At 36.1% G+C, this 63,896-nt stretch overlaps 2 protein-coding genes across 4 annotated transcripts; one reads left to right on the top strand and one right to left on the bottom strand.

Moving 5' to 3' along the window:
* Positions 1-256: 256 nt before the first annotated feature.
* Positions 257-1,358, top strand: LOC126760194 (uncharacterized). The gene is made up of 6 exons (XM_050475666.1): positions 257-330; positions 382-480; positions 552-619; positions 686-898; positions 961-1,094; positions 1,152-1,358. The coding sequence occupies exons 4-6, from the start codon at positions 686-688 to the stop codon at positions 1,162-1,164; spliced, it is 360 nt and encodes a 119-aa protein (XP_050331623.1). The 5' UTR covers positions 257-330; positions 382-480; positions 552-619; the 3' UTR covers positions 1,165-1,358.
* A 27,351-nt stretch (positions 1,359-28,709) lies between these two features.
* Positions 28,710-63,339, bottom strand: LOC126760189 (COA8 family protein CG14806, mitochondrial). 3 transcript variants are annotated; one of them, XM_050475656.1, is made up of 3 exons: positions 62,992-63,339; positions 62,869-62,913; positions 28,710-29,231 (listed from the first exon to the last, which is right to left on the bottom strand). In XM_050475656.1, exons 1-3 carry the CDS (start codon positions 63,271-63,273, stop codon positions 29,010-29,012), a joined length of 549 nt encoding a protein of 182 aa, XP_050331613.1. In that variant the 5' UTR covers positions 63,274-63,339; the 3' UTR covers positions 28,710-29,009. The 3 variants fall into 3 exon arrangements, with proteins under 3 accessions (XP_050331613.1, XP_050331614.1, XP_050331615.1); XM_050475658.1 differs by having other exon boundaries at positions 28,990-29,231; positions 62,858-62,913; XM_050475657.1 differs by lacking the exon at positions 62,869-62,913 and having other exon boundaries at positions 62,992-63,332.
* Positions 63,340-63,896: the final 557 nt, after the last annotated feature.

The following is a 63,896-nucleotide window of genomic DNA, read 5'->3' as shown; positions in this document are numbered from 1 at the left end:
GTATAAGTATATATACTCTTGAACTGAAGAACCTCCTCTATAACTAAAAATGTTCACTTATTCGTTTAAGATATCTGTTCGTATGCAGAATATCTAAATTTGTTTAAAATAAAAACATTAGTGTTTCATAATGAATAAAAGTGAACATATGTAGTTCGAATATACATATACGCATTTCTGCTCCGAAGCATGATTTTAAAAATTAAATTAAATTTAAAATATCATTAATCATCACCTTTTTTATGATTTTTTATAGAATGAATTTCGATGACCTCGTGCAAGAAATGGATTCCGAAGTTTAATGCTCACAACCGTTGAGCCCCCATAGAGGTTGTATTGAACATAAATATTTTTCATTTTTTAATAATATTTTTTTTACAGATAAAGTGTTTAAAAAAATATCTTACAACCTAGTTTGCGCTCCTCGAGTAGAACCATCACAAATTGTGGTACCGTCACCATCTTCTGGCGGCCATGCAGGTGTAATGTATTATTATATACGAGTAAATGTATTAATATTTGCTTTATAAAAATACATTTTTGTTTTTCAGATATAATCCAGAAGCTGGATGCCATTGAGACCCGACTCACTGCCATTAAAAAGTCCCTAACAGACAAAGTAAGTAACGCAGTATTACATTACCAAATTAAAACAGAAGCTAATTTTTATATTTTAATTTTCTAGATGCCAGAAAAGGCCGAGGTGCAGGCGCAAAGCAAATTATTGCGCGAATGCCGCGTCATAGCGGCAAAGACGCATCATTCAATTATCCGCATCACCGGTGACTTGGAGGACGAACATTACTTGGAGCTCGCTTCGAAGCTGCCTATGTCATCGGAAGAGCACGTGCGCTTCGTAGAAGACAAACTTTTACAAAAGGAAAGCACGGATGCTATGGTAAATATTTCGTTTTTAAATATTATGCGATTGTAATATAATTTACTGTGTTTTTTTTACAGATGCGGCTAATATTGAAGTCAAAGAGCGCAAAAGGCAGTGTGGACGGCGTACTGCGTGGTATATTTTCTAACGATCTAATGTACCACTACACTTTAGAGGGGCGCAAGGAGAAGGAATCCCTACTAAAGCTAAAGTGCGTAGGGTTAGTTTTTGGTAGGTTTTTTTTACTGATATATATTTATCATTTTAGATATATTTCCTGACAAGGATAAAAACACTATCTGTGGGGAGCTCCGGAAATTTGTGGCCTTAAGCGACAATCGTTTTAAGCAAAAAAAAACATAAACTTAAGGCAAAATTAATATAAGTTTTCTTATTATTACTTATATATATTAGTTTTAAGTTGTAAATATTAGTTTTAAGTTATACAAATTGGTTTTAAGTTGCACATATTTGTTTTAAGTGGTATATATTAGTTCTAAGTTGTACATACTAGTTTTAAGTGGAAGTTTCTAATTTTACTTTTATAAATATGAATTTTTAGAACTATAATTTTTATACTGAAATAAACTTAATTTGTATTATTTTTCTGCCGAATGTAACAATAATAGGCAAATTATTAGTTTAAGTAAATATTTGATTATTTTGATTTTATTATTAAATAAAGCGAAATAATAAAAAAAAACTGAATTTTATTTAAAAGAATTGAATTTGCTAGAAGTAACAAATGGGTAACAAATAATCTTGTTACTGCTTATTCCTACTAACATGTTTATATGTTATAGGTAACAAACTGATAACCAAAATAACACTAACAGATATTCGGGTAACAAATACTTTTTGTTATCCATAACACATAGGTAAGCTAGGCGCTAACAAAAGAATTTGTTACCCGTAACATACTGTGAAGAGATTTGCTACCAAATGCATGTATTCTGTTAGAACAAGGCAGCATGCGATATTTGCCATTGGTTAGAGCGAGATAACCATTGAACATCAAATAGCTATGTGTTATTTTTTTCCCACTCTCTGAACAAAAGTAACAAATATTTTAACGAATGCAAAAGTGAACAATAACAAGTCGCTTACACGTTTGCTAACAGCTACCCGTCTTGCAGGGATCTGTCCATTTTGTATGTAGACAATTTCGTTATTGCCATACCTTTCACTTCAATGAAATTTTAATATTGTGTTCAAAGTGAAATTTTTTATGCAAAAATGATGTAAATAGGTAAATTTATTTGTTTTAAATTATGAATTTTTATTACAAATTATATAACAGAGCTATTTTATGCTTCTCTTTGTAAAATAACGTCAGGTTTGTTAGAGCTTTGAAACATTTTGCATTTAACGAGTGGAATCCTCTCCTCTCTGCTCTCTTCTCTACTGTCGTCAGCAAATTTAAAAATATTTTTAAATTAGCGAGAGCGACAACTGAGAGCCTGCTGTCATGTAGTCGTGTAGCTGTCTAAATAACTGTGTCCATAAGAATGTGTGTATTTTAGTATTTGAGAGATGTAGCTTGAAATCTGTCGCTCTCTATGTGTTCAGCACAATACTCATATTTCAATGAATGAAATGTTCGACAGTGTTCGGTTTGTATATCTTCCCCTATACCCTGATTTACTCGTGCAATTCTATTCTATTTCAAATACATATGAATTTCCATTTTTTACCCATCGAAAATTTGTAACATGCGCACATGTTCAAAACTGATGAATATTTTTTTTTACCACACATGATTCAAATCAATCCAGCAGAAAATTTGCTGTACTCGTGACTTACCCGTAATTACACATTCGTTCGATTCAAGCAATCGTCGCAACGCTATGAACTGACATGATACGATTTGAACCGAAGTTAGCCATACCCTTTACTCGTTCGTGATTGCCGAAGAACAGATTGTTCATGTTGCATCAAATCAGTTGACTCTGGCGTGTTCTCGAATTGATCAACAATGTTGTCTATGATGAAATGAATTGATTTGATTGCGTTTTTGGCACGACTGTCGGTTGCATCAGGATTACTCGGGAGCCATTTCAAGGTTTTCATTTTGTGTGATTTGGTACTCCTCTTGTGGAAATAGAGTGCTTGTTTTCCTGATTTGATAGCGAACAATAGGCCTAATGTCATTGATAATCCGTTAGTAATCGTCTAAGTCAATGGTGGGTATAATTTTGTAGTACCCGTTCGAAATTTTCGGTATTCCCTGTTTTATTGTGACTAATGGGCTCTTAACATATATTCTTAGATGTGCACAGTAGTTGCAGTTAAGCATAGTAACAACCTAAGAAGCCAGTTTTTTAAATTAAATTTAATTGCATTAAAAGCTCACCATAAAATAAGGCGGTACATGACCCTGGCATTCCTAAAAAATGTATGGAAAATGTAGACGGTTTTGGACATGTGTAAGTCATACGAGATGTTCGCAAACTTTTGAATATAACTCCAAATTTTTCATAGGTGAAAAAATCAAGCTTCTGGGGGTAGGCAAATCACCTACTTTTAAGAACGATAAGTTCAAAAAGACTTTCCGAATCGATCGTTCCACGTTTCAATATTTGGTTGGTCGTTGCTATTTCATTGGAAAAGCGAATTGGTATCGGGCTTTATTCATTAGCTTCATAGCAGAGTATAGAACAGTGGCAAGGTTATTTGGGATTGGTAGAACAACAGTAGGTAAAAAAAATGGTTCTTGAGGTGTGTAGGGAAATTTGTACCGTATTCCAAGAAACAATGTTGGACGGGTATCCACCAACACAAGCTAAAATCGAAGAAATTGTTAATGGTTTTGAATAATTGGTGTTTCCTCAATACTATGGAGCTATTGATGGATGTCACATTGAAGTGAAACCTTCAAAATGTGAAGTTTCAGATGATTTCAATTTTAAAGGATGGTATTCAACAATTCTCTTTGCTGCTGCAGGCTATCGTTATAAGTTCACCTACATATATAAACATATGATTACCTGGAAGATGTAACGATTCTTCTATTTTTGAATGTTCGGCATTAAAGGCTTATCACATGAACAATGAGCTATTTGAAAGACATTTCAAATTCATTGAAGGTGTAAAGGTACCGATTTTACTTATTGCGGATTCAACGTTTAAGCTTTCGCCATACGTAATGAACCGTTTCCGTTTTCAGTTGACCAAATAGAAGGTGAAAAAATATTCAACAAAAAATTATCTTCTTGATTCTGAATTTGATGCAATGAAGGTATCGGTAAGTGAACACTCCATTAGCAAAATACCGGGTAGTGAGTCATCGTTCGCTGAAGTACAGGCTGATGATCGTTTTTTCGAACTAATAAAAGATGAGCAGAAAATGATGCAGATGTATTTAATTAAATCCTTAGAAAATGAAGAAAAAGTAATCAAGTTACTAGAAGAAAACATCACATTGCTTTCACCGTTAATAAATAAATAAACATTTTATATTTATTTTGTACATTTGTATGGTATTACAATTATACTAACGGGTAATAAAATTAGTCATTAATGCGTTTCTTACAGCAATTCCACTGTTTTTGGTATCACTTACGGAAATGCTTCTTTTTGGCTGCTGCCATTTACTTTGGATGTCTGACTGCTGAATCCAACACTGATTGATGTTATCGTTTCTGTTGTTGCAATATTATGCATAATACAGCATGCTTTTATAATTGTGTTCATATTTTTTATGTTAACTTTCAAACCTTTCCCAATTTTGCGAAATCGCACTTTCAGATGACCAAATGCGTTTTCAACAACAAAGATTCTTCACAATTCGGCTCTAAAAACAAATGATAATAATAATATGTATTTTTAAATAATGAATTACATACCGTCAATTGAACTTTCGTCCATTACTTCAAATAAATTGTTTGCTTTAAAGCTGCCCAAAACCTTATGCACTTCGTTGTAGAACTCCCACTTTGACGGAGATCCGCCAATACGACCAATTTTACGTTTTTCTTGCCTAAAAAATGTTAGATTTAGAAAAATTAAATAAGAATATTTCGGTAAATGGATTGGTTCTTACATACCTATATCTTTTTTTAGATAAATTATTTAACCGCGTATGCATCTCTACAGCATTCAAACATACCTCGTGCTAGTTTTTCAGTTGTGCGCAAATGTTTTGTAGCACATGATTATTTTTGTGAGTTCCTCGTAGATTTTCCATGTTTTGGCCCAAAACTTAAATAAGGGACTTCGTCTCAGAAGTCCCTAAATAAATGCGCGTTTTTTCGTATTATTTTCCATTTTTCGTTTATTATTATTTTTTGACAGAATATTTCAAGGAGCTTTTGTGTAAAAGCTTTTAGCAAACTTTGCTATCTTTTTTTAGCTGTGTTTATACAAATACCACAATGAAACGTCATAGTATTGTTACCAGCGAAATACTACTTTGCTCATATAGTATTTTGCTAATATTTGGTGACACATATGTACTATATGGTATTTGTACCTGTCTGTCACGGGTATTTTTGTCTTTGCCTCTTGTCTCTATCTTAAAAATTGGTCTGTTCTTCTTTTTTATTTGTTTGTTTTTTGAAAACTATTTTACCTGGTTGTTATTTTTTTATTTTATTCCTTTTTCCATTGTGTCAGGTTAACATTTTCTTTTGATTCCTAATAAGCTGTTGACAATGTCCTTAAAACTTTTAGGTCTTGGTAGTTTTTTCTATTAGTTCTTCCAAAAAAAAAAAATGTCGGCTGGCTTTCTGTTTGACGCTGAATGAATCGTATTATTGTATCTATCTACAGCGATGGTAATAATTTCTTTAATTTAATAGTCAGTATATTCGAAGGCATCTCATTATTTCAATTATAGTAGAGTGCACGCGTTCTATGGCTTTTCTATGTTTTTATCCTAAAAAATTTCACAAATTTCGAAAATTTATCTATGCACGATATACATATATGTATCTTTCACCTGCGACTTCAATAATATCCATGTGGAAGATTTCGGTGGGTGTAGCTTGGATTTCGGGTTTGCAAGCTCGGCGATCGTATTTTTACAGTGACAAATTTCACAAGTTTTTGTGTAATTTTTTATTAGCTTGGCCATTTGAGGAAAATAATATTTTTCCAATATTTGTTCCTTGTTTTCTGTCCCATGCCGATGCGCTCTTTTCTTCTTCTTTGATAATCTGAAACTTATCTTCATCACTATAAACATCTTTTACAATTCTTTGGTAATTCTAATTTTAAATTGTGAGAAATATTTCTTGTAATAAGGCCATGTATTGTTCCGGAATTTCGACTCCATTTACTATATATGGGTTAAACATATTTTTTTAAATGCTTTTTATGGTTTCTTTATTAAGATATGTTTCTGCTATATAGTGTCTAAGATAATTTAGATGGGGTTCTTAATGACTTTATAACTCTCGTCCTTCAGAAATAATTACACAGGCCAACACTCAATTTGCTTCTTTGAATTTATCAACTGATTCTATCAGCTCTAGTTTTCATGATATAGCTTTTTTATACCCTCCACTTATGACCTCCAATTATGGCCGTCTGTTTTTTTCCAAATTTTTTTTTCATCAACATTTTTTATTTGCTCTTATAGTTATTGCCAAAAGAATGACCAAATTTTTTAAGTATTTAAGAAGTAAAACTTTTTCATAGGAATATAAAAAAATAAAAAGAAGTAAAACTGTTTCAAACAGATTTATTAAAATAAAAAAAAATCTCACAAAGCATTAAAAATATAATATATATTTATATATATAATTCTAGTTACAAAATGTAAAGCTTCTTTTAAGAGACAATCTGGAATGAACAGCCGGATCAGAGTCTCTTTGCAAATTCCAACAGTAGTCTGCCATCATATGTGTATCCCACCTTCCCTGGTACCGATTCTCCATAATTTTGATATCTTGGTGAAACCTTTCTCCTTATTCTTCGCTTAAGTTACCCAAATTTTCGGGAAATCGGTCCAAGTGACTGTGCAAATAATGGATTTTAATACTCATGTTGAAGCCAAGGTCTCTGAACTTATCCAGCGTATTCTCCACTAATTGAACACAATTTGAAGCTTTATTATTTCCCAAGAAATTTTTTATAACTTGCACGAATGATGCCCACGCATTTCGTTCAGTTTCGGTAATTGACTTATTGAAATCGTTGTCATTCATATACTGCCTTAGTCCTGCTCTAATCTTATCTCTACTTAGATTAGGCATTTTGCTGCAAATATATGCAAAACATTCCCCATCGCGATTCAGAGCCTTAACAAACTGCTTCATGAGTCCTAATTTGATATGCAACGGTGGTAGGACGATCTTTTCACGTGGAGCTAAAGCTTCATTTACAATATTTTTATCGCCAACAACCATTTTTTCTTTCGTAGGCCAATATTTTTGCTGCAAATGTTGTTGCTTGGATCTGCTATCCCAGAGACACAAAAAGCAAGGGTACTTAGTATAACCACTCTGTCAAATGATCCATTGGTGGTCTTGGTATTTTATCTTTTTTATCACTAATGCAATGTTCTATTCTTCTTTCATTGTTGTGGAGTGCGCAATTGGAATTGATGCATACACATTGCCGTTGTGCAATAAGACGCACTTCAAACTTCTCTTGGAACTGTCCACGAAGAGACGCCAATCGCTAGGTAGATACTTGGATAGCCCCATTTCCTGCATAAGACCATTTATATTATTACAAAACACCAGATTGCCTTCCTTAGTAAAAAATGTTAAAAAAGCTTTATCCCTGGTGCGGTAATAAGTTAATTTTGTTCCACGTTCTAACAATTTCTTATCATTTAACCTCGAAGATAACACTTCAGACGCTTCTTTTGATAAGGCCAAATGTCGAATTAAGTTATTCAACTCGCATTGATTAAAACGTTGAGGAATAGTTTCTGTGTCTTTGAAAACGCTGTCGCAATCACTTAGATCATAAGCGGAATTATGTTCAAACTCCGAACTCGGCTCTGGAGAATCATTCAGTTTTGGAATGGGAACATCTTCGAAATGGGGAATTGGACGGCGTGCTGACGGTAAATCGGGATACTGCCATTTATTTCGATTTTTCCTATTAATACCACCAATGCTCACTAAACCGAAGTAACAGTCGTCCAAATGATTTCTGGGCTCTCTCCAAACCATCGGCGCACCAAACTTAAGCCTATTTCGTTTTCCCTGGGTCCACTGTCGCAAATTTAGACAACAAGTATTGCACACAATGTGTGGAGCCCAGCTTTTATCTTGGTTACCAAGACCAACTCCAAAGTAATCTAAATACGATTTTTAACAAATTCGGAAATAGGTCTTATGTTTTCTTTAAAGGTGTATTCTCCACAAATGTAACAAAATGTGTCAGCGTAATTTTTACACCGTTTCTATTGGAAGTCATTTCTATTTAGATCAACCACTTCTTACAAGCAACTAACTTCCGATATGCAATTGGAGCGCAATAAGAAAAAATAACGTCCTCAATAATATTATATAAATACAATTCCCGTTAATCAGCTAGCAACTACACAAAAAATAATATTTTCGGAAACTGCTTGTACCGAATTTTATATACCATCCAGTAAATGAGTTACTAAGTTAAATTAACCGAATTCATCAAAAAAGCATAACTATAAGTTGACTGGAGGGTAAAATATACTTATGAAACGAAATAAATATTTGAATTAAAATAAAATTTTAAGGTAAAAATATTTACAATATTTTAAGGTAAACATAATTTTGGCGAAATTTTTTTTTCAGGTCATAAGTTAAGTGGAGGGTATAAAAAAGCTATATCATGACAACTAGAGCTTATAGAGACAAACTGATTACAGATTTGAATTCAGCGCGCCCAAATTAACTAGAATCAGTTGATAAATTCAACTAAGTTTTTTAATTTTGTCGGGCTGTGTTATTTGTGATTTAATCAGAAGATGTTAAAACCTTAATTTCCGTCGGTAGCCGGGATAAAGCGTCGGCAACATGGTTAGTTTTACTGGGTTTGTATTCTAATTTATAATTATACTCTTTTATTCCAGCCTTCCAACGCTGAAATTTTGCATTGTTATTACTATTAGTCAAGACGAATGTAAGAGGTTGATGGTCGGTTAATATTTTTATTTCCTTTGCTCCATATAAATAAGTCCTAAGTTTATCAAGTGTCCATTAGATAGCAACCATCTCCTTTTCAATAGTAGAATAATTGTCTTAATTGGTTTATCTTTGCCAATTTCTCTTTCTCAAAGAACAGCTTCAATAGCTATTGTTAAAATGAAAGCTTTTGTGAAGTCCGAAAATGTAAGAATTTCTGAAGACATAAGTAATCCCTTTAAATCATTAAATGGTTTTAAACATTCGTCATCTAGTGAAATAGCAATTTGTGCGAATCCTTAATAAATTACCTGTAATAGGAGGCTAATCCTAGAAAGCTTTTTAGCTGCTTCCGTTGCTGGTGCAGAAAATAAGTGATTACTAATTTGTGGGGGACTAACCCCATTTTCTAACTCACAGATTCTGGTGCTCATAGCCCTTATTTGTTCAATTTTCAAATTAAGGGCGCCTACTTCTCTTGTGCAGGCGGTTACAGGTGAATTTCTTTGGTTTGGTTCTCGTGCCACACCAGAGGATTATTATTTTTATTGAAACACTTTTAGGGTTCTTTTTTTTGCACAGACTTTTTCAATTTTTGATAAAAATCACTTAGTTGATGAAAAGTAAAGACAACTTGAATTTTCGTATTCAGCTGAACCCGATTGATTTATTGAATTCCGCATTTTATTATAATTTTGCTTATATAGTTACAATATACAATATTGTCATATTGGTAACATATTTTTGCTTACATTACTACGGCTTAATGTTAATACAAAATATATTTTTGCTTACGATGCTAAATTTACAATTTTTGGTTATAGTTTTTATTTAATTATTTATTTTGCCTCTATCACTTCCGTTCGCAATAACTGCGTGATTCGTTGCGTTTTTAACTTTTTGTAGTTTTCGTAGTGATATCGACTCTCTAGTCATCCGCCAGGGTTTTTATTTAGAGCAGAACCCACATATGACATAGCTCTTTACGTAATTGCACATTCGGGGAAACCAGAAGAGATTGAGGATTCTGTTTATTGTTTTCTCATACGACGTGCCTTATTCCTAACTATCTGGAACCTTATCAGCTTCGGAACAACCCATATTGGTTTGTGTCGTCTTTTCGATATAACGTTGATTTCTTTGCGTATACGTAATATTTGAATTTGAACTTTTCAACTGGTTCCAATCGCGAACGCTTGAAGCTAATAGCTGTGAAAACGTTTTGCGTTGTCTGTAGTGAAGCAACTAAAATATGATATCGGATGCAGTTGTTTATTCTCGAATTGCAGCAAAAAGCGGCCTTACGAGCGTAGAGCTTCCATCTGTATGTAGTTCGTGTTCGGTTTCGATGCGGTAGCTCACTATAGTTGGTTGCGACGATAACGCGATTCAGTTGGGAATTTAACTGATGCCCAAAAATGTTATCGTTTGCGTGAGCAGCTCACATTTGTTGACTTTCAATGTAAGTCCACACGCCCGTAGTACATGGAGTACACGGGAAAGTTTTATGTACAACTCGTCGAAGGAGTTGCTGCCAACTAAAATGTAGTGCAGCACGTCGCCTGTCTCCACTTGTCTTTGGATTTCTGCCATGAGTCTAGTAAACAAAGCTGGTGTATTCTTCAGCCCATACGGCTTGCGTTTGAACTCGTACATGCCGTCCGTTGTCATAAAAGCGTGTATTTCCGGCTATTGGGTGCCATTTCGATCTGATAGTACCCACTTTTCCAATCGAGCGAAGTATCGAAAACGTTATGCTTAATGTAGTCGTTCTTCAGGAATAAAAATTTTTGTTTCTTTGTCATCTTATTAATACGTCGGCAATCGATACATAACCCATCACTTCCACTTTACTTCTTTACTAGAACAACGAGGCTTGCCTATTCGGATGTCGATTTCGTTTCGTTGTTGTTGTTGACCTTGTCACGCTGCGTTTGCTTACAAGTTCGATGCTAGCTTGAACTACATACATACATATATAAGGTTTACCAATATCTTTCAGCGCACTAGAGAAAACATCGGCGTATCCTTCCAGAAGACTTTGCATCTTACATCGTTCGTCGTCTGTACTGCTCGTTTGTTTCCGAAGATCGTGCGACTATTTTCAATATCCAATATTTTCAATATCCTACCTCTCCGCAAATGCCTTTTATGGTACTTGTAAGCAACATTTTTCTGCTAAAGCGTCGATGCGTTTTGCTATTGACCTGCGAATGATACTGTATTGGCTGCCGGGGCACCTTTCCGATTACTTTGGCGGACCCGAATTTCCGTATAAATGGGGTATATGCGGATAGGGGAGCTTCTCCAGAGGAGGAAAATATATTAATCTATATAAATAAAAATGAATCGCCAAAATGTATGTACGCTCATAACTCAATAACGCCTGGACCAATTTGCCAATTCTTTTTCTTAAATGTTCGTTAAAGTTCAAAGATGGTTTTTACGGCGAAAAAAATTCGAATAATTTCCGGAAAACCCCTAAAAATAGCCTTTTTCTTTACCCCCATACACACGTTACATACATACATACATACATATGTATATAAAACTGAATGTTTGTTTGTTAGTAACACTAAGAGAACGGTCGATGAAATTTTTAAAGGTTGTTTGTTGTGGATCGGGAAAGGTTTAGAAACAAATACCTTATACTTTTCATGAGGAGAAGTCGGAAAATTGGATAATTCCAAAAAGTCACATTATTCATACACATTTTTTTCAATTTTTGTTTGTTTTGTTTTTCAAAATTTTTGGATTTGTAAATTATTTGAATCGTTCAATTGCGGTCGCTTGCTTTTTTATCCCGGCTATCCAAAGGAAAAATTATTGAAAATTATTCAGTGAAAACTTTATGTGTGTTTCAGACGAAGTGATCAATTACTGCTTCAAATTTGTACGAAGCCACGAAGAGGTCGCGCTAATATTTGTCGGCGTTCTTTTTGCCATCAACGCCAAAGAAAGGCAAGAAGTACTCCCAAAATGCGATGGCATACGTGCGGACTTATGGATCGCAGTCAATCAGCTAGCGATCGTAACGATATCACAACACGACTTTTTAAACAATATGTAGCTGCGCTGTTTGACGGTCTTTAGCTTGAAGCAACCTATGGTATATATGGTGCTGTTAGATGCTGAATGTATTCTGTTGCGCGTTGCCGCACGCGCACATTCTTCTTTGGATGCGGATGGTGATTACACCAGATCAAATTGATGAAATCATTTCAGTGGAAATTCCTGATTCGGAGATAGATCCAGAATTATACGAAGTGGTGAAAACCAATATGGTTCATGGACCTTGCGAACCTTACAATCCCATTTTGGTTTGTATGTTTGACAATAAATGCACGAAACACTACTCATGTGCTTTTCTTTCGGAAACGGAAATGGGAAATGATGGATATTCTCTGTATCGGCGTCGCTCACCAGACGACAATGGCAGAACATTTAGCATTTAGAGGCGTGAATATCGACGTTAACAACACATCGAAGTTGACAACACATGGATCGTACCATATTCGCCACTTTTGTCTAATTCATTCAAAACTCATGTCAATGTTGAATATTGCAGATTGGTGAAATCGATCAAATACGTTTACAAGTACGTCACTAAAGAAAGCAACATAGCGGTTATTGGCCTTGAACGATATGAGATCAGCAGTATCGAATGGGTGTGAACTGCAATAAAACGCTTTGTAGGATATTTACTTTTGCAATTCATGAAAGTTTTCCGACTGTTGTGCGTCTCGCGGTTCAAATTCATTTAAGTCACTGCGTATTGTGAATGGTACAATGTGTGCAAATTTTTGAGAAGCATGCTAGCAGTTGTATTTGCTGGAATATGATAATCACTGGAAACAAACGAAGGACAATGCGATAGTTACTTCGCATGCCACTGAAGTTCGCATACTTTTCGCGAAGATCATTTCGACATATCAGCCTTCAAATTCGCGTTAATTATGGGATACGAAAAAATGACATTGCCGACGACATTTTCATTGTATTCGCTTAGAATTGGAAATGGGCATCACGAATGTTTATCCGAACATTGGTCAAATTATCGTAACTGCAATTGCTTGAGTGCACGCGCAATTTTAGCTGCCAAAAATACCGATGTTAATAACTCAAACTGGAAGATTCAAAGTCAAATTCTGGGAGGTTTGCGCTCATATAAATCGATCGATCGTTTTGACAAGGAAGACGAAACCGTAAATTATCCAGTGGAATTTCCAAATTCTTTGGAGAGGCTTGGTATGCTCTAACATCATTTGCGTCTCAAAGTTGGATCTGTCATTATTATGTTTCACAATCTTCATGCGCCGAAACTGTGTAATGGAACCCGACTGATTATGACGCAGTTATCGAATACAAGGGACAGCCATTTCAGTTCAAACGTATTCAATTTCTAGGGAAAATTGCCTTTGCGTTGACAATCATCAGGATGCAAGGAAATCGGAAAATGCTATGTTTTTCACACGGCCAGAAACCCAACTTCTCTGTATATTTACGCACCAGAACAGAAATCAAAAAATTATGTTTATTAAGTTGCGCTACATTAAAAAAAATGTAGAAAAATCGAAAATAAATCATTTCATTTCATTCATAATTTCACGCAGGACAATATTCAATTACCTATGCTTACTCTTATTTAAACTACTCACACTTTACATACTTTCTCCAACTCTACACCCACACGTTCGCCCCCACACTAAACATACATACAACATATTCCCGAACATACATTATTACCTCTACTCTCTCCTACACTCATTAATATTACTCTAAAATAGTTAAGCTTTTAGCTAATAAGAATTTTGTAAAGAGTCAGTTGAATAAAGACACTTGAAAGAAGTAAACGTTCAACATCGTTTCTGGCACAGTCAATTGCGCGCACTAAAAATTTAAAATAAAAAGTTTTGGAAAAAAATTTAAAATAAAAAGTTTTGGAAAAAAATTTAAAATAAAAAGTTAATTACATAAAGACATAACGTTCGAAAAGAACAAGTGTTTTAAAATCAAATTTATTGTAATTAACGTGACTCGAAAAGAGAAAAGCTTAAGAACTTATTTTCGGAAAGAAAGTTAAAAACAAAAAAAATTTAAATAAAAAGTTAATTACACAAAAGACAAATCGTTCGAAAAGAATATTTGTTTTAAACTAAAACTTGTTGTGATTAACGTGACTCGATAAGAGGAAAGCTGAAGAACATATTTTCGGAAAGAAAATTTAAGAAAAATAAATTACTTTTAAAAAAATAAAAAGTAATGAAAACGACAAAATGTTTCCATAAGAACTTTTGTTATATTGAAATCCAAAAAAAATTAAAAATTTTTTTCGATATACATAATTGAAAGAAAAGAAAAAAAACTGTAATCAAAAGCCGTTTCAAAAAACAGTAAATAATCCGTTTTAGAGAGAAATCATTCTACGAGTATTTGAATAATTTCTGGCACTCAAAGAGAGCTTACGGCAGAACAGAAAAAAAAGTAACCAAATCAAAATTAACCAATAAAAAACAATGAATAAAAAGCTGGAACAACAAGAGAGGTATTGAAGTTCTTACACGACAACGAAGGCAGTAAGAAAAAAGGAAACTGCAAAAACAAATCAGAGCAGTACAACGCTTGCATGGAGATGTATAGTTAGAGCACAAGAGAACAGCACGTTTTTTTCCCCTCTCGTCAAGAACTAAAGCCGAATTCATCACCTTCATCAACGCAGCAGCAAATCTTGGAAAGAAAAGCAATTGGAAGTCAAAAGAAAGTTGGTCACACTTATGTACATACATATAGGTGTATATGGATACGTATGTATATAATTTGCATTAAGAGCAATTGTCTACATACCCGTTAAAGCTCGTAGTTTTAAAAAAGTAAAATTTATCCATTTATTTGGCATTTTATTTAATTTAGTTTAGCAAATATGGATAGTTTAAACATTAACGTAAAATTTAAGCTCATTTCCACCAACATAAATAGCATTCCTTCATATGACGGAAAAAGAGATGCGCTATTAAATTTTGTACAGCGTATAGATTACATGTGTCCAATGTTAGACAGTTTTACTGATGAAGAATATAAAATTCTGTTAGTTGGCCAGATTAAAGATAAAATTATTGGAAGTGCTAGAAGATCTATTTTAATTAATGGAAATTCACTTACATGGCCAGAAATAAGAAAAGTCCTTATAGATAATCATGGCGAAAAGAATTCAGTTGATGAACTTATTGATAAAATTAGAATTTGTAGATGTACTTCTACAATTGAAACTTTTTATAATTCCCTTAATACTTTATTATGTCGGTTAAATAACGCATCAACTTTTTGTTGCAACAGCTCTTCTAGTATAAATAGTGAAAGCAATGCTAGGATTGCTTTAAACTCATTTAAATATGGTTTACCCGTGCCTGTCAAAAGCATTATTGTAGGCAGGAATCCAAAAACTTTAAAAGACGCATATGAAATTATAAAATCAAATGGTTACTTGAACTATAAACATCACCAAACAGCTCATGGAAAGAATAACTGTGAACATAATGTTAATAACATGAATTTTTCTTCTCATAGGCAACATAATAATTATAACAGAGAAGCTAATATGAGCAATTATGTTAATCAACAGAATAGTCAGCTATTTAATTACAGCAATAGAGCAAACGATACATTTATTCAGAACAACAACAATATCATTAATAACAATCAGCGACAAAATAACTCAAACAGTGCAACACTAAACTCTTCTACTCAACTCAGTTTTAATAGCAACTACAGCAACCAAACATACAGAACTAATCTCAGCTCGAGTAGTTTTTTTAATCAGAATAATAATAACAATAATGAACGACTGTTAAATAACAGAAGTAATAATCGTTTTCGCAGTGAAACAGTTGTAGAACCTATGGAAATAGGAGTCAATGAAAACCAACAAAATTTTCAATTAGAGGGCAAAGGAAGTTACCCTACTTAACTAAAACTTAAATTCATAATAGTTACAGGTGCAGAATTTAGTATAATAAACCCAAATATTTGTAATCCCAAATGGAGAATAAAATCACGTTCTATTACTTTAAAAGTTATAAAGCGAACTGTTACTACAGACGTACAGTATAGCTTTCCATTTTTTAAAGAATTTCATAAACCAAATTTTAATGTTAATTTCCTAGAATTTAAATTTCATAACTATCTACGATGGTCTAATAGGTAACAATATATTGCTTAATTTGAGTTGTAAAATCGACTACGAGAATAGAGTTTTAATAACAAAAGATGCAACATTACCAATTTATTTTTGCGAAGAAGAAGAATTAATAGTAGATGATTATCAAAAGAATAAACATTTGGAAATATTTATTAATTAAGAAAAAGAAATAGTAGAACATTCGTCACTTAGTATGTTTCCTAATCATTTAAATTCTAAAGATCAAGAAGTTTTAAAGACTGTTGTAAATAAGTTTAAAGATTTTTTTTTTTAAAGATGGTGAAAACTTACCTTTCAGTAGTGAAATTCGTCATCGAATAAATACAAAAACTGACACTCCTATATATAGTAAACTGTATAGGTACCCTGTCCTACATCGGGCAGAAGTGGACAGGCAAATACAGGAAATGCTAGCGCAAAATGTTATATCTCCGAGTTGTAGTCCTTACAATTTCCCATTATGGGTTGTGTCCAAAAAACCAGATAACAGTGGTAAGCAAATATGGCGAATTGTAATTGACTACAGAAAACTAAATGAACAAACAATAGACGACAAGTTCCCACTTCCAAATATAGAAGGTTTATTTGATAAGTTGGGAAAATGCTTTTATTTCAGCACAATTGATCTTGCTAAGGGATTCCACCAGATTGTGGTGCACTCCGACGATAGGGCTAAGACAGCTTTTTCAACTGCAAGTGGCCATTACGAATTTAATCGTATATCATTTGGCCTTAAAACAGCCCCTGCAACATTTCAACGATTAATAAAACATGTATTAAGAGATCATATAAATAAAATTTGCGTTGTATACCTAGATAATATTTTGATATTTTCCACAACTTTTCAGGAACACATAGAGTCCATTAAAAAATATTTAGCACTTTACGAGATACAAATTTAAAGATACAAATAGATAAATGTCATTTTTCTGCATTGACCACAAAATTTTTAGGACACCTTGTAACAGATGAAGGTATTAAACCTGATCCCTCAAAAATTGAAGCAATAAACAGAATACAACCACCTTCAAACATAAAGGATATCAAAAGATTTTTAGGAATCACCGGTTATTACCGCAAATTTACGCGAGACTATGCGAAAATTGCATTCCCCATGGTTCGTCTTTAAAAAAAAAAATGCTGTATTGGATTATAGAAGCCAAGAATTCCTGAATTCATTTGAAACGTTAAAAAAACTTATTACTAGTGAGCCAGTGTTACAAGCCCCAGATTTTAATAAAAAGTTCATCCTTACAACTGATGCTTCACAATTCGCAATTGGGTCAGTTTTAATCCAACAAAGCCACCCACCCAGAAGCGCTTGCTGTTGTCTGGTCAGTAAACATTTTCGCACATATGTATCTGTACGGTCGCAAATTTCTAATTCAAACTGACCACCGACCATTAGTTTGGCTACATAATTTAGAGAACCAAATATGAAACTACGAAGGTGGAAAATCCTACTTAATGAGTACGACTTTGATATATCGCATATTAAAGGCAAAGATAACACAGTCGCTGATGTTCTAAGTAGATCGCAAATTTTTAATTCAGACTGACCACCAACCATTAGTTTGGCTACATAATTTTAGAGAACCAAATATAGGTGGAAAATCCTACTTAATGAGTACGACTTTGATATATCGCATATTAAAGGCAAAGATAACATAGTCGCTGATGTTCTAAGTAGATACTGTGTAAAAAATTAAGTTAAACATTTAGGAAATGTGAATATTTTTAATAGCCAATTACGTGAAGAAAACCAAGTTAATAGAGAAAGTGATGAACGAGTTGACATTATGTCAACAGCTGCAACAATACATAGCGCATTTGAAGATAACTTGGATTATATATCTATAACAGAAAAAGCAATCAATTATTACAAAAATCAAATATACTTACATAAGTTATGGAGAGAAAGAAAAATGTGTAGTAAAAATTGTAAACAAAAAGTTTTAAAATCACGTAGAAATTACTCCGGAATCTGATCTTTGCAATATTATTCAAGGTATATTAATGTGTATCTATTGCGTAAATGATGATCTTTTTATCACTTTTCAAAGTATTTTAGAGTTGAAGAATAAATACTTTTACCCGAAGCTTTATAAAACAATAACACTTTATATTAATAATTGTTCAATTTGCACTATAGCTAAGCACGACAGAAATCCCCTAAAACTTCCCTACCAAATTACAGAAACCCCTACACACCTCAATGACATAGTCCATATAGACATTTGGTACCCTTGTAGGAATAAAATGTATTTCACCACCATAGATAAATTCCCAAAGTATGCAACATTTCATAAATTAAATGATAGAAATTGGATTGCAATAATAGCAGCTTTAAAAGAACGTATTTTATTTTTAGGGAAAATGAATAAACTTATCTTCGATAACGATCGTTGTATATTACACAGCGCTGTTAAATTATTTTTAAGTGAACAAAATATTGAGTCTCACGTAACTACGCCGTACCTAAAGACAGGTAATTCTGACATTGAAAGATTACACGGTACACTTAATGAGCATCGAAGGGTATTAGAAGCAGACACTAGCCATAAAACGAAAGACTTAGACGACAAACTTTTTGAAATTTTTAACGCATATAATAGAACAATTCATTCTACCACAAAAAAGCGATCAATTGATTTTATAATAAAAAACTTTGACAAAGAAGAGATAAATGAATTTTGTAAAGAGTTTGAACAACAAAAAATTCAAAGAGTAAATAAATTGAATAAAAGTAGAAAGGCTGAACCAAATCAAATGGAAACATTGTATTTAATACACAAATTGCGAAAACTAAACCTAAATATAAGAAACTTGAAAAGTATTATCGCCAAGGTAATTATGTTGTGGATTCTTCGAATAATAGAATAATAAAATATTACAAAAGTCAATTTAAACAAAAATATAATTTGAACAATGAAAATGTTAACTAATTTTATTGTAATTTCATTTAATTTAAATTTAAAAATTTTCAGTAACTGTAATAAAATGAAATACCTTGTAAACTAAATATTTGCGAGGACACAAATAACTTAAGGGTGGAGGAGTTACATAATAGCCCTATATACTTTACCTATACTTATTCTAATCATACTCTTGATTCTAACTTAGTCTTACTCTTATATTTAATTACCTATGCTTACTCTTATTTAAACTACTCACACTTTACATACTTTATCCAACTCTACACCCACACGTTCGCCCCCACACTAAACATACATACAACATATTCCCGAACATACATTATTACCACTACTCTCTCCTACACTCATTAATATTACTCTAAAATAGTTAAGCTTTTAGCTAATAAGAATTTTTGTAAAGAGTCAGTTGAATAAAGACACTTGAAAGAAGTAAACGTTCAACATCGTTTCTATATACACTCAATGCTTCATGCGAAATTTCCGTTGACACGAACAACCAATGGCGAAGCTCACGTTTTGTCAAAGAGTCAAAGTGTCGACGGACCGACGCGTCGACAAAACGTCGCAACATTGTGTTGTTAGTAGAAAATCCGAGCTGTGCCGAAAAAATAAGCGAATGATCGCCGATTGTAACCGATTCCCTTGCCGCTCTAACAGCGTTACCAACAAACTTGCGTAAATATGTATGCATATGTATGAGCGTGCGTACATATCGACGCACATTTTTGCGAACCATGAAAAAATATTTTATAATTGACAAATATTATAAATCGACAACTCCGTTGTTGCCCCTTTTCTCACTTCTTTCTGTGAAGAAGCATCAGAAAGTTGTTCAATTTATGATTTTTAGCGTTTACCATCGTCGCAAAAAGCCGTTTGTGGGCAAACGCATGCTGGGGGAGATGTGAAGGTGATCGCTTTTATGAATGAAGCGAGTTTGCTTGTTGAAAGTGCGCTTGCGTTCATAAATGAAATTGTTCTTGCTGTAAGACTTACTACGTTTGGCTGCCATATTGACTTGTGACGCCGCTGATGCTATTTCAGACATTTATTGTTTTTGTAAAACAATATTTGTAATTTTTGGGGGTGACATACATACATATCTACATGTGAACACATACAAGTATGTAGGTTTGTGTATGAGTTATTTGTGTACCAATGTCATACGCACATATTTATGTATGTATGTACATATGAGCAGCGCGCACATGTTATTATTGATAAGTGACCGAATAGCGAAAGCGAACATAAACACATATGGTCATAATACATGTGAATATACATATGTTCTGAATGATAAAATGTACGATTTATTTACATTTTTCACTATTGTAATGTATTTAATTTTTATACCCTGAACAGGGTATATTAAGTTTGTCACGAAGTTTGTAACACCCAGAAGGAATCGTCAGAGACCCTATAAAGTATATACATATATAAATGATCAGTTTGTTGAGCTGAGTCGATTTAGCCATATCCGTCTGTCTGTCTGTCCGTCCGTCTGTCTGTATATATACGAACTAGTCCTTCAGTTTTTAAGATATCGTTTTGAAATTTTGCAAACACCATTTTCTCTTCAAAAAGCTGCTCATTTGTCGGAACGGCCGATATCGGACCACTATAGCATATAGCTGCCATACAAACTGAACGATCGGAATCAAATGCTTGTATGGAAAACTTTCACATTTTACAAGATATATTCACGAAATGTGGTATTTGTTATTTTCTAAGGCAACAATGTAATCTCCGAAGAAATTGATGAGATCGGTTTACTATAGCATATAGCTGCCATACAAACTGAACGATCGGAATCAAGTTCTTGTATGGAAAACTTTCACATTTGACAATGTATCTTCACCAAATTTGGTATAGATTATTTTCTAAGGCAACAATGTTATCTCCGAAAAAATTGTTCAGATCGGATTACTATAGCATATAGCTTCCATACAAACTGAGCACATAGTTACTAAAAGAAATGCACCTGTGAAGGGTATATTAGCTTCGGTGCAGCCGAAGTTAACGTTTTTTCTTGTTTTAATATATTTTGATAGTTTGTTATATACATATGTAATGAAGTATACACATAAGTATGAATACGAGTATATCAAATACAAAAAATAATTTAAAAATATGCTTTATTTTCACATTAACTACGAATATTGCTTTAAATGTATGCAATTGCACATGTATTCATTAATATGCACAAAAAGAATTCATACGAATACACATGTTTGCATATAAACGTATAAAAATATAAGCAAAAGAGCGAACATACTTCTGTTAGAGCAATATATAGTTTTGAGCATAATTTTTATTCCACGCTCAGCTCTGTTCAAGGGAAAATGTTAAAATTTCTCCCTCCGAGCTGGCAGTGGTGAAACTTCTTCATCTCGACCGAGTTAGCCAAAAATATTTTTACGTTCTCCGTGCCGTGAACTTTCTCTATGATAAACGGTCTCTGTATATACTTATGTATGTGTTGTGCAATTGAGAGCTCGTTAAAGAAATCATTACGCTATTTACATAAGTATGCACAAATTGTTTGTGTGTTTATGATAATTCTTATGTTCTTAAGCAATTGAGAGCTCGTTAGAGAGATCAATTCGCTTTTTGTATGCAATCTTGCTTGTTTTTGTTTGTCAAAGAACAAGGGGTTTTGCCGGATAATTGCCAATAAGGACTTGGAATATGTTTTGTACAAATAGTATGTGTTAATATGTATTTCCTATAGTTCTCACAAATTGTGTATATTTTGTTGAACTGTTTTTTATGATATTTTTTTTTTGTAGCTTTTACTTGTGTACGGAATATAACGATTAGTTATTTAAAACTTAATAAAACGCAATGTATGGTATTTTATAATGTACTTGGCAGATTGCATATCGTATGTTTGTGTATACTTGTACTTACATATATTTTTTCGCAAGGTGAGAGTGTGAGAAAACCTAATAGAAAAGGGGTATTTTCCTTTGTGAAATGCTGCATATGCAAATATGTATTTTAAATTTAAAATGTAAGCAAGTGTATTTATTATGTATGTATATTAGAGTGATTCAAAAAAAATTTTTTTTTTTCGTTCGGTACTCGGTTCCTAGACACCTCTAAGAAAGCCTCTCCAAATATGAGTTTTTAATTGTAACGGGAGGGTCCTCCTACATACAGTTTTCTATTTTTTCTTATTATCAGATAGAAAAATTTATATCACGCTTCCTACTACTTGAAAAAATATCTTGTTCCTTAGATTTTGTAGGAAATTGAATGCTTTACAAAAAAGGTTTATACTGATTTTTTCGTAAATCCAAACGTTTAACAGATATTAACAGTTACAGTTTGATTATTTTTGGGAAAATTTTTTATTTCTTATGAATTTTATAACTCAATGAAAAAAAAAAAAAATCAGTATAAACCTTTTTTGTAGAGCATTCAATTTCCTACAAAATCTAAGGAACAAGATATTTTTTCAAGTAGTTGGAAGCGAGATATAAATTTTTCTATCAGTTACTAAAAAGAAATAAAAAACTGTATGTAGGAGGACCTTCCCGTTACAATTAAAAACTCATGTTTGGAGAGGCTTTCTTAGAGGTGTCTGGGAACCTATTTTTCCGAGTACCAAACGAAAAAAAAAAATTTTTTTTTTTAATCACTCTAATGTATATATGGTCACCTGAAATGCAAAATAACGTATCATCAAAAAATTAGAAATTGAGTGTCTCATTGATTACGATTCACTACTTCAGATATAAACCAGTTTTAACCAATATTGAAATTGTTTTTCACTTATGTTCCATTTTATTTCGTGTTTAATTCATGCCACCGTAAATTTCCGAAAATGTTGTTACGTTATTTTGCATTTCAGGTCACGATATGTAAGTGTAGTATGTATGTTATACACTGTGTGTTTGTATTTCTTCCTGAGTTTAAATTTAGTTTTGCTTATTTGTTTATTCAGCTTACTGTTTTTTTTGTTTTTAAATTCTTGCAGGTAAATACTTGAAATAGCTAGTGTTGGTTAGGGGACACAAAGTCAAGTATGAATAGGCAATAAGATTTCATATATAATAATTAATGCCGGCTTATTTTCGTTAAATCCGAAATGTTTGTTAGCCGTAGTAAACTAATCAAAGGAATCGTTATTAGCGTTATAGAATTGTATACATAAACTAGAAAATTTTACATATGTACACATATGGTCAAAATAATAAGTACATACGCCCGTGTAGCATTCAATGACTAATAAATTTTCTTTTATTAATGTTTAAAGTGAAATAATATCATATTTCATTTCATATATGACTAAAATAATAAAAATAAAGATATTTGTAATAATAGTTGAAATATAAACTTAAATTTCTAGCAAATAAAAAAAAGACTAAAAAAATGGCTGGACAAAATAATAAGTACATCGGGTATATGTGAATGAAAAAATGTATTAGTTTGAGTTTTCTGTCTTTTATTTGACTTTTATTTACTTCTTTCATCAGTATCTAGTATATCTGCCATTATTTTCAGTTCCTTTTGAGATTCGTTTTGGCATACTGGAGATAAGTTTGCGGTACGTATCAATTGTAATCTCATACCAGGTATTTTCAACAAAATTCTCTGATTTAATCCTTATTTTGGAACGATTGCTTCCCAATCTGTTGCTTTAGCTCCCCCAAAAGGTTTTCAATTGGATTCAAGTCGGGAGATTGACATAGTCATATAAGAGAACTCACACCATTGTCCTGGAACCAATCTTTTACCAACGTCGAAGTATGATTAGGATCATTATCCTGCTGAAATTTCCATATTAGTGGCATACTTTCCTCAGTATATGGCAGTATCGTGTTTTCCAAGACATCTTTATATTGAAACCTATTCATGGTGCCTGAAATACGATGTATTGGTCCTACACCATACCACGAAAAGCAGCCTCAGACCATTATGTTGCCACCACCGTGTTTAACGGTCTTTTTTTGTAGACTGTGAATGTAATTCTTTGCCTTTCGGACGACGAACATTCCCTCAGGCATCATTTCCGAACAAATTAATTTCTTGTTTCGTCGTTCCACAAGATATTGCGCCCACTTTTTCTAACCACTTGGGCCGGACCAATTTGCATGATTTTTCGTGAATTGTAATCTTATCTGTAATTTTTTTTTTGCAATAATGGTATTCTTCTGGCTATCCGGGTAGGTAAATTAGCTCGATATAGTATTCGTCGGGTCATTCGGGAAGATATTATGCTACCAATGTCGGCTGATATTATTCTTAAAGATACCAATGGGTCCAATGGGTTAAATGAACTGAATATGCTCACTTTGGTATCGTAGGGTATATTTCTATTTGTTCCAATTCCTGGGCTCCAGCTGACTACCTCCTTGTGCTGTTGTTTTGTTGTAAGTATTTATGTATATTTGTTTTAATTTTCAAGCCCGTTTGTTTCGTTTTTGTTTGTTTTATTGGTGCTTTAGTTTATCGCGCCGATTTATGTTTTGTTTTTCGGTTTCGCGTGTTTGTGTTTTGTTTTTTTTTTTTTGGTTGTTGAAATTGTTTGGTATATTTTGTTTTTCCATGTATCCACCGTGAAAATTTATATGTACATACATTTACATATAAACACTGCACTGTTCTGCAATTTCTTTTGTTTTTTTTTTTCTTTTTCTATTATATTAAAGTACTCTTAAAGCTTTTCTTACCTCATGTGTATATATAAGTACATACATATGTATGTATACAGAACGAGGAGCTTCCCAAATTAGACAGGACTTTTAGGAACTAGCGCCCCCTGGTGGCGCCATCTATATGTCAACTGATGCGTTAGAGTCTGCTATCTCTATCGATTGTCCAGTGAGAATTTAATGACATTTCATGGATTGAAAGTGAAGTTATTGCGTTTTAAGTGTCAGTATGTTTGTGTTATTGGTGTGAAAATGAGCTTCGAACAAAGAGCCAACATTATATTTTGTTTTAAAATTGGTAAAACTTTTACCGAAACGTTTCAATTGATGAAACAAGTTTATGGCGATGACTACCTATAACGTAGCAGAGTGCACGAGTGGTTTCATCATTTTGACGAACATTTGGGCTTACGAAAGGTGTGAGCACGGTTTGTTCCGCACAAATTGACTGAGACTAAAAATTGCTCAAAATCCAACATTCGAAGGAAGATTATTTGACCAAAAATCACATTTTAACCATTAACCACTTCCCGTATTCACCTGATATGGCACCGTGCATCATGCAAACGTAGAGGCCATTCAAAAGGCTTGCACCGGCCATGAGCTAAAACAATCGTTCAACAGGCTTTTGGACCGTGCAAATGATGTATCCCCAAGTGACTATTTCAAAAATTGAAAACCAACATCAAAGCAGTATTTTATATTAAGGGAGGGATTAGGGTTTCAAGGTAAAAAATACTTTTTTTTGCAATTTTATTTCTTAAATATGAATTGAGTAATTTTATTCAGACCTTTAGTACATTATTGAGCACCCTTTTGAAAATAAACGATGTTTCCATGAGTTAAGCATCCACCCCCTCTACTCGGTAAAACTAGCGCATCCTACTGCGACAGCTTAATTCACCACAGCTGATGACATTACAACACACCACACTTGTACGCAACCCAACTCACAAAGGGAATGGACAACCGGAAAGTTCTTCAATTCGTCAGCTGCAGTTCGCCCAACAATACATCAACATTCGCAATATCCGCATCGCTGATACACTGCGTCGCGTTAATTTATTCGCTACGATCAACACCGATCCTGTGCGCTCCGGAAATACTTTTGTTTCATCAGCGGGCCCAAGCGTCACATCACCTTAATTGTTTACGATCAACTCCTTCTACGTACAGCTTTGGATCAGCCGCGATGCTGATATATTTATATATAACCAAGTTCAACAGCGATCCCGCACGTATTCATTTGACCATTTAATTAAGTTTTTCATTAAGTGTAAATAAAATTTGTGGTAAAACAAAATTGTCACTTGCATATTTCTTTACCTTGAAAGGGTTAGGACTCCTCCCTTAATATCCAATCATTCAAGCCAGCGAAACCGAGATGCTAATACGTGTTTATATTCACGACTCAAACGTTTTATATCAGATTCAGTTTTTTCTTAACTGACTTTCTTAAAGCCGGTATATATATTCACATTTGTTATTTTTTATTTGAAGATAACAAACTAACCCTTTTCGTCCTTTTTTCAGTTTTTCCCTTCAAAGTGTTACAATCATGATTCAAATGTATAACGTTGTGTCGATAGTCCAAAAACAACTTTGTCAAAAGGGTTTTAATTCATAAAAAGTTTCAATCAGTCAAAAGAAGTTTTCGAAAGTTTCAACCAACCAAAATGTGTTTTTGAGTGATAACTCAATACGAATAAATTAGACTCATACTAATTCATCAAAATGTAAACAATTTTTCTGAACGACGCAATTAATGTTACCGTTTGAATAATGACTTTCGAAAGGCGGACACGCGCAGTTGGGCGCTTTATTGCGTCGTAGTTTTCGCATTGTAGTAGAACAATAGGTTTTTATCGTATTTAGCTCTTCGCAAGCCTTAAAGCAAATATCGATTTTAGGACTTATTGCCATGTTTTTACGATTTGATTACAGCGTGCGACATATGGTAGCTATTGACAAGTTGTTTGGACTAGCGCAGTGGTGATGCGTTAATGGTTAAAACTGCTGTTGTTGTACAGCTGATGGTGATTTAAGATCGGCGTACATGGACAGGCAACAGATTTTTTCATTGACGGTAGATGGGGAAGACGATAGCTCTGACACCGAAACTATCTCAGTCCAAAGCAACATGTTGCCGGGTTAAGTGGGAGAAATGCCAGTTCCTGAAAAAGGCTGTTGATTTTCTAGGGTACATTATAGTCTGGCTGGTGCACTAGTATTACAGTTGTACAATCCAACTGCTCTAACTGAAGTTCATACGGACGCCTCGATACATGGATATGGTGTACTATTACACTTAAAAAGTGGAGAGTATAACTTTTATGGCTGCACTCCAAGATCGTTACTTATTGCAACGCGTTCGCAATGACCATGAAAAAGAAGGACATCCCACTAAGAGTATCCCGGTGTCCGTTGCTATTACAAGACTTTGACTATGAAATAGAACACCAAAATGGCTCGAAGATGCATCACGTTGATGCGTTGAGCAGAATAGCGTGTCTTATGCTGGATTATTCTTTTCTGCATAGGCCAAGGCAGGCTCAGCAACAGGACAAAGATTTCTACTTGAAACATGGGCTACTCAAAAGGATCCAATAAGGGAGCTTATAGTGGCTTCATCGCTGATGGGGGATGAAATATTTCGGACGGTACATAAACAGGATCACTTCTCTGTGAATAAGACACAGTTAGCAGTTCAGAAAACATTTATTATTCCTCAGTTAGGTCCAAAAGTAATTAAAATCGTTAAAAATTGCATCGAATGCATCAAGACAGATTCAAAGGCTGGAAGGAGAGAAGGTTTGTTAAATCCAATACATAAGGAAGATCAGCCATTAACCACTCTTCACTTAGATCATGTCGGTCCCATGGACCAGACGAAGAAAGCGTATAACGTTGTAGATGAGATTGGAAGGCAGAGGCAGTCGCTGATCGTTTCTAAAAACAAGCCGCTATTTTCGGGAATCCACGGCGTAATACAACTGATGGGGGTGCTGTGTTCACGGAAAATCTCTTTAGAGATTACGATGCAAGGGAAGGTATAGAGCATCTTGTAATAGCTACAATCTCCGAATAAATTATTAATGAACACATTTACGAGTTTCAGTTTTAGTTATAAAAACACAACACAAGCTACATATAAAGCTTATCTTTGTTACAGTTTCGCCTTGGTTTTCATTTATGGACGTATTTAAAATATTTGGTGTCATTTAAATAATTATCAAATAAGAGTTTACCTGTTGAAATGCAAAAATTGTCCACAAAATTGCGCTTTTGCCGCCTTCAATTTTTAACTCTTCTTATTGCTTTTCTTCTTTTAACATGTTAATGCTTAGATCTGTTTGATTATCGATACTTTTTACTTTATTATAACAACAACCATTTCTTACTTTAGGATTCCCTATTCAATTACAAGATGCGTTCCAAAGTAAACAGGACTTTAAAAAAAAACAGAACAAATGGTTTTTTCGGCAAAATCGATTTATTTTATTCAAGATAGTCTCCTTCTGCTTCAATACAGCTTTTTTCACGGTAATTTTAAAACAAAATTTAATGTTGGCTCTTTGTTCACAAACATACTGACACTTAAAACGCAATAACTTCACTTCCAATCGATGAAATTTCACGAAATTCGACCAGTCGACATAGATGGCGCAACCAGGGGCGCTACATTCAAAACGTCCTGCTTACTTTGGAACGCACCTTGTAGAAATGGGTTTACTTTAGCGACAGCGACAACTGCAAGCCGTGAAGTCGTGCAGTCTATGTTAAGATGTTTTCGTTGTTCGAAATGAATTACCTTTCCCCAACAGAGTTGTAGATAATCGCTACAAAAATAACGCCAACGTTTCGAACATCTTTAACGGAAAATTGGTGAACCGTGAGGGAAAGAATTCAGCGGCGTAATTTTAAAAGGTAAATTTTTTTTCCTGGAAATAATTTACAAAAATTCAATAGTGGTTAATTTTTGGACAAACTTTAAACTTTTTTTATATAATTATTGTGCATATAAGAGTTTAAAATATTAATTAGATGCGTGGTGTTACACTCCTGGTAACACCAAATAACCCAATGGCAAAAGCGTATTATTTAATCATTTTATTTCTGTATTCTTAAAAACATAATTGTTTTTCAATAAAAGTTTAAGAACTATTTTTTAAATTTATATTTTGATTAATAATTATTATTTATTTTATTGACATTACTTAATTTTATTCAATGAACAACAGTTTAAAACAAATTTAACAAACAACTTACATTTTATTTCAGTATTTTCATTTTTACTCGTTTTATTACTCGTACAACAGAAACTCTAAAAGCTAATTTTAGCATTTCAAAATTTTTTAAATACCACGAAAAGTTGTAGCGAAAATGGTTTTCTTTGTTCTTATCCAAAAATGCCTTGTAGAATTCACTCATCTCATCTGCAGTTACTTCCCCATTAGTTGCAGCTCCATGCGTTTTGACGAACTCTTCCCGTTCCTAAAAAATATTTAGGGGTTTCATATAGTCTCATAATGTTATAAGTCATAACGAAACGAAAACATAGCGTTAAGAATTGTAATTGTGTAAACTAATTTTTTATTCAATCCAATAACAATGATTTTAATCAAATTTATGATTTTATGATTTTACAGAGCGTTATAACAAGTTGTGAGTCCCCTATATATATTTATCAAAATCAATGCTTATGTGGCGAATGAAACACCACAATTATATAAAATTACAGATTATTTATTGAAGAACACTTGTATTCTTGTTGGCGTCTGTATAATGAGTTACGCTTCTTAAAACTAAAAACTAAGAATTAGGAATTCAGTTGAAACTGAAATTCCAAGAATGGACAGAGAATGAATAACTGACAAACAGTGTTGTCAGATGTGATACGTCTTGTCTGTGTGCCCACACTTATAATGTAAGTGTAAATAAAATTGTAATGGTTTTGACGACATCTAAAATGTGTCCCAAAAAATAACCGAGCTTTTTACTTAAATCATACAAAACGGGGCGATACTCTCATCAACACCCCTCCTTATTCGCCTCATGTATCCCCAAGTGACTATTTCCAAAATTGAAAACCAACATCAAAGTAGCATTTTATGTTAAGGGAGTGGTTTGGGTTTCAAGATAAAAAAAACTTTTTTGCGAATTTATTTCTTAAATATGGATTGAGTAATTTTATTCAGACCTTTTGTACATTATTGAGCACACTTTTGACAATATAGGGTAATTTTTTTCGTCACTTTTTCTATTCAAAACTTTAGACGCGTTTTTCTCAAAACTAATTTTTCAAAGACCGTGTTAACTGTCATCTCAAAACTATTTTACCGATTCATTTCAAACTTTGTATGCATTTTTGACATATAAAATACCGTCCCCACCGTTTAGCAATATTTTTTACATTAAGGGTGGTTTTCCACCCACAAAATGGCGGAATTTTTAGTGGAAAATAACAGTTTACACTTTAAATGGCCGCCAAAAATTTTTAAATAAAAAAAATTATCAGAGAACGTTGGGAGGAAGATTTGATTGTAATTTGACTAATTTTTCAGTTTTTTATATTCGGATAATTTCCAGCCGAGTTATGGTGAACACCGCAAATTGTTTTTTTTTTTTTTTTTTAAGACGCTTATTATTACCCCATATTAGCAAAAGTGTACTCAATAACACTGTGGAACATTTTTGGGATTATTGTCTGGGGGGTGAGAAAATCCAAGTCAGGGTGATGGTACTAGGTCAGTATCGTAAAAAAAAAACTGACACATACTTACGCCAAACCCTTTGAGGGTTTACTATACTGACCTAGTACCATCACCCTGACTTGGAATTTCTCACCCCCCAGATTAGCTGTTGTACTATGTAATATACAAAAGGTCCGAATAAAATTCCTCAATCCATATTTAAGAAATAAAATCACAAAAAAACAGATTTTTTTAGTTGGAAGGGGCTAGGACCCCTCCCTTAATATCCAACCATTCAAGCCAGCGAAACCGAGATGCTAATACACATTTAGGAGTATTTATACCTGTCGAACCAAATGTTTTAATCAGATTCAGCTTTTTTAAAGTCGGTATGTATGTACATATACTCACATTCGTTATTTTTTTTTTTTTAACATAACAGACTAACCGTTTTCTTCAGTTTTTCCCTTAAAAGCAGTCCAAACATGTTTCAAATATATAACGTTGTGCCGATAGTCCAAAAACAACAATTTGTCAAAAGGGTTATAATTCAAAAAAAGTTTCATTCCTTCAAAAGAAGTTATAAAAAGTTTCAACCAATCAAAATGTGTTTTTGAGTGATAACTCAATACCCATAAATACTTAATCATCAAAATGTAAACAATTTTTTTATGGAAAGTTTTTTTTTGACTTTAATTGAATTATGGCTCCAAATAATGTGAAAACTGGAAGTTTCGGAAAATTTTACCGTTACCTAATGACGTATGTACACGAATATTTTACTACGATAATCATCTTTATGGTAGTGGCATTAAACCAAATTTTGACTGATTAACGCTTTTCATGATTTTTTTTTTTAGTGTTAAAGTTTATTTTACAAAAAAAAATTTACTTTAATTTCTTTAATTGTAATTGTAAAACCGACAGTAATATTGCATATCCTGCAGAAACGAGGTAAAACGTAGTAAACGAATATCTGTGGGAATTTTCACGTCTTTCCATGCTGTGGTAGAGACGTTCTGCGAGTACATCACAGTGTTTTGTCCGGCTAAGCGAGATGTCCATAAATGCGGCGTGATAAACACGAGTTTTCAAAATGTATTCTTACGAGTCAAAATACAACTCAGAACTATATTTCTAATATATGCGAGCCAATGTCAGCCAGGAGTGAATGAATGACATTATGCCATAAGTTTCCGTTGAACCACCTCGAAAAACACCAGTGCAAGGCAACTGGTTTGCTGTGATGATTTTACATATTGTTCGTTAAGGGGGTATTCTGGTCTAAGTAGAAGCATGAATTTCAGGTAATTTTTAAAGTGTCGTAAAAAAGGCAATTTATATTTTTACTATCTGTAATATTCTGCGATATCACGATTTATTATAATTTATATACATACATACATGTATATAACTAACAATTATAATATTATATTAATAACTATCGGACTTTCCGTCCGGCACGGTCGGCGTCAAATATATATCTAATATTAAATGTCGTATTCACAGACACGTTACATCAAAGCCTTCCTTGTTGCTAAATTATGAAAGCGTATTGTCACTTTCTTTTTTTTTCCCCTGCGGGTACGGGGGGACCCCTCCGGGTTCGAGGGGAAACCGAATATACCCGCGGTAAGGCATGCCTGTCGTAAGAGGCGACTAAGATCCTGGCCACCAGTCCAGGGCTGTATGGAGGCTCAACTGGTCGTAGCCTCGGCTACAAGGTCATACGAAAGACTTTAAGTAGCCCCTGGAGTTCGCTCCAGTCTGCTCATTGGGTTTGGCCCTTTGTGGAGATTCGTGGTGGCTGTGGTTAAAACCCAAAGCGGGAAGAACTGACTTTGTCAGTCGAATGTGGAGTTGCATTGCAACCGGGTGCCGGACCCAAAGTACGGCAGAGGTTTTAGATGGGCCTCGAGCCCTACCAAGGTGGTTAGTGTGTCCTTACCGCACTGCCAATTGGTACTGAAAATCCTTACCCATTTTTCAGGGCGCTTATCGACGCATTGTATTGATCCGTTGTGCTTTTGAGCACCGTGGAGTTAAGCTTTTCATAAGCAGGATCCCACGTAAAACACATTGACAGTTGTCACTTTCTTTAACAGGTACAGATCTCCACACTATCCATTTTTTTATTAGTTATTTGTTAATTTTAGAAGAGTACAGAAAAAAATTAAAAACTAAAAAATTTCAAAAATTATGAGCTGACGAAGTGGGGGGTCTCTAAAAATTTCCACGTGACCATACCCATGATTTCAACCCTCCTAGTTATCTGAAACCAAAAAAAAAAAATGAAAGATTATTAATCTAGAATAATGTCGCAATGGCCGGAACTACGAAAAAGTGTGAAATTTTTTTTTCAAAAAATTGGGACTGCCTGAAAAAAAAAAGTTTTTTTGGATCACTTTTTCTGACTATTTCGAATTTTTTAAAAATAATAAAAATAAAAATTTGGGGATAGGGCTAGTTCCAACCATAGACAAGCCTATAAAGAAGACTCTATAAAAATTTCTAACCTGAGAAATCGTGGGTATCGTTCCGAAAACGTCAGTTTTGATAAAAACGCGTTTAAAGTTTAGGAGACAATTCTAGTGAACACCGACGCCACGTCACAAAATCGGCTGTATCTCCGAAAATAAATCCAATTTTGAAAATATATACATTTTTGAATAATATATATATAAAATATATATCAATTCGGTTTTCGTGCGAAACATGGCACAATAGAGCAAGTAAATAGAATTACTAACGAGATAAGGAAAGCATTTGAGCACAGGGAGTACTGTTCAGCAATATTTTTAGATGTAGCTCAGGCGTTTGATAAGGTGTGGCACGAAGGTCTTTTATACAAGATTAAAAAAATTCTACCCTTAGAACTGTATAAAACATTGGAGTCTTATTTAAAAAATAGACGATTTGTGGTAAAAGTGGGAGATTTCATATCTGATGAACGACAGATAAGAGCTGGTGTACCCCAGGGCAGTGTTTTAGGCCCAACACTATACATCATATATACAGCAGATCTTCCAACAGCTAATAATATATTAACTTCAACTTTTGCGGATGACACAGCTATAGTGAGCCGTAACAAATGCCACATTTTAGCATCACGAATATTAGCGAAGAATTTAAGTTCTGTCGAAGAGTGGCTAGCGAACTGGCGTATAAACGTGAATGAACAGAAGTGTAAGCATATTACATTTTCGCTAAGACCAAAGATGTGCCCGGCAGTAAAAATAAACAATATATTAGTACCCCAAGCGAACGAAGTAACATATCTTGGTATTCACCTAGATAGAAGGCTCACGTGGAGAAAACACATCTCTAGTAAAATAACATGTATGAAGATTAGAGCTGCAAATTTAAATTGGCTTTTAAATAAAAACTCAAAACTTAGCCTAGACAACAAAGTGCTTTTGTATAATGCGGTCATAAAGCCGATTTGGATGTATGGCATTCAACTGTGGGGTACGACCTGTGCAACCAATATTGATATATTACAAAGGTTTCAATCAAAAATGCTTAGAACAATCACGTGTTCACCATGGTACATGCGTAACGAAAATATCCATAAAGACCTTGGTATCCCTATGGTAAAGAAAGAAGTAGAAGACAGCAGAATTAAATATATATCTAAACTCCGAGATCACCCAAACCCTCTGGCTAATGCTTTGGTACATTCCTGCGATCAAACACGACTTAAAAGAAGAGATATGCCAGCGTACTAAGGAGCAACGTATCACCAAAACAGCTCAATCACTTGCTTGAGCCTGTCTAGTTTTTAATTAGATTTAAGATTTTATAACTTATTGTTAGGCTTTAAGAAAAAGCAGATTCAATAAATAAAATAAAATTTTGAAAAAAAAAAAAGAAAAAAAAAAAAAAAAAAAAAAAAAAAATCCTTCCAAGGTCATATTTTTGAAAGTCTAAACTTTCAAGATATATAAAAAAAATCGATTTTTTCAAAATTCTAGACAAGAATACCCCCTTAAACAAACTTTCCCCAAACTAAGAATTTAAAAAAGTGAGACCTACAAATTGTTCACAATTTTCTTGACAAGTTTTTTGAAATCTTGTCCGTATATCAGAGATAATTAGAAGGAAATATTACTAAAATAGTGTCCGTGTCCGGTCATTGGAACGTAGTCATGTCCAGTTGGCATAAAAGTAATAATGAAAACATTGTGTTCATGAAATTTATCCAGTTATGGGAGATGTACGGCTATGAGGAATGTCCGTAATAGGGAAATTTACTGTATTAGATATATATATGTACATATGTATATACAGTCATGGACAGAGACTTAGCACACATTTCAGATAAGTTTTTTGTGTTATGAAGTAAGTGAATCCTAACAATTTTGCACGTTAGTGTATGGTTTGACTTCCACAACTTATAATTGTAACAGTTTTCTTCACATAGCGGTCACTTGAAAATAATTTAAATGTGGAGTTCATATATGTATATAAATGACTAGGATGACAAGACGAGTTGAATTCCGAGTGACTATCTGTCCGTCCGTGCAAGCGATAACATGAGTACAAATTGAGGTATTGTAATGAAACTTGGAACACATATGCCCTAGCACTCAAGGGAGGGGGAGTGGAGATGGGCGAAATCGGACAAAATATCTCGTCATCAAACAAACAGTCGTCGCACTCGCGACTAGGCTCCCACGTCACTGTTGACAGTCATTACTTCGAAGTCTATCTTGGAATCAGCATTAACACCAACAACAACGTCAGCCTCGAAATCCAACGCAATATCTCTTACCAACAATCGCTACTTCGGACTAAGTAGGCGATTGAAAAGTAAAGTGCTTTCTCGACGAATAAAAACAAAACTCTTTAAGTCACTCATTATTCCCGTCCTGCTATATGGTGCAGAGGCATGGACGATGACAATATCTGATGAGTAGACGTTACGAGTTTTCGAGAGAAATGTTCTGCGGAAAATTTATGGCACTTTGCGCGTTAGCCACGGCGAATACCGCATTCGATCGAACGATGAGCTGTATGAGATATCATACGTTACATTCGTAATTTTTGTGCTTCAAGTATAAAAAAGTCGCATTGTTTGAAAATGTAAGTTTCAAATATAAGTTAGTTGTTTTAATTGCTACTGAAATATATAACGGCGAACTATTTTGCATAAATTTACTGTTAAGGACCAAAAACAAAACAACAAACTCGACCAAAACAATTTAAATTTCCCGTTTCCAGTCGGAATACCATTGCGCGACGTCGCGGGATGGAAAAAGGTAACTGCAATAATTGCACAGATAAATTATAATTGTGACTAAATGCAATCAATTAAAGGTTTGAGCAGACTATAAGATTCACTTAAAGGCAAAAATGCGACGAAACAAAAAAAAATATCCTACACTTTTCATACCCTTATCAAAGTTAGAGCAACAAGTTAGTGAGTTATTGTCAATAAATATTTGGTGCAGCATGTCGGAGGTAAATGCAGACTCTAACGAACCAATTACATAAAACAGTGAACTATCACAATTTTCTAAAGTGGCAGACCCACCGCCCAAAAAGCACCAGACTCTGCTTGAACAACAAATCGAAAACCAAATTGTATTCCAGAATATCTCGATATTGAACGATAATAAATTTTAATATAAAAAATATGTTTAAAATATTGAAACCTACTAACCTTTGAAAATGTCTATATAAACAAAAAATTTATCAACAAAAATTCAAAAGTGATACTGAAAAGTTGAAGTTAAATAACTATAATTTACTTCGAGAAGTCGAATTAAAAACTAAACACTTAATCTATAAATATTAAAAAAACAGTTTTTCATAATAAAATATGTAAGATTTTTATTATTACAATGAAACAAAAGTCTGGAATTTTTAATTTGCAAATAATTCGTTTATTTTATATTATATTAAATAATTGTTAATTTCTTTATTTTGCTCTTTTATACTTTGATATGGCTTCGCTTGGAATCTCTTATTGGTGGCACATTGCAAAAAGCAGAAACGACTGGCGCGCTGTTGTTAACTCGGCTATAACGATACGAAATTCATTATACGTAGTATATGGGAGTTGGGATAGTATCGACTCGATTTGATCTATTAACTATTATCATGCCACAAATAATGTTCCTTGGGTTTCACTTAGGTGTCTCACATACAATTACTAATCATAAGAAGAAAAGTAAACCGGATGTTCGAAAATCCTGGTAATAGATATATGGAGACTAGGTCAAGTTTTGGCCCAATTGTATATACATATTTTAGGCACAAAGATATAATGTTATGAGTAAAACACGCTTTGGTGCAAAGTTTTATTCTTTTATACCAATTGCTTCCTGATTTGTGTACGGGAAAGTAAAAGAATCAAATGGGATTTAATATTGTGTTGGATGAGAAGTAGCTCCGATTTCCACCATTTTCACAATGTGACCTAGAAATGTGAGAAGAATACTACGTATTTAGTCGAAATCGGTCAGTCGGGTCAAAAGATATAGGATTTCACTATAAAGTGGGTGGTGCCAAGTCCATCGTCCAATTTGCACACCGACTCTCATAAAGCTCCCTTATACCATCTCGGAGGTAGTTTAGAACAATACCGTTGTATGGGGACTAAACGGGGTTATTTTCCGATTTCATCCAATTTCACAATGTCGCTAGGAGTACTTATAATATTCGAGCTTTAGGAGATATCTACATCAAGCATATTAGAGGGTCACAACCACTTTTTCAAAGTTTTTTATCCACACGTCCCCTGTGCCAAATTTCAGTTTTATATCTTGTTTGTGGCCATGGCAATGGTCCGATTATGTCCATCTACGAATTCGTAATTATTTTTAGGAACCTGCATACTAAGTTTCATCAAGATATCTCAAATTTTACTCAAGTTACAGCTTGTACGGTCGGACAGACAGACATTCAACATTTTATATACATATATATAACCCTATATCTATCTCAATTAATTTTAGGTGATACGTACGTTAGGTGAACAAAACTTTGTAGCAACATGTTGCAAGAGTATAAAAAGGTTAAATTGCTATTAAATTGCACAAAAAAGTTCCAAAATATCCGGCTAATAGTAAAACCCGTGGAAATTGAACATCTGGTCGAAGACTTTGCAAACGGTGTAATAATCACTTCTAAGCTAAGATCTGGGCACTCTCCTAACCTGACACAAAGAGAAGTGAGGTTTGTTGTGTCCGTAGTGAAGGTAAAAGTCGGAATAATTCCGACCTAGGTGACCTTTAAAGCTCAGCAATAGTTGCAAAAGACCATAAACTTTTTCACCGTAATAATTTTCAAGGGAGCCTGGGTCGAATCGTTACATCCGTGAACGTATTACTCGTCACGTAAAAGCCTGCATTTCGTACTATGACATACGTGATCGTAACGCTTCTATCGTAATCTAGCATGATGACATACGTAAACGATTATATAAACGTATCCGTTCGTTCGAATCGTCATTCGAACGAAAACTACCACTCGCAATAGACAAATTTATGTAAATGTAAGCAAATTTTTTTAAATTTTATGCTTTTTATAATTTTTAGTAATAAAGAACATAAACAAGAAACAAATTAATGGAATATCTCATTAAAAATTAAAAAAAAAAAAAAAAATATGAACCAATTTTTTGTATTTTAGTTGCTATTAAAAATAAAATTATTTACAAGGTTAAGGACATATACATACATTTTTGAATTCAACTTATTAAAAAATACTTTATTTGGTTGATTGCGGTGAGACGGTTCGCTACCCCGGGTCCATTTCTTGTGTGTGATAAGAATCGCAATTTTGAGGGTCGTAACTTATTTTAAATTTTATGCAGATGTTATGTAATGCTTCACAAACGTTAGCAAATCTTCCACTTGTTCAACGATACATCTACAAAATTTTGTTATAAGGATTCATAATTTGTTTTTTTTTTTATACCTACGCTATTGCTACGATCTCTTAGCTATCTCCGCACTATTTTTTTATCCCCATCACTTTCACTAGAGCTCAAATAAAAAAACAAAGTTGGATCCATTTTTATATTCAATTAGCTTTTGTTAGTTTATTGAAAATTTCGCAACAGTTTTGACAGTTCCACATCTATTGTGACTTAAAAATACGATCTAAAGCAATGTGGAATTTAAAAACTATTGTGAATTGAAAATACATTACGATCCGTTTACCAATCACCCCATACGATTGACGTATCACGTAATTTTCTTTCGTATGTTTGCCGATCCGTGCACGGATGTAACGATTCGACCCCAGGCAATTATGCTTGAAAAAACCCATATCTCCTTGGGTAAAAGATAAAGATGTATCGCTGAGGCAATATTAAAATATGCCACGAAAGTTTTGAATTTTGAATGAAGCTTTATTCTCCGGCTAGAATAAGTTTAGTCTGTTTGGAATCAAACAGCAGAAAATCGCGTGGAGAAGATCGGTTAAAGCACTCAATAAAAAAATTTCCTATCTTCAATCAAATACCATGGAATGGGTGTTACGATGTGGGAAAACGAGAGAGCTAGTATGATAGGAAACTTTGAATGTATTGTATCTACTATTGGCAAAAGTGCAAATTTTAATAATTTATAACATACAAAGTGCCATAAAATTGGGTCTAGGTATAAATTTTCTTTTCAACGAGACAACGACTCTAAACATTCAGCGAAAATTGTCAGGTTATGGCTTCTTGATAACGTCCTAATACCTTTTATTTACAAAGTTGTTGATATTTGTCCAACCTGATGTTCAATTTCTATCGACGGGTTTTACTATTTATCGGTTATTTTGGACCTTTATTGTGCAATTTAATAATAATTTGCGTTTCACCGCTTTAAATTTTTTTCGATTTAAAAATCTACAAAATTAGAATAAGGTAAGAGTTTTTTATTAATTCGAAGATTGTACGATACAATAACTATGTAGAAGTGAAACGAGATGAGCGCACACTCTTGACGCATTTCTTTGGTGTGCCAACAAAAGTCCCGTTAATTAGGGCGACTCCTGTCTGTGTGGCATGATAAGTACCGTTAGCATCTGAGCTTATTGATAATATTGGTATATATAAAAGTTTATTATTGAAATAATAATTCCTATGATTTAAAGCAGTAAACATTTATTTTGAAGAGAAGTGTAGACTTATGACGTCTGGTGCATAAGTTATGTTGAAAACCGTTAAAAGTGTGATAACTTAATGAAATAATTGAATATAACTCGGGAACTACTTGACAGATCTCAACCATTGGTGTGTGAGGTTTTCTAAATATTCCCATGATATATTGTAAAAACGGCGCAAATTGGATGCCAAGCACGCCTAATTCCCATATACTAAACTTTTAAAATCCATATGATTGTTTTACTTTATAGTATAGTTACAAATCAAACATGAATGAAGTTATCAGAAATAGACACAAAATCCCCGCGGTAATTCATCGCGGTATTTCATCTTACATCCAAAAATTTGTCAAAAATGGGTGAAATCAAGTCAACACTTCCCTTAGCCCTCACATAAATTCTTTTGCGAAGATCTGAAGATCTTACAATTTACCAGAGTATAAAATGTTCGATTACACCCGAACTGATAGTAATAAGTATATTACTTTCCAATATTATATTTTCAGTCAATTTATATGGTATAGGAGTAACATTTACTTCATTTTATATACTTTTAGCATTACTACCAATAGCTAATAAAACAGATGCTCTCTGAGTTTCATTAAGGTTCCTCACATACCATTACCAATATGTACATACATATGTACATATATGGTCAACTTGATGTTTTGAAAATCCTGCCATATGAACTCTGGTTTTCGATATATAGGGGCTTTAGGCCCGATTTTGATCATTTTTATACTTAAGGGGGGGTAAGGTTTGACAATTTTTTTTTTTTTATTTTTTTTCTGAACGTTTAACTGAAGTTTTAGGTCATTCGGAGAAAAACTAACGAAGTTACAGCAGGTTGAATAACGGTACCTCTAACTTAAGTTTGCGCGCCTTCCAGCTACCTGCGCTGAGCGGTAAAAACTTTGAATCGGTTTTCCCAAATATGTCATTTTTAAAGTCGGTGACCAGCCTACAGAAAAAACTACTGCATCGATCGTTTTGAAATTTTGTACAAATATTCTACATATGTATGTATATATAGCTCTCGAATGACGTCGAGTTTTTCCAAAAATTTTAGTATCCTTCAAATATTGTACTTTCATATAATAATAAGTAAAATAAACCTACAGCAATAATTTTTTCTAAAAAAATTCATGAAAAAAGGTCTTTTTTCGACGAAACAAACCTTACCCCCCTTAAGATAGTTTTATCCCGATATATACTTTAGAGCTTAGAAGTGAATGAATCGGATGTATTATATAGGAAGTGGGGGCGTTGCTATATGTAGTTCCATTTCACCCATTATCGCAGCATATTACAGAAATGTGATGATAAAGCTGCCTACCTGTAGTGAAATTGGTAGACTAGGTCGGGCGACATGTTATTTCACCTAAAGGTGCCCCGCCCATTTTCCGATTTTGACACCGACTCCTATGAAGCCCTCTAGTGCCAACTTAAATGTAAAATTTCACAATGAACACGTGTGACGATATCTCAATTTATACTCAAATTACAACTTGCTCAGACAGGCGAACGGATGGACAAACAGTCAACCGGATTTACTCGTCTCTTCCGGCCGTTTTTTTTTATTTAAAAAAACTTTTGTAGCGCTCTTATTGAAAAACCCGTTACGTTAAATTTCTGAGTTTTTTTAATAACAAGCTCCGATATTTTTTCGTCAAATTTAAAGCGATCAAGCAGACCTACCACCTACTAAAACCTCCAACATCAATGGGACTAAAACGCATAAGTTCTTCGACCCAATCCCTGTACAAACCCCTTCAACTGGTCGCACACGTCAATTCACTGGAGAGGCTGGAGCTACCACCGTTCTGACATCAGTAGATGGAACTGTAGTTTGCAGCAATCAAGGCGCAATTCCAGCTGCGAATAATCACATCCGACTGGACTAGGTACAGGGCCGTAGTTAATCAATAAGTATCTTTCACCCATGGAAATACTGAAAAATAATTTTTTTAATTTTGCAGCAACGTCGCTTTAAGAAAATTACTTAAGAATTGAATTAGGCAATCGGCGTAAATCCGAACTTTTAACGGAAATCAAAAGACTGGTTGGCAGCCAGCTACAGGTGTACTCGAAAACGACAAACACGATCTGTTAGCAAGCAAGTAAGGGAGACAAAATATAACCAAGATCCAAAAGCAGATCTCTAATGCCAACCAATTATGCTTCTGATAATTCGATGCAAAAACAACTTGAGGATATAACCAAACAGCTGGGGAACCTGGTTAGTAAACTCAACTATCACTGCAAACGGCAGCAAGAAAGAAACATATCGCAAAGAAGGTCCCACACTCAACATCGGCCTCCTTCGAGCTTTACGCTGATATCTTGCATCGGCAAGTTTCCGTATCCAATAATCAGTTCATATCCCCTGCACTAATACGGGCTCATCGTACACCTCAAACGGGGTTATATTCCAGACCCTAGTACCGATTACCACAGCACAGGCTCATGCACCAACATTGTTACAATTAAACTGCCAGGCATCGTATACCGTAATGTGTGAGTTGGGGGGCTGTATGACTGAGGGTGGGTGTGGTATTGCCTTCCTCCAGCAGCCCTTCGGGTCTTTCTGAAAGTTTCAAGGTCTTCACGGACTTTAGTGCGAAAGCCGCAGTATTAGTTAGTGTTAGTTCACGATTGCGTAGCGGTGGAATCTTCACAACTGGGGGTATGTGTCGCAGTTGTCGTGGTGAAGGGGTTTGTACTGCAAATTTAGCTAGCCTCCTAATACTCTGGTATCAACCTGAATCAATATGGGCTCCCTCTTAGGGAAGCAGAAGTGGTATTGGAAATACTGCTTAGGGAGTTTTGAAAAGTTGGGGGTAGACGAGTAAATTGCTCGGCTTTATAAATAAGTCTGGGCGGTGAATGATAGGGTTCTGAGGAAATGTGAAAGTTTTATGGTTAGGAAAATCAATCAATTCTGACAAGCTATCCCAGCTTAGGTATGAATTTAGTTGTGCGATGAGGGAATACAAGGAAATATTGGAAAACATTAAAAAGTGGAGAAGTTTTATTAGGGGAAATAGGAACAACCCCTGAGGCCAGGAAATCACCTCTCTCCGCGTCGATGACGTGGATCGAGTTTGCGAGAGTTCTGTTACGTTCGTTCTTTCCTAGATCGGAGGTACAGGTACCTCAAGCACAAGAAGAATGTGACCCGTCATTAGATGATGGGGAGTAGGGGTACGCCTTTTGCTTGGTTAAGTCTAAACGGTCCCCAGATCTTGATGGTTTGGACCACATACCTGGACAACATACCTGGAAGCCATTTACGAAAAGTGTGTGTGTGGGGGATATTTTCCACGCAAGTGGAAAAGTACTAAAGTCGTTCTCTTTCTGAAAATCCCCCATCCTTATCTGGGCATCAGTCTCATTCTAGTACTTGGAAAAGTATTGGCTCTGGAAAATAGGAATGAAGTATTCCTATTATAGCAAGGGGGTGTTCGACTACCTAAGCTGGGATCGAGTGGTACAACGACTGGAAGTGCTTGGATGTACGGAAATTACTCTTTGGCAGAGTTACTTTTCGGACAGAATTCCGGATCTCGGAGAACAATTTTTAGTAATTGTAAATATTTTGGTTTCTATGAAAAAACGGTGGCAATGCCGCCGGATCGTCCACCGATTGTGAATGGATTCAACATCAAGTATGTGACGCAAGTCAAGTACCTAGGGCTAACTATGAGTGAAAAAAATATGTTTCACTCCACACTTGGCGAGCGTGAAGACGCGACTGCAGGCAATCGTAGGCAAAGTACGACGTGCTGTTCACACCATATATCGTGGCTTGTGCCCCTTATGTATCGCAATATGGTGGGAAACAACGATGACGACCTCAGGTCGCCAAAAACTTCTCTCTGTGCAACGTTGTATGATAACGGCCGGATGACTTAGATGGCGTTGCAATGGGGACTCATTTGTCGCTCTTTATCAGAAGTTCTCTTTTGGTGTCATTCTGTGCAATAACACGTGGAATGAGTCTAGCAACTTGAGTAGAGCTTTTGTCGTTCTTTTCAAACAATTTTCGCAAATGTTTGTGCGGTTCGGCTATGAGACACTTAGAGAGTGTGCATAGTTAATTTTTATATTGGCCTCACATCTTGCCTAAAAAGAATTACCCTGAATGTGGTAGAATATGTATAATGTCCGCTATTAATATTTTCAAAGAAATACTTAATTCTCTAATCTTATTTATTTATGACGAGAATTTCTTACTTTTTTGCAAAATATTAAAAGCCCGCAATTCTGTTACTCTATATGTTTTATCTTTATATTTATTTCTGTTTATATAAAATATTCATGTATTAATTACATTTCTAGTTTTAGATAAAATTATATTCGAATCGGACAAAACAAAAAAATTAATGCATTTTAATGGTTTTATATAAATTGAAATCAGTAAAGGTAACTCCTTTTTTATTAAAATTCATTTATATATATTTATACATTTAAAATTTCTAATGAAAAGAATTGAATTAAGTATCGTATTTTAATCAGTATTCACCATTCCTATTTTTCTAAGCATACAAAAAGTAGATAACAAAATTCAAATTTACGAACATATCGAATATATTCAATTGAAACCGAGCGCTATTGCAACCATGAAAAGAGTTTCAAAAAGAACAGCAGTGCTAAATAGGGTAGCAGCGAACTATTACTAACAATAACACAAAGCCTGCCACTCGATTACCAGTCGTCCCTTCGTCCACAAAACACCGATTTGGGCGACAAAAGAGTCCATGTGGGAGCTGGCAATTCATCGTTTATGGATTGGGTGCATGTTATTGCAGAATACCTGATGTACAAGTTCATTAGGAATCTCGGGGGTATGGGGAATTAAGTGGACTGATGGACGTTTGTGTGTGAATTGTTTAGGCGGCGAAAAGGTTTTACTTGGAATAAGGGTTAGCGTTAGGGTCCAACCCCTGGTCACCAGTCCAGAGCAGTATCGAAGCTCAACTGGTAGTAACCGAGCTCTAACCGGAGTCTTAATTCTGGTATCACGGGGAGTAGGATCTCTTGGAGTGTAGTTCAACCTGCACATGCGGCACTGCCTTTCGGCAAGCATCGAGGTGGTTGTTGAAAATACCCGAATGCGGGAAGAGCCGACTTTTGCCAGTTCAATATGGAGTTGCATTGCAACCGGATGCCGGACACAAAGTACTGCAGAAGTTTTAAATGGGCCTCGAACCCTACCAATGTGGTTAGTATGTCCATTTCACACTGCCGATTGGTACTGAAAAATGGCTGGAATATTCAGGGCGTTGTTGAACGCATTAATTCGACCTGCTGTGCTTTTGAGCGCCGTGGGGTAAGACTATCGTCAATAGGTACCACGTTAAACACGCCGGACGTTGTCCATCACCGATTATGGTCTCTGTTTTAGGGATGTAATCATTATTTTTGTTCGTATGCAAAATGAATATGTTAACACTGGGTATTGTCAGGGGTCGGCTTTAGAATGTTTAATTTTCGAGATATTTGCGGTTAAAGTTGAAAATTAACACTATTTGAATTACGTATTTTTCGATTTAGAAATAATTCTACACTTATATTTCGCACTTTTATATCTATTATACATTTATATTGTGCAAAAATTATATTTATTTAACAAACACAAAAGAGTTTGAAACTGTCAAAAAGTGTTACCATGTTAATATATTTTACAAACTAACAAAAATAAAATAGAAAGAAAGATTAGTAAAACGGAATTTTACAGGAAAAAAAATCTTGACACACACCCCGGTGTTGTACTGTCCAGGGTTAATTTTTTTAACCGCAGCCGAAGCCCGCCGACGCAAAAAAAGAGTTTTACCTGAAAAAAAAAACTTTACACACCCCAGTGTTGGATCGACCAGGTCTCCAGTTCTACGCGAGAAAACTTGACACACCACAGTGGCGGGTAATAAAAAGATTTTTTTGTGAAAGGCAACTGCAATAATCCCGAAAACGTTACGGATTTAGTAGTAGAATATGTTTGACAAAAAAATATATCCAAACATTGTAAAACAAGACAACAAAATTTCTTCTTCTTTATTTATACCTTTTTATTTAGGTTTTTAATACTTTTTTTTTTAGTATAATCTACTCTCTTTAATTCTTTTAGTTTATTTACAATAGAGGTCTATAAGATAACACTGATTATTTGACAGATTGCAACACTTTGGTTGTTGTTAAATAAATAGAATTGAACAATAAGTTTAATATTAATATAAAACTAATTTTGCAATACATAATGTTAAATAAATGTGTACAAACGAATTAGTGAAGTGTTAGTGAACATAAAAATGCAAAATATAAGTGTAAAATTATATTCAAATCGAAATAATACCTACTTCAAATAGTGGTAGTTTTCAACTTTAAACCCAAATATCTCGAAAACTATAAGTTTCCCGCGGCTTTTCGAGGCTATATATTCTCGATTTGGAGAGCCTCCTCTATCCGACCATACCTATTTTATTCCCGATATTCTGGGACGGTATACTAAGGTTATCCCATTGTCAGTTTGAAATTGTTTTGTAAGTTAAATATTGAATTAAAACTATTGTTTCACTATATTATATAAAATAAATTTTTACAAACGAATTAGTGAAGTATATAAAAATAAACAACGGTATCACAAAAGAAATTAAATCGGAATCCTTTTATTGTGGCTTCCTTCGTTGGGGGACCTAAACTTCACTACATTTACCATAACTTTAATTCAATGTTTAATTTTTGTTCATTTCTATTCAAAACAAAAATTTATATACATATATGTATATAAAGCAATGCCACTTTTCGTTGTAATTTTATAACTTAAAACGTAATAGCTCTTACCCTCTTTTAATATTAGGTTTAATACTACTTTATAAATTTCTCATAATAAATAAATCATAATATTACTCAAGAACGGGCTGACCTATCCAAACAAAACTAGACCAGTTATGTGAAGTTTGCAAAAAATCGGTCGAGCGGTTTTTCATTTATCACATTTTTTGTAGTAATTCAATTAAGATATATATTGGGTAGTCGAAAAAATCTTTTCATATTTTGTCAATAGATGTCGTTGCGGTCGTATATCTCCAGTGCTACCAATCACATTGTGACATACCATAAAGTGTTGGAAATGTGAGATTTTAAGTTCCTTTAACCAAAACAAAACTAAAGTGGGGGAAGCTGAAAAAAAGTTACAGCTGTTCAAAAATGTGTGAAAATAATGAAGAAATTTGCTATATTTTAAAATTTTTATATAAAAAAAAGAATGCCACGCAAGTCACCAAGATGAGACGATGCTGTATCAGTTCGTGTAGCATAACAATGGTTCACTCGCTTACGTTCTGGAAAATTTCGAAATTTCGATTTACACTGATGGAATAATGTCTCTGGTGGAAAAATGCCAAAAAGTGGTCGATGAAAATGGTACATATTTCTTAATTTATTTATTAGTATATACATAAAAAAAATAAGTTGTAGTTTGATTAGAAATACGAAAAGACTTATTCGACTAGCAATATATAAAAATCACTTTTCGTTGTAATTTTATAACTCAAGAACGGGCTCACCTATCTAAACCAAATCTTTAGACTTGGTTCTGACTATTTAGTAGGTGGTTTATGTGAAGAAATAAATCTTGTACTGAAATTTGACGGTGAATACGTCGGGATGTGTGCTGCACATCCAGTCAGATTAATTATTGTATGTACGCAAACAGGGTTTGTCCGGAAAGTAATAGTACTGATTTTCTTCCGCCGCGACTGTACTTTAGAGCATGCGCACACCGACTGGATTCGGTAGAGGGCGTTCCTAGCTAACGAACGATAAAAACGTGCATTTTTAAAGTAATAGTTTCAAAGTGTTATTGTATTTCATATAAAAGTCATTTGATACCATTGGAGTAATAAAACTTTTAACGCTAAAATTGGTGACCCCGATTGCGTCAAACTAATCCCAATAATGTTCACATGTTACTATAAGCACAACAAAAATTACTCTCGATCGTTCACCTGTTTGCCGTGAGCAAAATCAACAAGACCAAAGGGTAGCAGATATGCAACAACAGCGGCGAGACGACCTGCTGCTACAAAATTCTTTATAATCCGGAGACGCTCAGAACGTACTTTTCAGCGACACAGCAACTAGCATTCCTGTCACAGACCAACACACCATCTGGTGCAAACATTAATTTCAATGCGGTACAAGGCAACTATAACAATCACTATCCAATCTAATAACGATGCTCAAATTATGGCAGTCACACAACTCAGACACCCTGAATTCTGCACCAACGATCCCGAGCTCTGCTTCATTCAGGTGGAGGCATAGCTGGGGTCGCGAAATATCACGAACGACAATACTATGTACCAGGCAGCCGTCGGCGCCTTGAAGCCTGAATACTCAAGGAGGTGTCGGACATCATCAGGGCACCACCAGTTCAAGATAAGTACATCTATTTATAAACCAATCTCATAAAACGATTCACCGATTCAGTTGATCGCCAATTGTACAAGCTGTTGACAGAGCTTGAACTCGGGAATCGGAAGCCTAGCCAGCTTCTCAGCGAGATGAGGACCCTGGCTGACAACAGAGCATCAGAAGAGCTTCTTCGCAGTAAGTGGTTGGCGCTGCTGCCTGACATCGTATGCAAAATCCTCAAAGCCGTTCAGAATAACAGCACGCTTGACCAGCTCGCCAAAGCTGCAGACAGTGCCATAGAAAACCACACCAGTTTTTAGGTTATGTCAACCAGCATCCAGGCTTTTCCAGCTCAAACTACTACCGTCGGAATTTAAACTTTACGCAGCAAAGTCAACTAGCTTCAATTCATACGGTCATCAACTAGTCACCCTCAACCTTGGTCTTCGTCGAGCTTTCACATGGCCCTACATAATCGCTGACGTTCAGTCTGCGATCATTGAGGCTGACTTCATCGTACACTATGGCCTACTGATAGAGCTAAAAAACATCGACCGGTTAGCATCACTCACTACGACGGGAAAACTTGCTGAAACCACGGAATATGGTATTTCGACAGCGGATCAGCAAGCCCTTTTCAACACCCATACCGATAACAGGTATGTCGACTTACTAAGCCGTTTTATTGATATCACCAAACCCAGCGTCACATCAGCTTCTCACAGCATGGTTGACGTGGTTTAGAACATTGTCACCACGGGCCATCCGGTAGCCGAACGAGTCCGCCGACTAGCCGGTGACAAACTAAAAGCAGCAAAAAATGACAACAACCTGCTCCTAGAGCTTAGAGTGACTCAACCTTCTAGCAGCAACTGGGCCAGTCCCATCCACATGGTACCCAAGAAGCTGGGGGGCTGGCGACCCACCCAGGACCTGCCGCTAAAGACTTATTTCAGCGCCTCCACGGAAATAAATTTTTTTCAGCAATCGATCTCACTCGTGCATGTCATCAGATTCCTGTGGCTCCAGAAGACATCGAGAAGACAACAGTCACAACACCTTTCGGTTCTTTTGAATTCCTGGGAATGCCGCCGGGACTACACAATGCAACCTAAACCTTTCAGCGCCACATGGACAACATCTTAAGAGGTTTGGACTTTGTTGGCTGTTTCATTGATAACCTCATAGTGGCTTCTGAAACCCATGAGAAACATTTCCAGCATCTAGAACATATATTCAACGTACTATGCGCCAACAAACTCACAATGAATTCCAGTTATCAAAAGAAGATGTGACATATTTTGGTTATACAATTAACAAGGACGGATACAAACCTCCAGTTGAACGCATTGACACGATCCTGTCATTTCCCAAGCCTGAGACCATCACCGATCTTCGTAGATTCCTGGGGATGATGAATTACTACCGCAAATGTATTCCCAATACTTCACAACTACAGGCACCATTGAATTCCTTTTTAAAAAATGCCAAGAAAAACGGCAGACGCAAAGTGCCTTGGACACCAGAGGCTGAAAAAGCCCTAGAAGAGTGTTGCAGCAGCAACTAGAACATTTCTTTCATCTACCGCCTCTTTCTCTCTCTCTCTCACAACTGACGCATCCGAATCAGCCATAGGCGCATTGTTAGAGGATAGCATCTGGAAGCTAATTGGATTTTTGTCTAGGGTGCTCTGCCCCACAGAGGTGAAGTACAGCACGTACGATAGAGAGCTGTTAGCAATATTTGCAGCGTGTCGACCCTTTATCATAAAAACGGATCACAAGCCTCTAATCTACGCTTTCGCACAGAGCTCCAGCAGAGCTTCACCACTACAGCTAAACCAGCTCGATTATATCTCCCAGTTCACCACTGAGATCGTTTACCTCAAACGTGGAGAGAACATGGAAGCTGACGCCCTATCCAGGATCAGTAGCATACATGCCGACCATGTTGAGTGCCGAAAGAATTCAGCATGAGTAACAAGAGGATGAAGAATTTCAGCAGCTTATTCGCAACAACACCATTTTGAAATTTCAACGTCTATCAATTGACGAAAATACCTCAATTTATTTGTGACATATCATCTGGTGTAGTAAGACCTTTCATTCCCAAAAATCTTCGCCAAGTGGCCTTCGACACAGTCCATCTCTCATATCCCAGTGAACTTCCAGTTGTCAATCATCTCAGGTATTGTTTAACAGTGATAGATAGATTTTCCAGATGGTCCGTTGCTGTTCCCCTGAAGGATATGATCGCTGACGTTGTTTGCACTGCTTTCAACTCAAACTGGATTACTCAGTTCGGCTCAACGCTCACCATCACCACAGATCAAGGTCCCAGTTTGGTCTGCGCTCTTCCCGGCTTTGACACGGCTGATTGGTGCCCATCGCATAAGAACAACGCCCTATCCTCCGCAATCAAATGGAAGAAGGCAGAAAGGTGGCACAGAACGCTCAAGGCAGCTCCAATGTGCAACTCTGTTTCTCTTTGGATATGCTCAAGTCAGCATAAAAGTACATCGCCAAAGAAGACACTGAAAACACTCAGCAACCCGGAGAACCTGTGAAAAATGATAAGCCCCAACGAGTGGAGGAACCAACTACCAGTCAATTTCAGCCAGCAGCTGGAATCATGGACAAGCCTCTTCGCAATTCCAACGGCAGCCGGTTCTACGCACCGGAATTGACTCGGATTTCATTCGACCAAGGGCTGTTTTTTCGGCGATCTAACCCCATTTGGATAAGTAAGTGTTAATCTGTGGTTGCAGCAGGGTTGCTCCGTATTCTCCTGTCTTGTGCTGGCATTGAGTCCAACCCGGGCCCGGAGGAGTTTTTCTGCTGCGTTTGCGCAAAACCTCGGTCATGTGTAATACATGCAATGGATGGAGCCATCTTAAGACCTGTTCAGGCCTTAAGACCCACAGGGGGTGGACCATGAGTTGCGTGGCCCCATGTTGCCTACGCAATACTGCGACACCAGCCTCTACGGCTATGCAATCTGCACATAGTTCCCGGCCCGCGCCGCCACTCACCACGAGTGGCCAACAGAGGACCTCCACGGTCCCCAGGAGCTCAAACAGGCAGCATAGCTCCCACTATGTCGGGGTATAGCTATAGGAAATATTTAATACATACATCCCCCAGTTACATGTTACCCTACATGATATCACCCGAATATACATTGCGCTCCTTCGTGGTGAAAACCGTCTGGTACTAGGCGACTTTAACGCGCACCACGATCTTTAGCATTCCTACCTGTCAAATGATCGCAGGAGGATGGAGCTGACGGAACAGATTGACGATTCGACATTTTGCACAATGAATGACGAAGCCCCCATCAGAGTTATGGGCACCTGTAATAGCTCGCCCGATATTACCATTGCTAGTGGTGGTCTGATAAATACCATAACCTGGCGACCTATGTTAACTCTCGCATCAGACCACCTGCCCATAATTATCTCTATCGGGAAACCTCCCGATTTTGTTTCTGTGGACAACCGCACCTTCGTTAACTTTAACAAAGCCAACTGGGTCGGCTTTACAGAATTTACTGAGAGCACCTTCATAGCTCTTTTCATTCCTTCGGACGTATCCGTTGCGAACGTCGATTCCGCAAGGTGATCGCAGCAGCTACCATTCGCTTCATCCCGGCTGAATGAATAGCGGAACTCCGAACCAATTTCTCAGCCGAAGTAGCCGTTTTAGCTAATGAGCGCTACACCTTACGCCATTCCGATCCCGGGGATCCCCGAATAAGGGATCTCAATTTGGAGATTCGGCGATTGGTAAACCAACATAAGCGGACGAAATGGATAGAACACCTGAAGTCCTGCAACCTCTACACCGGTTTGAGTAAGCTTTGGGCTACTGTCAAGGCTTTGTCTAACCCGAAGAGACATGACGACCTCGTTGAAGTTTAATTCAATGGTCATGCTTCTTGGGACCCGAAGAAGTGCGCGAGCTATTTTAGCCGGCAGTTTACACTGCACCCTTCGGTAGACAAAACCAAGCGATGTGTTAACCTACGGCTGCGCAAAATGCCAAACGACTGCGCGCCACTTACTTTCACCGATGAGGAGGTTCAGAATGTCATCAACAAATCAAAATTTTCTAAATCCATTGGCACTGATGGAATCAACATGCTTATGCTAAAGCATCTAGGCTCGACGGGAGTAAGCTATCTCACCAAGGTCTTCAACCTGTCGCTGAACACTCTTCAAATACCCGATGTGTGCAAAGTCGGAAGAGTGGTCCCATTACTGAAACCGGGGAAACCCGGGAACAAAGCGGGTCCTATCGTCCGATAACTCTCCTTTCCCCAGTAATGAAGAAACTTGAGGCCTTGCTACTCCAGACCTTCACCCACCACCTGAGCCTAGCAAGCCACCAGCATAGATTCCGAAAAGTGCACAGCACCACCAGAGCACTTAGCGTCATAAACGCTCAGATAGTTCGTGGCCTTAACCAAAAACCACCCTGTGAGAGAGCGATCCTCGTAGCATTGGGCTTGTCAAAAGCTTTTGACACAGTCAACAACACAACGCTACTGCAGGACATTGAGAAAACTACGCTTCCCCCAGGACTGAAGAGGTGGACCATGAACTACCTGAACGGGCGACAATCGTCCCTACTACTGCGAGGTGAAACATCTAAACTGAGAAGAATTAAACAGGAGGAACCGCAGAGTGGTGTCCTCTCCCCGTTACTGTTTAACTTCTACATCTCGAAACTCACACAGCCACCAGAAGGAGTTTCCATAACCTCGTACGCAGATGATTGCACGATGTTGACGTCGTGCAATGGAATCGATGGCATGTGTTCGAAAGTAAACAACTACCTCTCCGACCTTCCTCGTTTCTTCACTGCACGGAACCTCACACTTTTCCCCACAAAATCCACAGCGACCATTTTTACGAACTGGACGAAGGAGTATAGACTTGAACGTAATATTGCAGTTGATGGCGTCAAAATTCCGACTGTCAATAACCCTAAGATTTTAGGTGTAAGTTTTGATAGTCTATGCTCCTTCACTCCCCATACGACCGCGATTATCGCCAATATACAGAGCCGCAACAAAATCCTCAAGTCGCTAGTCGGCAGCACATGGGGAAAAGACAAAGAAACGTTGTTGGCAACATACAAGGCAATCGGCCGGCCGGTCCTCAATTACGCACCAATATGGTCGCCAGGATGCAGGGGTACGCAGATAAGGAAACTACAGACTTGTCAGAATACTGCATTCCGGACCACGACGAGATGCCTCTTGATGTCTCTCATCGAACACCAACATAGTGAGACGCTCCCAGTTAAGGAGCATAATGAAATCCTCTCCAAGCAGTTCCTGCTGGGATGTTTTCGTAGAAATCACCATTGCAGCCACCTGCTTGGAGCGGAACCGCCTCCTAGGAGACAACTGACATCCGACAGGTACTGACCGACATTTACAGTTGAGCCATCAACACCTTCACCGACTCCCTTTACGTGAGTGGCGTTCTTGGAGTTAAACCACCACCCATCGCAGACGAAGAGCTTAAACTCCTACTTATCCAGAATAGACCTCGACATATCCAATGTATGTCCTGCATGCAACGAGTCTCCGCATGACACTGACCACCTCTTTGCATGCCCTGCCAACCCTACTCATCTAACACCCTTTTCCTTTTGGTCCGACCCCGTCGTATTAGCACGTTTCCTGGGCCTCCCGTTAGATGTCGTCGACGACAACACAGATAACCCTTACCATCCTAACGGCACAATTACAGCTGTTGAGCTGGATTGCAGTTACGAGTCTTATGCCACTGAACAATTACAATTACAGATGTTTAGCTGAATTGAAGTTACGATTCTCATGTGTTAAAAAAACAACAAAAAATAAATATTTTTTAAAAGTTATATTTTTTATTCAAAGTCGTTTCCTTGTGCTTCGATACAGCGTTTAGCCCGGTCAATTAGCATTTCAAATGAGTGTTTAAGGTCATTATTCGGAATGCTCTTGAGAATATCGGTCGTCGCTTTTTGGATAGCTGAAATGTCCTGAAACCAGTGCCCTTTCATGGGCAAATTAAGTTGTCCAAATAGGTAAAAAATCACAGGGTGCCAGTTCAGGTGAGTAGGGTGAGTGATTAATAGTTAATATGGAGTTGTTTGTCAAAAAAATAGTGACAAGCGTCGACCGATGACACGGCGCATTATCGTGCAACAGGCGCCAGGACCCTAGCTCACGATATTGTGGCCGATCACGACGAATGCGTGACAAAAGACGCTTCATAACACCAAGGTAAAAACACAGCATTAATCGTTTGGCCAGGTGGGACGAACTCTTGGTGTACAAGATCGGAATCGGAATCGTAAAAACAAATCAGCATTGTCTTTATTTTTGACTTCTGAAGACGACCGACTTCTGATCGTCACAGAGGTCCTCACGACCTTCTTGGAATCGCTTAAACCACTCATGCACATTACTACGGAATAGGCACTGATCACCATAAACTTTTTTCATCATTTGAAATGTTTCAGTAAACGTTTTCCCAAGTTTAAAACAAAATTTAATATTTGCTCTTTGTTCAAAATGCATTTTACGACCGATGACCAAAAGCTGCTCACTTTTTGATCGATAACATCGATTGTAGTTACCTAATTGTCTTAAAATTTTTACGAAATGTCAACAAGAGATCAAACTTTTTATTTCATATACCCACCAATAGGTGGCGCCACCAGAAATAGTTATATTTAAAAAGTTGTTTCTTTTGCAACAGACCTTGTATATATATAAAAAAAGGTTAATTTTCAAAGAAAAAGTTAAAAGTGTTATTGTATTTCATATAAGAGCCATTTGATACCATTGGAGTACTAAGGTTTTTAACGCTAAAGAACGAGCAGCTGGTTGTCTCCGAGCACCTGGAGAGTCAGGACAAACATTTTCGCTCGACGTGTTTATGTGAGTGGTGCAAGCCGAATATGCAGCGTTCGTTAGAGCCAAGGTACGCGATTAAATTTTGTGCGAAACTCGATAAATCTGCGACAGAGACGTTTGATATGATCAAACAGGCTTATCAAGATGTTGCTTTAGCAAGAAGTGGTGTGTTTCGGTGGCACCAGGCCATTTTGGAGGACCGGAAAGAGATCGCTGATGAAGACCATGCTGGGAGACCTGCGACTTTGACAAACACCGACAATATGCCTCGTGTGCGCAAAGTTTTGAACTCAGACCGTCAACTAAGTATTCGTTTAATTGACCAGATGTTAAATTTATCAAAATCTGTGGTTCATGACATTATCATGGAGCACTTGAACATGCGCAACTATTGAAAGTTTCTCCACGACAACGCTCCAGCTCACACCGCCTTCCTTGTGTACAGCTACCTAACCAAGGCCGGCATCCCATCGCTTCCGCAGCCGCTCTCAGTCCAGATGTGTAATATTATTTTAATTTATAAGTAGCGAAGTACGTACCGGGTCGCTAGTTCATTATAAATCGAAAAAGCACTTCCTTTATATGGTTGAAGGGCACGATTCCAATTACGTGGTCCTTTGGGTACTGAAAATGAATTTCGGTATAAATAGGATATGTACTGATAGGGGAGCTTCTCCAGAGAAGGAATATGCAAAAAGAGTGTTGCTAACACTTATGTATATTATCCAGAATATTCGCGATTAAAAATTCAGAAATTTGTATTAATAACACATGGCATTTCTCAATGTTAAACTAAATTTTTTCACATTTTTCACTTTGTGTATTGAAATGTACTCTAAACATTGAAATAATTTCACATTTCACACTTCTTTCGTAAGCACAAATATTTGGTCAAAATGCAATAAATCGATGCTTTGGAAATGTTCAATTCCATTTCCATGAATTTCAATGTTGATTTCGGCTGATTATTGATGAATTCACGCACGGTTTCGATGGAATTTAAGGTGATCACGGATTTTGATTGGCCCGCATGTTGATCGTCATTTATGTCCTCACGACCACTTAGAAAACGTTGAAACCACTCGTGTACTCTGCTACGGGATAGGCAATCATCGCCATAAACTTTTTTCATCAATTGAAACGTTTCGGTAAAAGTTTTACTAATTTTAAAACAAAATTTAATGTTGGCTCTTTGTTCGAAGCTCATTTTCGCACCGATAACACAAACATACTGACACTTAAAAAGCAATAACTTCACTTCCAATCGATGAAATGTCATGAAATTCTCACCGGACCATCGATAAAGATAGCAGATTCTAACGCACCAGTCGACATATAGATGGCGCCACCAGGGTGCGCTAGATTCCTAGAAGTCCTGTTTACTTTGGAACGGACCTTGTACATATAAATATATGGAAATAGTGTTCACAACTCAATTATAGCTTAGGAAATGTTGTTATTATAGTTAACATAGAAAAAAGAATAATGTGAAAATACAAACAAAGAAATTATTTATTTATTTATGTATTTTAATATGACTTGTAAATAAATTTACAAACAGAAAAAAAAAGAAAAGAAAATTATTTTGTTATTTTTTAGCTAAATTTACTAATTTAACAATGACTTAGCAATCTCATGGCTGAATAGATTAGAGTGTTTACAATTATGAGGAAAACCAGCTTTGCCACATATTAAGAACCAAATATGAAGAACTTTTCAACGACAGCGTTTTTATTGTTTGTACATAAATTCATGTTGATTTTTGTATTAACTATAAAAAATTATTTCCAACATTTTTCGGCGATCTAACCCCGTTTGGATCAGTGAGTATAAACTTAAGTTTGTCGTCATTAAAGCAACGCCTTGAATCAGGATTGCTCCGTATCCTTCTGACTCGGAGGAATTTTCTGCTGCGATTGTGCCAAAAGGCTTCATCCAAACTCCATCTCGGTCAGGTTGATACATGCAATTAATGGAGCCATCTTAAGACCTGCTGAGGCCTTAAGACACATAGGGAGTGAACCGCGAGTTACGTGGCCCAATGTTGCCAACGCAATACTGCGACACTAGCCTCTACGGCTGTACAATCTGCACATAGTTCGCGCACTGCGCCGCCACTCACACCGAGTGGCCAACAGAGGACCTCCACGGTCCCCAGGAGCTCATCTGACAGTTCGTTAACGGCTATGTCTCTGTGACCAGGCACCCAGATTAGGAGCACCTGGTTTCTTTCCGCAAGGCTGTTCAGCCGTTCTCTGCACTCCTGCACTAGCAGCGATCTGATCTCGTAGGAGGAGAGCTTGGTACGTGGACCCGCGATCCCTGCACCAATTCCCTCTGACATTTTTGAGCCATTGGTGTACCACCTCAACGTACTATTCCTCAGTAACAGCTCAAGGGTGGAGTCGTTTCACTCATCCTTGCTTCCGAGGGTGACCTTAAACTTCTTAGTGAAGTTAACTGTTTTGGTAGTGCTGTCCTTCGGAAGGAGGCAGATTGGTATATTGCCACTTATCTTTTCCATTCTCTGGGACGAGATTATCTTTCCTTTGCCAAACCCCTCTGCCGTTATTTGCAGAAGTGTGCTCTTGGCTACTTGACCGATAACCAAGTGAAGCGGTGTGAGTTCAAGTAGGACCTCCAGAGCTGCCGTTGGGCAGGTGAGCATTGCGCCCGTCATGCAGACACAGGCTAGCCGCTGTAGCTTCGATAGTTTGATCCCTACAGAAGTCATGGTGTACAACCACCTAACGATCCTTGGCTTACAGCCCCAGCACTTTCCCGCCAGCCGATTGCACACCATTAATGCCTTTGTTGCTTTGACCAAGTCAGGTCTACATGCTGCTTCCACCGCAAAGTAGAGTCCAGCGTGAGTCCGAGGTATTTGACTTTATTGGTCATCTCTATCTCTCTGCCTCCTAGTGTGAGATTCCTGAGACCGGGTAGGGACCTGCGTCTAGTAAACGGGACTATGGTCGTCTTAGAGGGGTTGATGTTCAAATCAACCTTCTTGCGCCACCCCTTTGCCAGGTTTAGACCTCTTTGTATTAGGTCGCAGAGAGTGTCCTCATATTTGCCTTTGGCTATAATTACAATATCGTTCGCATACAATTGGCAGCGGATCCCATTGCCCGTTAGCATTGCTAACAGGTCGTCTACGACAAGACTCCACAGCAGAGGTGATAACACACACCCCTGTGGGCAGCCTCTTGTGCCGAGACGAATTCTTTTATCTCCTACTGTGGTCTCAGCAATTCTGGTGCGCAGTACGGCTTCTATCCATCTACGCACAGGTGCTGCCACATTCCTTTTCTCCAGTGCTCTGGCTACACTCCTATGAGACGTGTTGTCAAAGGCACCTTCGATGTCTAAAAAAGCGCAAAGCACCACCTCCCCATTCTCCAGTGAACTCTCTATCTCAGAGGTTAGCTGATACAGAGCAGTGCTGGTAGATCTAAGCAGTGATTAAGATTTTTGTTTTGAATTGTTTTGAATTTTCAGTTATTTGTGAAAAGAAGAATAAGAAGAAATAATTTTTTGTGAAAAAAATATGGAATCGGATTGGGATGGCGATTTTGACAGTGACCCAGAATACGATGACCTGTGGAATATTATAATGCGACGAACAAAAGAGTTCAGATCACGGCCAAAATTCTTCATGCTACATATATGACGATTAAGATTTCCGCGACAGATTTCGGATAAGCAAGAAACAGTCTGAAATGTTCTCGATTGTATTCGACTACAAATTTAGCACAAAATTATGTATACATTTCTTTTAGGAATCATGCACTACCCCCAGAACAAATGTTTTGGCTTATATTGCGCTTTTATGCTACGGGAAGTATGTTGAGGACCGTAGAAGATTTATTTGGAGTATCTGAGAGTATGTTAAGTATTTTATGGATGACATTTGTAAAACATATGTTGCCCATAACGTTGCCATATATCATTATAAAATTTCAAAGAAATTAATCATTGACTGTGAAACGCAAACGAATACTCAGTCTGCAACAATGCTTAGCTAAGATTATATTTTTTTTGGCACAGCATAAGTATGGACTGTGAAACTGGGCATAAGATTTTAGATGTAACATATGATAGTCTATGCTGCTTCATTCCTCATACGACCGCGATTATCGCCAATATACAAAGCCGCAACAAAATCCTCAAGTCGCTAGCCGTCAGCACATGGGGAAAAGACAAAGAAACGTTGTTGGCAACTTACAAGGCAATCGGCCTGCTGGTCCACAACTACGCCGCACCAATATGGTAGCCGGGATTCAGTGGACCGCAGATGATGAAGCTACCAGAACAGTGCACTCTGGACCACGACAGGATGCCTCTTGATGTCTCCCATCAAACATCTACATAGTGAGACGCGTATGCTCCCAGTTAAGAAACAAAATGAACTCCTCTCCAAGCAGTTCCTGCTGGGATGTTTTCGCAGAAATCACCCCTGTAGCCACCTACTTGGAGCGGAACCGTTTCCTAGGAACATCAAGAGGTTTTTCTTCAATAACGTCGATGACATCGAACAATACGCCGACCGGACTTCCGACAGGTACTGACCACCATTCATAGTGGAGGGTGTCGGATAAGTGGAGTTGGCGGGGCATGCAAAGAGGTAGCCAGTGTCATGCGGAGACTCAATGCACTGAGGACATATGTTAGATATGTCGAGGTCTGTACAAAATCAGAATGAAGCTGCGCAAGCGTCACTCGCTTTTCTCGCGGCAACTCGAGCTCTTCGTCTGCAATGGGTGGTGTTTGGGCTCCAAGAACGCCATTGGGGAAACTTTAGTATACCATCCCACGATTTCAGGGTTAAAAGTGGCATGTTTGGATAGGGCTCATGATGCAGATTAAGAAAATATATAAATATAGTTTTCGAGATATTTGCATTTAAAGTTGAAAATTTTGCAAATTTTATTTTGCAATTTCTCGATTTCTAGTATTTATTTCTTTCATATTATGCACTTTTTATACACTTGCACTTCACTACATTGTTTCTACATAGGTATAACTAATTTTGCGACGGCTATAATTATATATTTTCTTAAACTGGAGCATCAGCCCTATCCAAATATACCACTTTTAACCCTGAAATAGTGGGATGGTATACTAAAGTTTCCCCAATGGCGTTCTTGGAGTCCAAACACCACCCATTGCAGACGAAGAGCTCGAATTGCCGCGAGAAAAGCGAGTGACGGTTGCGCAGCTTGGTTCTGATTTTGTCCAGACCTCGACATATCCAACATATGTCCTCAGTGCATTGAGTCTCCGCATGACACTGGCCACCTCTTTGCATGCCCCGCCAACCCCACTTATCTGACGCCCATTTCCTTGTGGTCCGACCCCGTCGAAACAGCACGCTTCCTGGGCCTCCTGTCATATGACGTCGACAACAACTTAGATAAACCTTACCATCCTAACGGAGACTAGATAATCCTTTAAAATGAAAACCAAAAACAAAAAAAGGAAGTACTGTCGTTGAAAATTCTTTATATTTGGTGTTTAAGATGTGGCAACGCTCGTTTTCCTCATAATTGTAAACCATCTAACATTTTCAACGGTGAGTGTGCTAAGTGATTTTTAAATTAATAAATTTAGCAAAAAATAACAAAATAAAGGTGAAATGTGAACTTATTTCAATGTTTAGAGTGTATATTTAAATATACTAAGTGAAAAAGTAAAAAAAAATACTGAAACATTGAGAGACACTATGCGTTATTAACACAAATTTTTGAATTTGTAATTGGGAATATTTTAAAAAATATTAGTGTTAGCAATATTTGCATATTTCTCTCTTGGGGAAGCTCCCCTTGCAGCACATACCCCATTTATAGCGAAATTAGTTTTTTTTTTACCCGACCGCCAAAGTAATCGGAATTGTTAGCACATAAATGATGTCCACTAAGAGTGTAAAAAGTAGTTAAAATATAGATTTCTTGCTTATAAAGCATGTAAAAGTGTAAAATATGAATTTGTTTAAATATTTACAATTTGATTAACCGAATTTAAAGTGAAAAATAAATTGTCTTAAAAGTAGTGAAATAGCTTGTTGAAATGTTCAAATTTTTGAACTTGAAAGTCGAATATCTCAACGGTACCTTCAGATCGCGGTGCCAAAGAAATCGAAATTGTACCGGTTGAAGTTTTCAACTTTTAATGGAAATATGTACCTATATTATTTTAATCTGGAGAACCTCCTCTTTCTCTATATAGCTCATGGAGGCTATTTTAAAATTTAACTGGTCCTATTGATTTAGACTAATCCTTAAGTTTTAATTTAGTAACTTTCGAACGTTATAGTTTTTATGTTGCCTCATCTTTTGGCTGCGATTTAGAATAGCATCACCGGATTTCGGGGTTAAAATGGGTATGAAGGGATAGAGGTCCTCCAGATCAAGAATATACATATATACATATAGTTGCAGCTGACTTATGGTTTTTGAGATATTTGCATTTAAAGTTCAAAAAATCAACTATTTAAAATGCGTGTTTCTCCAATTTATAATGCATTTTACACTTACATTTTATACTTGATTGATTCAATATGAGGAATGCATCGGGACCTTTGGTCTATTGTGCCCTCTCCTAACTTACATAGACTCACCTAGCCCCAGCGCATTGATGAAGTTCAATAGACTTCCGGGCGCTAGTGAAGCCATGCGATCCCTATCTGGAAACATTGATCCAAGGGCCTTAGTCCTGCGTCTACAGACTGCTGTGCAGTCAATCAGCAGGTGCTCCGGGGTTTCAGGCTCCAAGTCGCAGAACCGGCAGTTATCGCAAGAGGATAGGCCCATGTTGTACAGGTGCCTATTCAACTTGCAGTGGCCGGTATACCATGCGACCAGTAGCCTGAGTTTGTTCCTGGGAAGGTTTATTACAACCTTGAACCTACTCAAATTGTATCCTCCCATTAGCAACTCGGCATGTCTCATATCGCGCGTTTGCCGCCAATGCTCCTTTTATACTTTTATATCCACTAACACTTCACTCAATCGTTTCCAATCATTTATTTTATATTAAATAGTGCAAAAATAACTTTAATTCCATATCAAACTTTAGTTTAAATCCATTTATTCATAAAATAAGAAAATGGTTGTAAACAAGCAAAAAATCAGTGTTACCATATTTTGTAATGGAATAAAATTAAGAGAAAAGAAAGATTATGACGTCATAACTAAATTCATTATCGTGTGATGAGTAATGTAAAATCTTTTAGACTTCTCATTATCTTGATAAATCACGGTGTTGGATCGGGCAAAAAGGTGTTCAACGCAAAAGAACTGAGCACGCCCAGGTGTTGGTCCGACCGAGGGTTATTTTTTTGAAGCGCGGCCGAAGGCCCCCCAACGCAAAAAAGAGTTCAACGCAAAAAACCTGAGCACGTCCAGGCGATGGTCCGACCGAGGGTTATTTTTTTTGAAACGCGGAAGAAGGCCCCCAATGCAGAAAGGAATTCTATGCGGAAAACTAATGTGTTACCTATATCCTGTCATTGTGGTATTATTTGTTTTCATTTCTTTTGGTGCTTCTGTAAAATATGAACGTACGGTAGCACCGATTATTACTTAGAATGCAACCCTTTTGTTATCGTATGAAAAAAAATAAATGAACAAAAGTTATTTTGCACTATTAAATATAAAATAAATGGTTAGAAACAAATTAGTGAAGTGTTAGTGGATATAAAAGTTAAAAATATTACTATAAAATTCATTATACATAAATGGGAGAAATACGCATTTTAAATAGTTCCAATTTTTTAACTTTAAATGCAAATATCTCAAAAACCATAAATCAGCGGCAACTTTATATATATATTTTCCTAATCTGGAGGACCTCCTCTATCCATACATACCCATTTTAACCGCGAAATCCGGGGATGCTTTTCAAAAATTTACCCAATCTTTTTACTCCCCTACTGATACCGTCTCCAATCTTTGAAAATTTTTACATACTGTTTACAAATTGTTTAATACTGACGAATACTTAACATTCCGATTAGTTTTCCATTTTCGTTTTAGGTAAAACTCAATAAACTACAATGAGAGCGTGATTTAATGAGAAACTCTACAAATATTAGTTAAACTTTACACAATAATCAAATATTTCAATACCTGATAGAAGTTCTTATTGTGATTTGACCAGAAATCATGATTCCATTTTTCGGTCTGCTCCTGCATTTGCCTTAGGCGCCTTTCCAAGTCTGTTTCATTCTTGGGAATATGTCTGACATAGGGGCGTATATTAGATAACTTATCCGGGGGACCCACATAGTCTTTTGTTATAGACCTAGGATCCGGCTTTGCACTTAAATCAGACAATTTAGATTTACATCCTCGCAGGCTCTTGGATCTACACGAATTTTTTATAGCATTATGAAGTTTCAAGGAATACATTATGTTATATTAAAACGATAGTATTGCTTGCTGTCTACATAGGCATATTACGGGGCATCTCGACAGGATAAAATCTATGTCTTACTAACTGTATTGCCGTGCCTATTGCCAGTGGAGACTCCACATTGCTTATTGCTTACAATATATGGCAAACTAATTAGTATGCCATATATCGTAAGCTATAAGCTGTCACTTCAGCAGTTTGACAGCGCAGTTTTCATTTCTATGAAAATTTCTAAGAGGCAACATATCCCATTTGCACATATGTATGACGACGGCATTTTCATTTCGGTAATATGGAAATTAGAAGAGCGAGAATTAAGAAGGTTGTGTTATATTATAAAAATAAAGTACATTTTCAAAATAACATTTAAAAAAAAATTTAATATTTAGTTTATTATTGTTAATTTACTGAAAAATTATGCAAATTGGGTTCGATTTAAGCGAAATCTTAAATTTAATAAACTTATAAAAACCAAAATATCATTGCTCATTTTAAATTTATTATTTTAACTGGTATATAAAATTTATGCCACAATTATTATTTAAGGAGTTCAAGAGCTTAAAATGTGCGCTACATCAGATACCTACCCTACGCCTTTGCGCAAATGATTATAATATGT

The sequence above is a fragment of the Bactrocera neohumeralis genome, chromosome 5, assembly GCF_024586455.1.
Source record: "Bactrocera neohumeralis isolate Rockhampton chromosome 5, APGP_CSIRO_Bneo_wtdbg2-racon-allhic-juicebox.fasta_v2, whole genome shotgun sequence".
In the NCBI taxonomy this organism is placed as follows: Eukaryota; Metazoa; Arthropoda; class Insecta; order Diptera; family Tephritidae; genus Bactrocera; species Bactrocera neohumeralis.
The sequence above is the reverse complement of the archived record's forward strand: the minus strand, read 5'-3'. Positions and strand labels throughout refer to the sequence as shown.

What these genes read in the sequence shown, in the direction of transcription:
- LOC126760194 (XM_050475666.1), top strand. Translation starts at nt 686, where the DNA reads ATGCCAGAAAAGGCCGAGGTGCAGGCGCAAAGCAAATTATTGCGCGAA. An exon ending in AGGAAAGCACGGATGCTATG is followed by an intron (nt 899 to 960) that starts GTAAATATTTCG and finishes TTTTTTTTACAG; the next exon opens with ATGCGGCTAATATTGAAGTC.
- LOC126760189 (XM_050475656.1), bottom strand. Translation starts at nt 63,273, where the DNA reads ATGTATTCCTTGAAACTTCATAATGCTATAAAAAATTCGTGTAGATCC. An exon ending in ACAATAAGAACTTCTATCAG is followed by an intron (nt 62,914 to 62,991) that starts GTATTGAAATAT and finishes CTCTCATTGTAG; the next exon opens with TTTATTGAGTTTTACCTAAA. An exon ending in AATGGAAAACTAATCGGAAT is followed by an intron (nt 29,232 to 62,868) that starts GTTAAGTATTCG and finishes AATATTTTTTAG; the next exon opens with GAACGGGAAGAGTTCGTCAA.